Genomic DNA, 59,501 nt, shown 5'->3' with positions numbered 1-59,501 from the left:
TTCATAAAGATACAAAAATTGGAATTGTGTTTTTGAGGCAAACGCGCGTTTCAAATACAAGAGACAAAAAGATAAAAATTGACCTTAGCACAAAAACACAATGACGGGGTGTATAAGTACCGAGCCATGTCAAATTGATACTACCAAAAATAGAATAAACACCAAAAGTAAACAGTAGACTAATAAACTAACACTATCATGACTTGAACCCGCAAATAAGATGATAAACAAGGACAGTTGCTACACTATATGCTTAAAGACCATCATGTATTATTTGTGAAGTTGTTACGGAACATTTATCTACAAGGTAGTGGTATATTCACATTACCTTATTTTAGAAGAAAAAAAAAAGACGAGACGTTCTTTGACATACCCTGGCTCATCAACGTCCTAGTCACACACAGGTGAAATTTAAGCTAGTCTGAGTAGCCTATCTTGAATACCGAATGAGTTAGAAAAAGTAAAATCACAAAAGTACTGAACTCCGTGGAAAAAAGTTCAGTCACTTATTATCAAATGGCAAAATCATAAGCGCAAACACATTAAACGCAACCACAATAACTAACAACTTCTTATGGGAAACGGATATGCAGGTTAAGTTGGAATATTGCTTCATAATGTACAAATGTTGGGGAAATTGATACTTTCAAAAGTAAAATCGACTTGTGTGTTATATATTCTGGTACTGAGATGATGACCAACCAACTATGTAATTCAAAGTATAAGACATTATACACCAAGTCATCATCATCATTGAATTCATTAATTAAACAAAATTTATTAATAGGAATAAGATACAATCCATTAAATTTCCGATTTAGGACTTCAATGGTACAGTGTATCTAAAATTTGATACCTCGACAAAATATTGCTAATGAGCTGAAAGACGGCCACATCGTATCGGTTAAACAATTTGTTATATTGACCGTGAAACTTATGTATTATCGATTTTAGTTGTTCATCCTCAGTACTCTGTTTGGGGTTTTTTGTGAAAAGGACATACCCTATAATAAAAAGTCCGTATAGAATAAATGTGATCGAAAGAGTTTTTTATTGATATATATTATATGTAAAAATCAAATGACGGAGAAAACAGTATGCTACACCGAAAAAATGGAAAACGACAGACTACATGGTATCAAAGGTAATGGTTTATTCCAGATATTTCAGTCAATTTTTTTCAAAGAGGTCGTATCCCATAAAATGGTTTAAAAATGTAAACTCATATATATATGAACACATAAAAATTGAAATCCCAGTTTTCATCATTTCCTTTTCATATATTTAATCCACTATTTACACCAATCACTGGTGTATTACATTCGGATCTCGGTCTTGGGTATCCGCCCTTGTCTCTGGAAATTGTATACCCACAAAATTAGTCAACATCCGTTTTCAAACTGGTCAAAGTGTTCTTCACGATCTCCCTGGAAACAGTTAACCCTATCACTTTGTGCGAAGATGATAGACAATTGTTAACCCGTAACTGCTTAACCTCTCATGCATTCACGGTACAGTACTGCATAATAACGTACACAACAAGTCATCGTTGAGGGAGAATCTTCAGAGAAAGTTCCTGTGGTCAGCGGAGTCCCCCAAGGGACTGTACTTGGACCCTTACTATTCTTCCTTTTCATCAACGACTTACCTGACAACATAACATCCAACACACGACTATTTGCAGACGATTGTATAGTATACAGAACGATAGCATCTACTGCTGATACTATTATACTACTACTAGATCACGTTCACCAATAACACACTCATACACGCTTAAGGGACAAGTGCTAGAAAGATCAAACAAAAAAGAGTCGACATTGAATCCGACCTCTCCAGGAAACAACACATCAATAGAGTAACTAAAAAAGCGAACAGCATGCTAGGATTCCTAAAACGCAACATAAGAACATCCAACAGCGAAACCAAGACAAATGCATATGTTGCAATGGTCAGATCCAACTTAGACTACTGCGCAACAGTATGGAATCCACACCAAAAAGAACAAGTTAAAAAGGTTGAAATGGTCCAGCGTCGAGCAGCCCGTTAAGCCACCAACCGCTATAGAAACACCAGTAGTGTTGGCAGCATGTTAGAAGAACTAGACTGGGAATCATTGGAAAACAGAAGAGTTAAATTACAGCTTACATTACTCTACAAAGTGGTTAATGATCTTGTGGACATACCATGCGACACATACTTAACACCAATGTCATCGAGAACAAGATCATCACATACCAAGAAGTTCCAGCAATATTCAACCAAGACTAACGGCTACAAATACAGTTTTTTCCCAAGAACAGTGACAGTTTGGAATTCACTACCAGCAACTATAACTGAGGCTCCCTCCTTGGTATCTTTCAAGAGGGAGCTTTCAACCCTTTCTATTTAATCTGTGCAGTCCCCCATTTGCCAAGTAAGTCAAAATATGGACTGGAGCGGTGCCGGCGGGGATTAATTTCCCTGGTACCGCCACGGAAGCCGGATTGGTTCAGGCCAGATGAACGAAAAGCAAATGGGAACCCCCCCTTTTTTTATTCATTGCTTTATTATTATTTTTTTTTATACTTTATACTCGCTTGTATATTCTTTGGTAACCTTACAAAATTACTCTTTTTCTTGCGCCCACCGGAAGCGTTGAGTATCGGTCAAGTTTGACAGATCAACGTAGAATGTAGATGTAGATGTAGAATTGTATAGTATTAAACATGTTATATATGTAAATTGAAATCCTGACATAATGTGATGATTTTCATTTCGTTTTACATTTAAAGGCCTCGGTTTCCGAGTGGTCTAAGTATTAATTATTGCAACCGCAATCTAGTCAACACTGAGGTGTAGTCTCGATCACCCAGACGCATTATGAATATAGCATCTGGATTTTTGTGTCTTTGCATTTCGTTCATAGATGGCGTTTTAAAATTTGGTAATGACCTTGACCACATGTTCCCGGAAGGTAAAATCTTCAGGAATAACATGGACGATATTAAACATGCGGCAGTGGTTGACCAGAGTTTTGAGTTTCAGTGTAAAATGAAACGTTTACACAGCATGGAAACTAGACAATTAACTTATCAAGGTTTATGTTTACGAATGTCGTCTTTTAATAGGACAGGGAAAAGGTAGTGACACAGAGAGGGGGGGGGGGATTGCAAACTAATCCTTGGTTGTTACAACCCACTGTTTTTGTACACCTTTGTGTACAAAAACAGAGTAGGTTGTACCAACCAAGGATGTGTTAACAGAACCTCATAACAACTAGTATCACAAAATAAAATGTTTGGCAGTTTGTATTAGGTTTGTAGTTTTAAATATTTTACCTCATGCATTAATCTAGTCCAAATAATTATGACGTCAGGCAAGGCTATTTTATTATTTTTCTTGGACGCCTTCCTACGACTGTTGTAGGAAGGCGTCCCAAAAAAAATTAAAATAGCCTTGCCAAACGTCATAACACAGGCACTAGACGTTCTGTCAATAGCATGAAAATATTGGCAATGGGAAGAACATAGTGTCCATATATTACTCTATATTATATACATGGACACTATTTTCTTCCCATTGCCAATATTTTCATGCTATTGACAGAACGTCTAGTGCCTGTGGTCATAATCAGATAATTATTTGGACTAGCATTAATCACTGAAATCTGAGACTACTATAACACAGAAGTCTCAACTGAAATCTCAATATAAAAAAAACCACCAAAACTACCATACATTTGTCTCTTGAGTTTTACTGCAAATCACAACATGAATGTGCGTGAACGGACCTGGATTCGTGTCCAACCAGCAAAGATCATCAAGGGACAGGGCAAGAGAATATGAAATTCTTCTTACAATATGACAATTTATCCTCGTGCTATATATAAGGATTATGCCATTTAGAATGCACTTAATGAAACTAACAATTAAACAAATACAGGTTAACCATTGTAGTAATTGTTGATTGCCATAAAAGCCAGATTAGTATTGAAAATGAAATAAAAATATGACCAACAGAATACAGTATATTATAACTATCTATAATCTATGTACATTGCAATCGTATGTAAGTATCTGCATTTAGTTGCATCTGAAATAGTAAAATACTGACATATTATAATTTATATCTTTTCCAGATCAATTATCTGTATTGAATGACTGGAAAATACAAACCTAGTACAAATGTATATAGAGAAATACAGAGAAGAGACAAATACCACCAATGAATCTACAACACACTGAGAAATTTTGCACAGAGGCATCAGCACAGCTGCCACCTAAACAAAAATGTTTTCTACTCCGAAATTTTTAAATGAACTGAAATTATAAATCATACAAGACTAACAAAGGCAGAGGCACCTGACTTGGGACATGCGCAAAAATGCGAAGGGGTTAAACATGTTTTGCAAGAATTCAACCTATCCAGCTAGCCATTGTAGAAAAACAAAACAATAGGCACAGTAAATCTCAGTTTAAAAAAGTCATATTTAGTCAGGATAGGAAACAAACCAAACTAAGAAAAATGTTGATGCATAAATTTACAAAGGACTACTAGCAGTTCCTCAGACATGTGTAACTTAAACTAAATGTCATACACTATATGGATCTATATGTTTTATCACTTTTTGACTTCTTTTTTTGGCATATGAAATATATCTTGAATATATTGTACCAATGGGTTTTTTTAAGAATATTTTATATTGGTACCCTTATACCGGTAGGACATGAATTACCAATAAGAAAAATAATTTCTTTGGTTTTATACCAATACTATAATACAGATACATGAAGTCAGACGAAATGTTTTTGAGCCTTAAATATCTACTTGAACTTGTTCCATAGTTTAGCAAAATTACTTTATTCAGTAAAATTTCTAAACAAATGTATAGTTTTATAGACATAGGCCTTATACAAATTGCATTTTATTAAACTTGGGAAAATTATATTTCAGCAAAAGGCTTTGCCATCCAATACATGTATTTCATTTTGGAAGAAAAAAAACAACAGTCCTGATGATGGTGACAGGTCGAATTAATCTAAAAGGTAACACATACATGACATATTGTTTTAAGGCTTTTCCGTTTAAACATACATTCATGCATATTACATGTATTAGGACAAGGGAAGACACTTGGAGATCCATAGTTACAATGTGGGTTGGGGTTAATTGCAATGAAAATGTTAGTGAAATTCTCAATTGGCTTCTATCAGTTGATTATTAATGAAGTATATATTTAACATTATTAGCTACAGTTGAATTATTAGCTATAGTTGAAAAAAAAAAATTTCATCCATTATATTTATCTTTCCATGGATGGGCACTTATTGTTGAACTCTTAAAAATAAACATTATTGTTATGTTAGTTTAGAAAAATATAATAATGGATTAAACCCAAAATTTGGTTAAATATAGCCTTCTTTTGTTGTGCTTGATATACTGATTTTTTTTTATATTAATATAAGTAAGTTAACACTTATAGATATACTCCAATGAATATAATATTTTTTTACAACCAGTATATATTTTAAATGGAACGTCAGAATGCGAGAGTCGAAAAAACAATGCACAAAAACAGAAAAATTGAAACAAATGCATGACATAGATGCATTGAGAAACAAATAGAATATTTCTCTGTTTAAGAGTTATTGTATGGACTACAAACACAAAACAACCCTCTTAAAACCCAGGTTATATCAGGTGTTAAGAGTGAGCATACCCTGATTGTTTATGATTTATAGTTCATAACAGTCTGTCATTCTGTACCTCTGTCAGAACTGGTAAATTAGCCATACTTGGTATAGAATAAAGATTATTTGTACACAATGATTTTCAATGTGAAGGTTAACATAGGAAAATAACTTTGTATAATTTTCATATTTCTGTTTCATGTAAACTAGTAACGATTACCAGTATAGCTTACACTTCCGGAGCACCTGAGATCACCCCTAGTTTTTGGTGGGGTTCGTGTTGTTTATTCTTTAGTTTTCTATGTTGTGTCATGTGTACTATTGTTTTTCTGTTTGTCTTTTTCATTTTTAGACATGGCGTTGTAAGTTTGTTTTAGATTTACGAGTTTGACTGTCCCTTTGGTGTCTTTCGTCCCTCTTTTGTATAGTTCTGAGCATTTTGTCAAACATGATATTCCCTGAACATTTTGGTACAGGATTGTGGGTAAAACTCTTTAAATATAAATATTTCTGTAAAAATTGTACATGTAATAACAATTACCCAGTTTCATGATATCCATTACCATAAATGTTGTACAGTTTGATTATAACCACAGAATTTACTTTGCTTTTCAGATACTAGTGAAGAAATCAAGAAACAAGAGTAGACACCATTTGACCAACTGTGCTTACATGTACAGTCTACTTGTGCAACAGTTGTAATTGATGTCCATATTACATTGTAGTATGATAATACTTTACAGCATCCACAGAATTCTCATCTTAGTTATCAATGCCTCTCATTTCTTAATAAATTGCATTTGTTATTTTGTTTGTATGATTTTCTAAAAAGACTTTTTTGATTTAAAATAGATATTTCTTATTTGTTTCCAGTACATTAATAAGCACTTTATCACACAATCAGTGGCAGATCCAGAAATGTTTTTGGGCCCACTGACTGCCTAAGAAGGGGTCAGACCCACTCCAGTCATGCTTCAGTGATTCCCTATATAATCAACCAAATTTTTTTTCCAGAAAAACAGGGGCCTGGGCCTCCTGGTTCCCCTCTAAATTTGACAATATCATGTAAATAAATTTGCTGTAGCTATGATTTTGTATTTCGTTTTCAATGTTTATTTCTGACATAAAAACCCCTTAAAAAATACAATATGAAACTAGAAACACTTATCCTAAAAATTGCATTTTAATGCTAAAACCAAAAAGAATGATGAAAGAGGACTATCAAGTGCACCTTAAAATGATTCTGAAAAATAATCATTACATTGAATGCTTATAATTATCAGAATAATGAGATATGCCATATGATATGATTGCCACGGAGATTTATATCCACCAGAGTTCAAATATTGTGCATTCAATTTATAGATCACCTTTCAACCTTCAACAATAAGCAGAAACCCATAGCCTATAGTTAGCTTGAAAAGGCTCTAACATGGCTATGAACATTGTCAATCTAACTGATATTTCTAAATTAATGAATGTTCAATTGTTATGATAGAGAAAATGAGTGGCATTACACTTTTATCATGTTTATGTCATGGACACAAAAACCATCGAGGAGTTTCCCAAATGACTTTGGACAGTCAAACAACAAGTAGGAATATAAAAATCTATTTTAGTGTTGAATATATATTAAATTGACAATAGAGATGGGGAATGTGTCAAAGAGACAATTAAGTAGAAGAAGCCAGCCGAAGGACACCAATGCTTCTTATCACAGCAAAGAAAATGCAGCTCCCTCAGGCAGGCTTTAACTGGACTCTAAAACAAAATGTGATTTCATACAAAACTTCAAAACATATAAACGAACTTAAATTGAAAATCCTACAGGGCTATATAACATGTATAAAAATAAGAAGACGAGTATAAAAAATATGTAGTACTATTTCCAATAAGACATCTCTCCACAAGGAACAAATGATGCAGAAATTAAACGACTATAGGTTACTATACAGCCTTCAACAATGAACAAAACTCATATATACAGTTGTATAAAGATGAAGGAAAAACAAACGACAACCACTGAATTAGAGGCTGTTGCCTTGGGACAGGCACATGCATACAGAATGTGGTTGGATTAAACATGTTAGTGGTATCCCAACCATCCCCCTTACCTAGTTCAGTGGTGTACCAGTACAACATAAGAACGAGCTATAAAAAATCAGTTGAAAAAGGTTAAAGTCATAAGATGGATACAAATAGAGTGGACATGGCCAAGTAGCTGTATATCCCAACAACAAAGGTACATTTGAGTATGATTGCCAATGAGACAACTCAATCAAAGTTCAAAGTGGATGTTAGCAATTATAGACAACTGTACAGTCTTTATCAATGAGTAAAACCCATATCATATAGTCTGCTGTTAACATGGTTAAAGGCCCAGACATAAATTATATGAACAATTCAATTGAGAAACTGAGGCCTAGTTTATTACAAAACAAAAATATTGAAAATTGAAAATGACATGCATGAACCAACAACCACTGAACTAAAGCTTAAGGCATAAGACTGTACAAGGGTTAAATAATACTATTAATTTGAAAGCATGCCTTTTATGGTTTTATTTGTAAATACCAAGCTATCTAACTAATTGCCAACTTCCGAAATTGTAATATTTCTTAAAAGGAAGTATGACACTGAAAATATATGTGAAAACACTTGACCAAACAAACAACTGACTCCTAAAAAAATACACAATTAATGAGCCCCTGAGATGAACCCTGGTTTTTGGAACGGTTTGTGTTGCTTTCTTTACTTTTTGTTGTTGTGTTGTGTCCTTCTTCATGACTATATTTTAAAAAAACTAGGAAAAAGAAATAACCTAGTAAACTGAATAAGTAAGTCTATCAAGCCTCTAATCCTTGTTGTTGGAGTACCGGTATATTAAGACTTAGTTGAAAATAAAATTGCAATGAATAACAATACAGTAGAAAGTAGGTCAACAAATACTATCTCGATGTGGCTATATATGTATGTAGATATATCATGTATATGTTAAACTGAAAAGCATGTAAATAAAATAATCAGATTCTCAGCCTAAAATGTATGGTGCAATTCTGTTGATTGATGTGCAACTCAGTATATTATATAAAGGCATACGACTACAATTCACACATATGCACAGTACATAAAATCATGAGTTACTTAATCTTGCAAAAATCCATAGAAGAATGTTGACAGTAATAGATCAATACAACACTGCTTTGCTCTACAAAATAAAACAAATTCATTATACATTAAACACTGAATCACCTGTGTAAAAAATGTCTTTATTAATAGTCTGAGGTCTGACACAATCAAATACGACCTTATACAGCTGTTATATACTTGCAGTTTTTTATTCATATTATAAATAATTACCAGGGTAACAAAGAAATGCAATATTAAAGACTTCAAATGAAAGAGGACTGATCTGACAGAAGACCAAATAAGGTACACAAACTCCATACAAATTTAAAAAAGAATGTTGATAGAAGGAAGGCATCACAGAAAAAAATAAAATAGCCTTTCAAGACGTCATGATTATTTGGACTAGCCTAGTATTATAATTTTAGCATCAATGTTAAAAAAATAAATAGTCTTTCAAAGTGTCAAAACTATTTGGACTATTGTACTGCATGTTTGGAAGAACCTTGCATAAATAAGGCCGTTAGTTTTCTCGCTTGAATTGTTTTACATTGTCTTATTGGGGCCTTTTATAGCTGACTATATGCGGTATGGGCTTTGCTCATTGTTGAAGGCTGTATGGTGACCTATAATTGTTAATGTTTGTGTCATTTTGGTCTTTTGTGGATAGTTGTCTCATTGGCAATCATACCACATCTTTTTTATATTTACTGTTTTTGTTTAAACTTATCAACTTGTAATGATAACCTACTATGTACCTACTGCTTTTGACAACACATTAATTACACCATAACCCTTTAACACGTATATGCTAGCTGCATGTTGATGTTCTTTGGTTGAAGTTGATAAAAACAAGCACTCATGGAGGCTGCCATTTTGGATGTTGTGGGACAAAATATCATTTCGGATACTATCCTTACTTTTCATAGGGTCTACGAATAATCCAAAATGTTCCGAGTCTCTGACAGAAATCTGTCATAAGATTTTTTACCATTACGAAAACCCAGACGTTTGATTTGTAAAATTCAAGCGTCTGGGTAATCGAGACTACACTGAGGTTGTGAGTTAGAACCCGGTTCGTGCGGGTGCACTCGACCTAAATATTTATTGACCAGAAGTCAATTTCACAAAAACACTTACGACTAAGATTTATCGTAAGTATACTGATTTGTTCATGACTTAAAACCAATCTTAGTCGTGAGGTTTTGGTGCAGGTCGTATGTCTCTCAAATCTATCCGAAAGACAAACTTTCCTTGATATCCGACGTTTGATAGATTAGGTAAATTGATAACTTGTGGTGTTCTAGAACCTACTACAGAATAGAAGTGGATATCGTCTCCCATATTGAATTCAACCTTTAAAGATACAAACAATTCATAATCGGAGAAAATGTTTGTTTTGTGAACTATATTTATTTTAAGTATTTTCAAGATTCTCTAAATATACAAAATTAGATGAGTCTACCTGAATATAACTTGAGTGGTAGAATCGCGTCCAAAGGGATAATAAATACCTTTCATAATGTTGTTCCTTTACATTCATTTGATTTTGTGTGCCAACTTTTTTTTCTCTAAAATATGGACTACAGTTTTGATATCAAAAGGATATTCTAGACAAATGTGTTCATTTACATTTTAAAACCGTTGCATTGTTAAGAGAAATCATAGCATTTGTATTTTTATTTTTATGGCAACATTTAATATTTAATTCGAAGTATTTACACCTTGTTATATATTTACCTGAGCAGGAATTTTGTTAGAAGCGATCCAGTTTATCTTATTATAGTTGCAAATAACAAAAGCAAGTTTACTGTCTGTAATTAAAATGACCTGAAACGTATTTCTCTGGAAAACAAAAGCAAACATTTAATTAAAAAACTACTTTTCAACGAACTTATGAATATTGGTCGACGTTTTAAAGAACGAGGAATTTAGAACACCAATGGTTATTGACTGAATATGTATTGACACATAAGTGATTTCTTGTAACAACAAAAAACGCAAGAGATATGTACTCCTAAAGATCTTGTACAACACAATGGGTCTTAGTGATTGACGGAAAAGTCAAAGATGTTATATTTCATAACTAAAGTAATTTTTTTGCGTTTTATATGCAAAGGATTCCTAACATCTACAGATATATTGATTGCTGCAAATATGTTTAAAACAATCAAAATCCTGTATATTTTTTAACTTTTAGTACAAAAAAATCAGATAGCGTGTGTGGCAACTTCTACTACTTCTATACTATACTTCATTTGAGTTTGATTTTTTCCTTAAATGTTCAAATAGCTGAAATGCGTATGTTTTCTTATATAAGGTCATTTATTTTAAAAATAAAAAATAAAAATAATCTACTGATTTCAAGACGCCCTAAACATAAAATTGTCCACATTTAGAGTCGATGAAGTTTTTTATAAATTTGTTATATTTTGTCCTAAAAGTAGTACAACACACTGTAAAAATTTCACTGAGAAAGCGTGGGATTTTTTAAATTTTCCTTTATAAATGTTCTAAAAGAAATGCACTACGAAATAATCGTGGTCTCGGACCATAAAATTGAGAATGGAAATGGGGATTGTATGAAAGAGACAACAACCCGAACATAGAAAAATTAACAGCAGAAGGTCACCAACAGGTCTTCAATGTAACGAGAAATTCTCGCACCCGAAGGCGTCCTTCAGCTGGCCCCTAAACAAATATATACTAGTTCAGTGATAATGAACGCCATACTAATTTCAAAATTGTACACAAGAAACTAAAATTAAAATAATACAAGACTTACAAAGGCCAGAGGCTCCTGACTTGGGACAGGCGCAAAAATGCGGCGGGGTTAAACATGTTTATGATATCTCAACCCTCCCCATATACCTCTAGACAATGTAGAAAAGTAAACGCATAACAAAAAGTAAATTTAAAATTCGATTCAAGAGAAGTCCGATTCTGATGTCAGGAGATGTAAACAAAGAAAATATATATGTGTGTGTTTTGCTGCATCGAAAGTCTAGTAGTCAAACAGACAACAACCATAGGCCAACAATGGGTTTTCACACCCGGAGGTTGTCCTCAGCTGGCCCATGGAAAATATGTGTATTAGTTCAGTGAAAATGAACATCACACTAATTAAACTCCAAAACGTTTAGGGGAACTCGTATTGATAAAACAAAAACAAGACTAGCAGAGGCCAGAGACCCCATACTTGGGACAGGCATAACAAGGGGCGGGGTTACACATGCTTCCCGAGGAGGGATACTAAAAGGTTTAATCAAGAGATATGTTGACTTCGTTTACTTGACAACCATGGTGTTTTTACTTTTATTTTATTTTGGTAATCATTGTAAGTTTGCTGTCAACTATCATGAATCACAATACAAAACAAAATAATATTAACAAAATGCTACCTCAAACCTTATTGTTGATTGGTAAATGTGGAAAACCAACATCAACTTCACAACAAATAATGATCAAGAGGAAGAAAGAGTGATTCGTTTAAAGAGGAATAACTCTTGTTTTGTATGGCCCCGCAACGAAGTTGTTGGTGTCATGTAGTTATAACCTTGTCTGAAATTCTGGAATACCGAAATTCCGTCATTCCGCCATTCCGACACATACCATTGTACGGAGTTTTTTTTTTATAAACCCTAAAGATATTGGTCTGATTTTAGGTATTTGAGTTAACCATGATGATTTACAGATCAAGTATAAGTTTTGTCCCGCTAGGCTAATTTTTGCCGAAATCACAGCTATGGACTTAGATAAATTGTTGAAAATCATAGTTATACAGACTTTTTTCTTAACGCTTTCAGATATTGGGTTGATTTGTGGTATGTGAGTTCACCAAGATGAGTTATAGATCGAGTTTAAGTTTCGTTCCGCTCCGCTAATTTTGCCAAAATAAAGGGTTTACAACTTTGAAAATTGTTGAAAATCATAGTTATACAGACTTTTTTTCTATACGCCTCCAGATTTTGAGCTGATTTTTTTTTATATTTAAGACTACCATCATGTTTGTATCCACATGTGTTATTGAAATAATTATTGCAGATTTTTCAACTTTTTGAGACGGGGCCATTTGTGTCGCTTTGACACGTCTAGTTTGTCTGATAAACAAATCAATGCAGATTAACATGGTAACCGGTCATAAGTATACAGCAACAAATCTAATATCTATGTATATACATGTACCTAATGAAATTCTCTACTAACTTGAAAGAACATGATTACAAATTGAAATATTGAATTGTTATTCCTCATTAGACGTCACAGATCTAAATTAATGAGTTATTGAGGTTTAAATATAATAAAAATAGGGAAAACTGTGGAAAATTGTTGAAGAATATTTTTTGTTGCTGTAGCATAAAGAGGACATATGAACATAAACTGGATTTCGTAATGGGCAATGTTGACAGTCTTACACCACGGGATATATTATTCGTGCAAATGAAAAACAGGTGAAACCGTAGGGCGAAACTCTTTCATTGTATGTCTAATTAAAAAGGAACGAAAGATACCAGAGGGACATTAAAAGTCATAAATCGAAAATAAACTGATAACGCCATTGCTACGAAAGAAAGAGAGACAAACTGTCAAACAATAATAAACAAAACACAAAATATAGAAAAAACAGACTTAACAACACGAACCCTATCAAAACTTGGTGGGTAATTTCAGGTGCTCGAGTTGGGTAATCAGATCCTGCTCCACATGTGGCATCCATCGTGTTGCTAATGTTAGTATCTATCATCTGTGAAACGGATATTCAAAAACAGATAACCAGCTCGTTATGGCGTCCGTAAAATTCACGAAGGTTTGATTCCAAATAATCTTATTCTTGAATATTTAACAATCGTGAGGATAAGCCTACATACAAACTACGGCTGGAAACCGGATCATTATTGTACAAAATGACAATTTTAAATCGAGGATTGCGACCTTGAAAAGATTACAATCTCTTATATATCAATTATATGTTTGCCGCTGGGCGTATCAGGTGACACATTAATTCATGACGTTTGCCTTAAAAAAACCCACAATATTTGTACTTGGTCTTTATTTGAAAACTTATACTTTATTTTCGCTAGCCAAGGGTTACGAAGAGGGAATTGCATGGACTTTGGATAACGAATATGAGGTGTATATAGGGTTCGTCACATTAACCGATAGTGTTTATATATTGACCAAAACTAATCAGGGTACGTTTTCTGTTATTAAAAATGTCATTTCAAAAGTCCTTAGTTCTACCATCATTCATCCGAATGGACGTGTCAGTACTGCAACCAGAGTTCATTTTTTAAAACTTTAATGGTCCGGAAGAACACACATAAATTATTTATCGGTGGAAAGAGGAAAACGTGTACAATAAGAAAAGTTGGGTCGTTTTTGGAACGGTTTGTGTTGCTTTCTTTACTTTTTGTTGTTGTGTTGTGTCCTTCTTCATGACTATATTTTAAAAAAAACTAGGAAAAAGAAATAACCTAGTAAACTGAATAAGTAAGTCTATCAAGCCTCTAATCCTTGTTGTTGGAGTACCGGTATATTAAGACTTAGTTGAAAATAAAATTGCAATGAATAACAATACAGTAGAAAGTAGGTCAACAGATACTATCTCGATGTGGCTATATATGTATGTAGATATATCATGTATATGTTAAACTGAAAAGCATGTAAATAAAATAATCAGATTCACAGCCTAAAATGTATGGTGCAATTCTGTTGATTGATGTGCAACACAGTATATTATATAAAGGCATACGACTACAATTCACACATATGCACAGTACATAAAATCATGAGTTACTTAATCTTGCAAAAATCCATAGAAGAATGTTGACAGCAATAGATCAATACAACACTGCTTTGCTCTACAAAATAAAACAAATTCATTATACATTAAACACTGAATCACCTGTGTAAAAAATGTCTTTATTAATAGTCTGAGGTCTGACACAATCAAATAAGACCTTATACAGCTGTTATATACTTGCAGTTTTTTATTCATATTATAAATAATTACCAGGGTAACAAAGAAATGCAATATTAAAGACTTCAAATGAAAGAGGACTGATCTGCCAGAAGACCAAATAAGGTACACAAACTCCATACAAATTTAAAAAAGAATGTTGAGAGAAGGAAGGCATCACAGAAAAAAATAGAATAGCCGTTCAAGACGTCATGATTATTTGGACTAGCCTAGTATTATAATTTTAGCATCAATGTTAAAAAAATAAATAGTCTTTCAAAGTGTCAAAACTATTTGGACTATTGTACTGCATGTTTGGAAGAACCTTGCATAAATAAGGCCGTTAGTTTTCTCGCTTGAATTGTTTTACATTGTCTTATTGGGGCCTTTTATAGCTGACTATATGCGGTATGGGATTTGCTCATTGTTGAAGGCTGTATGGTGACCTATAATTGTTAATGTTTGTGTCATTTTGGTCTTTTGTGGATAGTTGTCTCATTGGCAATCATACCACATCTTTTTTATATTTACTGTTTTTGTTTAAACCTATCAACTTGTAATGATAACCTACTATGTACCTACTGCTTTTGACAACACATTAATTACACCATAACCCTTTAACACGTATATGCTAGCTGCATGTTGATGTTCTTTGGTTGAAGTTGATAAAAACAAGCACTCATGGAGGCTGCCATTTTGGATGTTGTGGGACAAAATATCATTTCGGATACTATCCTTACTTTTCATAGGGTCTACGAATAATCCAAAATGTTCCGAGTCTCTGACAGAAATCTGTCATAAGATTTTTTACCATTACGAAAACCCAGACGTTTGATTTGTAAAATTCAAGCGTCTGGGTAATCGAGACTACACTGAGGTTGTGAGTTAGAACCCGGTTCGTGCGGGTGCACTCGACCTAAATATTTATTGACCAGAAGTCAATTTCACAAAAACACTTACGACTAAGATTTATCGTAAGTATACTGATTTGTTCATGACTTAAAACCAATCTTAGTCGTGAGGTTTTGGTGCAGGTCGTATGTCTCTCAAATCTACCCGAAAGACAAACTTTCCTTGATATCCGACGTTTGATAGATTAGGTAAATTGATAACTTGTGGTGTTCTAGAACCTACTACAGAATAGAAGTGGATATCGTCTCCCATATTGAATTCAACCTTTAAAGATACAAACAATTCATAATCGGAGAAAATGTTTGTTTTGTGAACTATATTTATTTTAAGTATTTTCAAGATTCTCTAAATATACAAAATTAGATGAGTCTACCTGAATATAACTTGAGTGGTAGAATCGCGTCCAAAGGGATAATAAATACCTTTCATAATGTTGTTCCTTAACATTCATTTGATTTTGTGTGCCAACTTTTTTTTCTCTAAAATATGGACTACAGTTTTGATATCAAAAGGATATTCTAGACAAATGTGTTCATTTACATTTTAAAACCGTTGCATTGTTAAGAGAAATCATAGCATTTGTATTTTTATTTTTATGGCAACATTTAATATTTAATTCGAAGTATTTACACCTCGTTATATATTTACCTGAGCAGGAATTTTGTTAGAAGCGATCCAGTTTATCTTATTATAGTTGCAAATAACAAAAGCAAGTTTACTGTCTGTAATTAAAATGACCTGAAACGTATTTCTCTGGAAAACAAAAGCAAACATTTAATTAAAAAACTACTTTTCAACGAACTTATGAATATTGGTCGACGTTTTAAAGAACGAGGAATTTAGAACACCAATGGTTATTGACTGAATATGTATTGACACATAAGTGATTTCTTGTAACAACAAAAAAACGCAAGAGATATGTACTCCTAAAGATCTTGTACAACACAATGGGTCTTAGTGATTGACGGAAAAGTCAAAGATGTTATATTTCATAACTAAAGTAATTTTTTTGCGTTTTATATGCAAAGGATTCCTAACATCTACAGATATATTGATTGCTGCAAATATGTTTAAAACAATCAAAATCCTGTATATTTCTTAACTTTTAGTACAAAAAAATCAGATAGCGTGTGTGGCAACTTCTACTACTTCTATACTATACTTCATTTGAGTTTGATTTTTTCCTTAAATGTTCAAATAGCTGAAATGCGTATGTTTTCTTATATAAGGTCATTTATTTTAAAAATAAAAAATAAAAATAATCTACTGATTTCAAGACGCCCTAAACATAAAATTGTCCACATTTAGAGTCGATGAAGTTTTTTATAAATTTGTTATATTTTGTCCTAAAAGTAGTACAACACACTGTAAAAATTTCACTGAGAAAGCGTGGGATTTTTTAAATTTTCCTTTATAAATGTTCTAAAAGAAATGCACTACGAAATAATTGTGGTCTCGGACCATAAAATTGAGAATGGAAATGGGGATTGTATGAAAGAGACAACAACCCGAACATAGAAAAATTAACAGCAGAAGGTCACCAACAGGTCTTCAATGTAACGAGAAATTCTCGCACCCGAAGGCGTCCTTCAGCTGGCCCCTAAACAAATATATACTAGTTCAGTGATAATGAACGCCATACTAATTTCAAAATTGTACACAAGAAACTAAAATTAAAATAATACAAGACTTACAAAGGCCAGAGGTTCCTGACTTGGGACAGGCGCAAAAATGCGGCGGGGTTAAACATGTTTATGATATCTCAACCCTCCCCATATACCTCTAGACAATGTAGAAAAGTAAACGCATAACAAAAAGTAAATTTAAAATTCGATTCAAGAGAAGTCCGATTCTGATGTCAGGAGATGTAAACAAAGAAAATATATATGTGTGTGTTTTGCTAGTCTAGTAGTCAAACAGACAACAACCATAGGCCAACAATGGGTTTTCACACCCGGAGGTTGTCCTCAGCTGGCCCATGGAAAATATGTGTATTAGTTCAGTGAAAATGAACATCACGCTAATTTAACTCCAAAACGTTTAAGGGAACTCATATTGATAAAACAAAAACAAGACTAGCAGAGGCTAGAGACCCCATACTTCGGACAGGCATAACAAGGGGCGGGGTAACACATGCTTCCCGAGGAGGGATACAAAAAAGGTTTAATCAAGAGATATGTTGACTTCGTTTACTTGACAACCATGGTGTTTTTACTTTTATTTTATTTTGGTAATCATTGTAATTTTGCTGTCAATTATCATGAATCACAATACAAAACAAAATAATATTAACAAAATGCTACCTCAAACCTTATTGTTGATTGGTAAATGTGGAAAACCAACATCAACTTCACAACAAATAATGATCAAGAGGAAGAAAGAGTGATTCGTTTAAAGAGGAATAACTCTTGTTTTGTATGGCCCCGCAATGAAGTTTTTGGTGTCATGTAGTTTGTCTGAAATTCTGGAATACCGAAATTCCGTCATTCCGCCATTCCGACACAAACCATTGTACGGAGGTTTTTTTCTAAACGCCTAAAGATATTGGACTGATTTTAGGTATTTGAGTTAACCATGATGATTTACAGATCAAGTATAAGTTTTGTCCCGCTAGGCTAATTTTTGCTGAAATCACAGCTATGGACTTAGATAAATTGTTGAAAATCATAGTTATACAGACTTTTTTCTTAACGCTTTCAGATATTGGGTTGATTTGTGGTATGTGAGTTCACCAAGATGAGTTATAGATCGAGTTTAAGTTTCGTTCCGCTCCGCTAATTTTGCCAAAATAAAGGGTTTACAACTTTGAAAAAATTGTTGAAAATCATAGTTATACTGACTTTTTTTCTATACGCCTCCAGATTTTGAGCTGATTTTTTTTATATTTAAGACTACCATCATGTTTGTATCCACATGTGTTATTGAAATAATTATTGCAGATTTTTCATTTTTTTGAGACGGGGCCATTTGTGTCGCTTGGACACGTCTAGTTTGTCTGATAAACAGATCAATGCAGATTAACATGGTAACCGGTCATAAGTATACAGCAACAATTCTAATATGTATGTAAATACATGTACCTAATGAGATTATCTACTAACTTAAAAGAACATGATTAAAAATTGAAATATTGAATTGTTATTCCTCATTAGACGTCACAGATCTAAATCAATGAGTTATGGAGGTTTAAATATAATAAAAATAGGGAAAACTGTGGAAAACTGTTGAAGAATATTTTTTGTTGCTGTAGCATAAAGAGGACATATGAACATAAACTGGATTTCGTAATGGGCAATGTTGACAGTCTTACACCACGGGATATATGATTCGTGCAAATGAAAAACAGGTGAAACCGTAGGGCGAAACTCTTTCATTGTATGTCTAATTAAAAAGGAACGAAAGATACCAGAGGGACATTAAAAGTCATAAATCGAAAATAAACTGATAACGCCATTGCTACGAAAGAAAGAGAGACAAACTGTCAAACAATAATAAACAAAACACAAAATAGAAAAATAAAGACTAAGCAACACGAACCCTAATCAAAACTTGGTGGGTAATTTAAGGTGCTCGAGTTGGGTAATCAGATCCTGCTCCACATGTGGCATCCATCGTGTTGCTAATGTTAGTATCTATCATCTGTGAAACGGATATTCAAAAACAGATAACCAGCTCGTTATGGCGTCCGTAAAATTCACGAAGGTTTGATTCCAAATAATTTTACTATTCTTGAATATTGAACAATCGTGAGGATAAGCCTACATACAAACTACGGCTGGGAACCGGATCATTATTGTACAAAATGACAATTTTAAATCGAGGATTGCGACCTTGAAGAGATTACAATCTCTTATATATCAATTATATGTTTGCCGCTGGGCGTATCAGGTGACACATTAATTCATGACGTTTGCCTTAAAAAAAACCACAATATTTGTACTTGGTCTTTATTTGAAAACTTATACTTTATTTTCGCTAGCCAAGGGTTACGAGGAGGGAATTGCATGGACTTTGGATAACGAATATGAGGTGTGTAGGGTTCGTCACATTAACCGATAGTGTTTATATATTGACCAAAACTAATCAGGGTACGTTTTCTGTTATTAAAAATGTCATTTCAAAAGTCCTTAGTTCTACCATCATTCATCTGAATGGACGTGTCAGTACTGCAACCAGAGTTCATTTTTTAAAACTTTAATGGTCCGGAAGAACACACATCTAAATTATATATCGATGGAAAGAGGAAAACGTGTACAATAAGAAAAGTTGGGCCGTAAAAATCCAGAGTGGTCACAATTTTGTAAAATTGAGGTCAAATGTCAGCCCTAAAAATATCATTATTTTAAACACAAGGACAAAAAGGAGAAATATTCTGATATTTATTCAATAGAATGCTACAAAAACGATTTAATCATAAGCATATGCTATAAACGTTGTTAAAACGACAAATTTGACTACGTATATATATGAAGAGCTGACATTACAAAATGGCATTGATTTGGAACCTTTTGGTTTTTTTTCGATTTAAGACAAAGCAAAAAAAGAAGTAGCCTTGACCTTTTCACATCCGTAAACTTTCATATTGTGTATAGTGTTTCACTATAGTATATTTTAGAATTAATTTCTAAACTATAAAACACCAAATAATCATATTATTTCAATATTTTTCTATCTTTGAAAAAAAATTCAAGCGCTGAAAGTGTTTTTAATTTTGCATCTTAAAGGTTGTGTATTTTGTGAAATTTAGTATCTAGTTATAGATATTTATAAACTGTGTATTTGCAAAGTATGGACAGAACAGTTATAACACAAAATATACTATAGTCACCCGAGGCGAATGCGAGGTTTAAAAAAAATTGAGTGTAAAACAAAGTCAGTTTAGTGCATGAACATTTTTTAGTGGGATAATCCTGGTAAAAAAGTTCAACTCATTATTTTTTTTAAGGAAAGGATGGAAAATTATACAATGCAATGCCAATTTTCTGATGTTGTAATTCAAAATCAGTCATGATTCTTATATAACTTTTAAAAACGACAAACAATAACTCAAGTATTCATTAAATAGGGACATGAATCAATCTCTTAGTCATCATTGCGGATTCAGTACGCTTAGTAGCATTACAAGACACTTCCCTTTTTTTATAAGAACAAGTTCGGCGCAGGACAGAGTTTGTTCAAAGCAATCACAGTTTTTGAGTACAAATGCTATCTGAAGCGTAAATATCGTCCTGATTTGGTCAAACTCGTCAGATATAGTCTAACCTTTGCATAGGAAACTCAAAAACAATGTGAGTACGACAAAGTTTCGATCAAGGTTCGTGACCCATGTTCCCATATGCATATGCATGATATATCTGCACTGCCAATCCCATATGTAATGGGGCGAATGTTAATTGCTACAGAAACGATTGATTTTGAAATAGCCATACATTTACGAATTGTTGTTAATATCTTTAGGGACAATATACGATTCAGAAGCGTCTTTGTGTTATTTTTGCATCAATTAACTAACAAATGGTTTTTGAGCCTAGGCTCCGTGTTGAAGACCGGACCTTGACCTATACTGGTTTACTTTTATAAATTGTGATTTGGATGGTGTGTTGTATCATTAGCACTCATACCTCATCTTCCTATATCTATTAAGAAGCTATGCGGGCAGCATCTCCATAGAATTACCAAACCGAGGACATAGATCATAAGAGCACTGGTGGCAGAGTGAAGTAATTGTTCTTCTTTTAATGTTACCTGATAATTTCAGACACACCTTGGTGCAATTCTGAAAGTTTTAACACAGATTTAAATTTTCCTGCAGCAGATATATATTGAGTTAAGAGCTAAACTCTATAGTTCATATCCCTTGATCCCACTGTGTCTAAATTGTAAGGTGTCACAATATCTAGTTAGTTCTGGAGTTTGACAGTTTGATAGGCATCAGATACAATCTTGGGTAAAAGTGTAGAGGATGTGCTACATGAGAATAAGTACTTGGTTATGCATGGATAAATGATTACTCACATTAATGAGCACAACTTTAAAGACTGTCAACAAGTTTAGAGGACTCTGTTTTGTGAAGTTTTCTGATTTTTAATAAAGGTTTTTCTTTTTACACAACACCCCTGTTTCATATCCAAACTACAAGGAAGAAACTGAGCGCGAGATCGTATAAAAGTGTCAGGTTGTGAGGATACATGTCGATCAGTTTGATCACATATATGGATTTCTATTCTTTCTTATTTAAAGTTCCCAAAGGATGATTGGTGAAAAAAAATATGGTCACTTGGTCTTCTCTCGATCGGCAGTAAAACGATGTGGGGCGTCCGTTTGGCTGTGCAGGATGCATCAAGTTCGCAGGCATGTCCGGTCAAAATGGGGACATTAAATCCGATGCCTCGTGTAAAGGGGTGCCACGTTCTTTCCACGTTAAAAACCCTTGCAACAAATCTTTGAGGGGTCCGTAGGTGGCTTGTTGCAATGGAAAATTTCTGTCCCAATCCAATATATCATTTCCAGGGGCAGTCTAAATTTTCCGGACCATCATCCCGAATGGCCTCTATTATGACAAAACCTACCTATTGTTTTTATTGTTAACTTGTTCTCGTCCTGAACATGCATGAAATATTTGCCACTGGACGTTAAGTAACCAACAATCAGTCACCCAATCTAATTTAAAGACGCACCAATTTTGCCTTTTAGTGCAAGTCTCATAACATCACTGATGATTCGCCCAAGGAAAGCAGAATATCAAGAGAAGTTGGTTTTTGCATCACCTTGTCACACACCAAATCTCTGCGAAACTTCAATAGTACTTTTCCCCGACCACTTGCATGTATATTAATTGCTCTGAGGTTAAACATTGACATACAATGTATTTTCACTCAAAATCAACTATAGTCATTATCCGGAAAAACGAAAAACCTTTTATCCGAAGGATTTGGTTAACTTTTGTAAAAAGTCAAAATTTTATTAATAAAAATATGACTTATTCACAGAAAATACACGAAAGAACGACTATATATATCCAAATCACTTAAAAATGAAATGAATTAACTTCTCCTACATAATCTTCATAATCACATCGAAACTATCAATTTGATTGTGAAGGAAAAAAGGTGAAGCTGTTTGACGGATAGGAAATTTCAGTAATTAAAAAAAGGTACAAACGATGTTTATATTTTTGTGTTTTTGACAAAACTGTTTGGAATTTGCCCAATGAAATTTGCATGCAGTATCGCAATAATATGTTTTGTCCTTTCATATGTCAAATACTGTTTTTGAATCATATGTTTTCTCGTTTTCAAAGAAAAACGCGTAAAATTTCTATCTAAAAAAAACAGCCAACTTTGATAAGTTTGAAAGTATTACTGGGAGATGGTATTATATCTATGTCTTCATCTTTCCGATGATCCTTGATGATATGTGCATAGAAAATATTTACGAAAATAGCGGAAAATTTAACCAAAAAATATATTTTTGGATTTTAAGGTAACAACCCCAAACCATAAATTGAGGATTTAAAGGAATAAAATACAAAAATGTGACCATAGAAACTTTTTACGACCCGACGGAAATTAAAATATAGATATCATTCTATCATTAAAATCAATTTGCAGCCGTGTGTTATTCCGGACAATTAATAAACTCGTTAACTAAGCGTCTTTTTCGATGTCAGTTGCAGTACTATGTCAACATAATGTGTATGTATTACTGTGATTTACATGTAGATGGGATGTAACAGAGACACAAAATGGTCAAAAAGAGAAGAATAATTATAATAAAATGTTCCTTAAACTAAATAATAGAGAAAATTGGCAAATAAAATAAAGAATAAATGAGGTGCTACATGAATTTCATAAAAAAATATCTAAAATAAAAAAAGTTGTAAAGAAACGAGACAAAGATTTATACATCATTACACAATAAAAAAAATGAATTATCCTGACCCTTATTCAGACCGTCATATATATATATCAGTGTGTTTTATGCACATGTGAGGGATGACATCAAAAGTTGAATGAAGGATAAAAAACGTAATTCACATAGTTTTTTCACTGACCCCCTAAACCCCACCCCCACCCCCCTCTTAACTTAATTTGGGAAAAAATGATTGACCAATAGGGATATTTGTAAAATCGATTTTGGATAAACAAAACTTGCAGCAATGTTGACCCCCACCCCCAAACTATTTGATTTAAGTTTTTTTTTTATCCTACATCGATCTTTTGATGTCGTCCCTACAAGGCTATAAACTGTTGGCTTCATGCATGTATAAATATTTATTTGTATACAGCCATAATCTCTTTATAAATACAATCATGTGCAGAACAACATCTTAAGGCTAAACAAATGGTTGAAAAACTAGGACGATTCTAAACATTAATACATATGATGTGATTATGTATTGAATATTACTCATCTGGAAACTACCATCATGTGACGTTTCACAGGGAAGTAAATAGAAGTATAAATAGACCGGATAGGTGAAATCCGTCATACTCATAGTAAACAAGACGACGGCTAACATGTGGGTTGAACTTGTAGCTCTGCTTATGTTTTCAGCAGTAATAACAAATGCATCAAAATGTTGTTTGCCGTCACAAATGGAAGGATCTTTAGGATTATCGATGGGATATCAGATACAACAGAAAGGATTTGGAACAGAGGTACGTACCAGAAGAGGTCAAGAAGTGTAACGTATTATCGTATAGTACGGGTTTTAACTGCACAACTAAATTCATTTTTATAAAAGTAGATTTTGTAATTTTCAATTAAAAGATTATTTTTTTTTTTATTTAATATGCAAAATTGTTCTATATGATTGAGGTAAAAAAAACAATCCGATAATTTTATCGTGATAGAATAAATTTTATGTTCATTCTAAAAATATTCTGAACTTATTAATAATGCTTTTAATTGATAATAGTTTAGCAAGTATAACTATTGTGTTTTTAAGCTTTGATGCGATACGGTAGTTAAATTGATTTATTATTCAATGACACACAATAGACAACTTTCGAGTTTGATGCATTTCCGTCAAAAACTCTGGTTTTAGTGAACGTCATTTTTGCGTTTAGGGGACGACCATTTGATATTCTGGGGGGGGGGGGGGGGGGGGGGGGGGGGGGGGCAAGAGGATTTGTTTTTGATCGGTTATTTATTTTTGTAAACTGAGAGGACAGATTATTCATTTTCTGCACTATTGAAGCAAGATTTTTCATTTTCATTAAAGCAAGGGACTGATTATTCATTTTCACAACTATATTTTCAATTCAATTCAATTCAATATTTTATTGGAAAGAGCACAATAGAGGCGTGATCCAAATACAGACAATTATAATATTAAAACAACATATAAATGAAATAAAGATTCATGTAACAAGTCATGAGCCAATTCTATGTATACAAATACATTATAGACTGATATTGATACCATAGACTTATATTTCAGTATTATTATAGATTTTCGTATATTTACTTAAAACACACAATACAAGATATTTATATATATATATGTATATGCACAAACTACTGTAAAAGATTATTATCTGATGAAACGGTATGGTGGTCTCTCAAATCAAGAGCTTCTTCAATATACATACAAATAGATTTTAATTCCTTTTCAGACATAGGATTTAACATTTTGGTAAAATTTTCATCCAAATTATTTGAATTAATATCATTTATTTTATATTTAGATCTAATGTTTTTATATTGCGGACATTCAATCAAGAAATGAATCTCATTTTCAATTTTTTCTGTGCAAAATTTACAAAATCTCTCATTAGATGGTATTTTTGGTCTTGCATACCTCCCAGTTTCTATTGCTAATGAGTGTGCACTTATTCTTAATTTAGTGAGTTTTTTTCTAAGGTATTTAGGAATATTAAAATTTAAATATTCTTGTTGTTTAAATTTAGTATAAATTTTACTAAAAAATAAAAGTTTACCACAGTTTCCATCTTTTATCTTAGAAAGTTCAAAAATAATTTTATTTTTGTCGAAATCTTCTAGTTTCTGTTTGAAATTAATATTACAATGCTTGTTAAAGGATATTCCAATATATTTCATTAATTCAGATAGTTTATAAGACCATGAATTTTCTTTATTTGTGAGAGTTTTGTCCACTTCAAAAGCAGCTTTGAGAATTTCATGCGGACCACCAGACCGTTCACCAATATTACTGAGACGCTCATAATATTTAAACATAAGTTGATAACATTTAATGCTAATGGGTAAAGTGCCCAATTCACACCGCACTGCTAGATTGGAAGACTTTCCATGAACCCCAAGTATGTTTTTAAATATGGAGTTTTGTGTTTTTTCTAATTTACTTTTGTCTAATGCTTCAAAATTTGGTTTGAATTCTGATATCCATACTTCTGATCCATAAGTTAAAATAGGAGTTAAAAAGTAAAAGTTTTCTTTATTTACTTTAATTTTAGAGAAAATTATAATTTTTGTTTTCTTAAGGTTCACATCCAGTTTCCATTCAGTACTATATTTTTGTAAAGAATCAAGAGAGTTCTGGAGACCATCTGCAGATTCTGATATCAACAATAAATCATCTGCATACAATAAATGGTTCACTTTTTGACCGTTTAAATTAACTGCACTAGTTAAGTTTGTATCTAAGTATTTTCCTATGTCATCAACAAATATATTAAATAAAGTTGGACTTAAACTGTCACCTTGTTTGACACCCTGATTAGCAAGAAAAGGCTTGGTAAACATATTTTGATATTTACATGAATATAAGGTATTAGAGTACATGTCATGCAGTATATTATAAAATTTGCCTTGTATTCCTTTATTTTGTAATTTTAAGAACAGAGCTGATCTCCAGACACTGTCGAAAGCCTTTTTAAAATCTACAAAACACACATATAGTTTCTTTTTACATTTAAACAAATATTTGTTTTTTATTGTTTTTAAGATAAAGACATGATCTACAGTTCTGTAATTTTTTCTAAAACCACCTTGATTTGAAGATAATAAATTATGTGTTTCAAGAAAATCACTGGGGGGGTGGGGGGGGATGGCAAGAGGATTTGTTTTTGATCGGTTATTTATTTTTGTAAACTGAGAGGACAGATTATTCATTTTCTGCACTATTGAAGCAAGATTTTTCATTTTCATTAAAGCAAGGGACTGATTATTCATTTTCACAACTATATTTTCAATTCAATTCAATTCAATATTTTATTGGAAAGAGCACAATAGAGGCGTGATCCAAATACAGACAATTATAATATTAAAACAACATATAAATGAAATAAAGATTCATGTAACAAGTCATGAGCCAATTCTATGTATACAAATACATTATAGACTGATATTGATACCATAGACTTATATTTCAGTATTATTATAGATTTTCGTATATTTACTTAAAACACACAATACAAGATATTTATATATATATATGTATATGCACAAACTACTGTAAAAGATTATTATCTGATGAAACGGTATGGTGGTCTCTCAAATCAAGAGCTTCTTCAATATACATACAAATAGATTTTAATTCCTTTTCAGACATAGGATTTAACATTTTGGTAAAATTTTCATCCAAATTATTTGAATTAATATCATTTATTTTATATTTAGATCTAATGTTTTTATATTGCGGACATTCAATCAAGAAATGAATCTCATTTTCAATTTTTTCTGTGCAAAATTTACAAAATCTCTCATTAGATGGTATTTTTGGTCTTGCATACCTCCCAGTTTCTATTGCTAATGAGTGTGCACTTATTCTTAATTTAGTGAGTTTTTTTCTAAGGTATTTAGGAATATTAAAATTTAAATATTCTTGTTGTTTAAATTTAGTATAAATTTTACTAAAAAAATAAAAGTTTACCACAGTTTCCATCTTTTATCTTAGAAAGTTCAAAAATAATTTTATTTTTGTCGAAATCTTCTAGTTTCTGTTTGAAATTAATATTACAATGCTTGTTAAAGGATATTCCAATATATTTCATTAATTCAGATAGTTTATAAGACCATGAATTTTCTTTATTTGTGAGAGTTTTGTCCACTTCAAAAGCAGCTTTGAGAATTTCATGCGGACCACCAGACCGTTCACCAATATTACTGAGACGCTCATAATATTTAAACATAAGTTGATAACATTTAATGCTAATGGGTAAAGTGCCCAATTCACACCGCACTGCTAGATTGGAAGACTTTCCATGAACCCCAAGTATGTTTTTAAATATGGAGTTTTGTGTTTTTTCTAATTTACTTTTGTCTAATGCTTCAAAATTTGGTTTGAATTCTGATATCCATACTTCTGATCCATAAGTTAAAATAGGAGTTATCATTGAATTAAAAAGCTGGAGCCAAGTCTTAACAGACAAATTTTCACTATATGGTAGTTTTGACTTCAATGCAAAATATGCTTTTTTAGCTTTATCTGAGAGGCTTGACACTGCCTGTATAAATTTTCCAGAGCTATGAAAATCAACTCCTAAGTATTTATAACAATCAACAATTTCAATTGCATTAGAGCTGTAATAAAAGTAAAAGTTTTCTTTATTTACTTTAATTTTAGAGAAAATTATAATTTTTGTTTTCTTAAGGTTCACATCCAGTTTCCATTCAGTACTATATTTTTGTAAAGAATCAAGAGAGTTCTGGAGACCATCTGCAGATTCTGATATCAACAATAAATCATCTGCATACAATAAATGGTTCACTTTTTGACCATTTAAATTAACTGCACTAGTTAAGTTTGTATCTAAGTATTTTCCTATGTCATCAACAAATATATTAAATAAAGTTGGACTTAAACTGTCACCTTGTTTGACACCCTGATTAGCAAGAAAAGGCTTGGTAAACATATTTTGATATTTACATGAATATAAGGTATTAGAGTACATGTCATGCAGTATATTATAAAATTTGCCTTGTATTCCTTTATTTTGTAATTTTAAGAACAGAGCTGATCTCCAGACACTGTCGAAAGCCTTTTTAAAATCTACAAAACACACATATAGTTTCTTTTTACATTTAAACAAATATTTGTTTATTATTGTTTTTAAGATAAAGACATGATCTACAGTTCTGTAATTTTTTCTAAAACCACCTTGATTTGAAGATAATAAATTATGTGTTTCAAGAAAATCACTAAGTCGTTTTTGTAAAATGGATGTAAAGACTTTACCAAGACAGCTTGTAATGCTTATACCTCTATAGTTCCCACAATCAGATGGGTCACCAGATTTATAAATTGATGTCAATAGAGAAATGTTCCAAATTTTTGGGAATTTTTCTGAGTTAAGTATCTTATTAAAAAGTTTTGTTAAAAGTAAAACTAGTGTGTTTGACCCCACCTTTAGAAATTCATTAATTATTAAATCAGGACCTCCAGATTTTCCCTTTTTTAGCTTCTTAATGCAGTCTTTGATTTCTTTACATGTAATAGGGACATTAAGGGATGTATTAGACAAGTTTTGATTTTTGTTCTCTATATTTTGATTTGTATCAGTCTTATCATTATTACTTGAAGCAAGTAAATTTTTATAATGAATCTCCCATTCTTTGGCAGAAATAGCAGGCTCACAGTTATTATTCTTTTTTTTTGTAATTATTAATGCTTCCCCAAAATTCTTTGGTGTTCTTTGGGTTTATCTCATTTATTTGTTTTATTAAGGAATGAAAAAAATCCTTTTTTAATTTATTTTTCAATTTATTGTACTCTCTTTTACAGTTGCAATAAGTTAATCTTAATGCATTATTATTAGGGGCTTTAGCTAATCTATTTCCCAGGGAACGCACTTCTTTTCTAAGGAGTAAGCAATCATTTGACATCCATACTTTTTTAGGTTTTGCTTTTTTTGTGTGTCTTTGCATTATGGATTTTTTTAAATTTGCTTTAAAAGAAACTGATTTTTTTGCAGCTTCTAAATAGATTTCATTAGTTTTGTTCACTGAGAAGTCAATATCATTAAAATTATTATCATCAATTAGTTTGTTTAAAGATAGAATGTCTTCTACACTCTTTTCTTCTAATAAAGCATCAATATAAATGTCCTTACTTTGATCCGCCCATTTAAATTTACCAGGAAGGGACCATAGTTCTTCCTTATCTATTTCTTTAGAATTTTTAAAATTAAAAATATTCAATGCTATTAAACAATAATCTGATAGATCAGTAGGTGGTTTTACCATAAAGTTATTGATGGTATAAAATAAATTCTGTGATGTCAACATATAATCTACTGTGCTCTTACCATTACTATTATAAAATGTGAAGTAGCCAAGTGAGTCACCAAGGAATCTTCCATTCACAATTCTCATTTGAGAGGACTTACAGATATTTACAAGTAAATTCCCATGTAAATTGTTTTTTTGATCTAATTGATTTCTTTCTAAGGGTAAATCAGGTGTATAATCTTCCGGTACTGGACAGTCTGTAAAATTGTCATTAACACCATCATTTTGAATAAAATCATTTAACCCTCCTGTGCGTGCGTTAAAATCACCACTTAAAATCACCTCACCTTTTGATAAGAAAAAAGAAATATCATTTTCCAATTTTGTGAATGTCAGTTCAGAAATATCCTTATTAATATATGGTTTGATGTAGGTAAAACAAAGAAAAATGTTTTTCTCCAAATTGAGAAAAGTTCCATCTATTTTCAACCATATTGAGAAGTTGTTCTGTTTTATTTCAGAAATAACATTTTTAAATTTGGCTTTTATAAATATAAGCATGCCACCTGATGGTCTCCCCCTTTTTTTTGCCTTAATAGGCTTAACTATATAGGGAGATGTAAAACCTGGAAGATTTCCTGGAGACTCTCTCGACATTGTTTCTGCAAAACATACTATGTCATATTTACAAACATTTTCAATAAACAAATCATCCTGAAATTTATCTTCATTTAAACCATGAATATTCCAATAGGCAATATTCATATAGCAAGTCAAAAATCTATCTATTTACAAAGGACATGGGGAAAGGGAAATAACTCAATTATTATTACTTTAAAGATCTTTTGGTTAATAAAACATATATATATATATGCAGGGACATATCTTTTTGTAAAATCATTGATATGTGTAATGTATATTTTTCATTTCTTTCAGTTATCAAAATTATATATAAATTCATAAGTTTCTTTTACTTTTACTTGAAACACCAAAATGAGACTCAAACATATTTATGATAGTCGAAAACATACATTTTTTAAAATATTTGTTAATTATGAATAATACATGTATGATCTCATGTATAGTCAAGTCATTATGTACCATTTAATCAGAAAAGATCAGTATCCCCTGCAGAAATTTTAAGATTCAAGATTTATTTCATAACCTCAGACACATACTTGCATGACTTGTGTACAAGAGGACAATATATATACAAATATACTAAGATAATACATAGCGAGACAGGACTAACAAAACACAAATACATAGTAATAAGTATATTATAAAAGACAATTGGTATAATTAGATTAAGTATTTTATAATTTTCTTCACGAAATGAATCATTTATATTCCCAAGCAATATACATGTATTGCATACAACATGCATACATAGTATCATAGTTAATTTAGTTTGGTTTTATCTAGCCTTTTTCAAAAGTATTGTTAAACATATATATATTACATATTTTGCGGAGGGGAGCGAGGCAAACAAATTTTGAAGGGTTTTGATACCGCTGAAGGCCCAAGAAGCTATAGACCTGCTAAGTTATTTATTTTCAATACATTGCAAGTCAGGTTTTTTATTTTCAAACTACCACAGAACAAACCATTTATTTTTGTGATTATCAAGGCTGAGTTATTTATTTTCAAAATCCTCCTGGCCCCCCAGAATATCAAATGGTCGTCCCCTTAGGGGCGTAGTCACTTCCATTCCAATGTTGAGCGAGTGGTTGGACAACTATAATTCTATATTGTACGAATTTTTCGGCAAATTGAATTCTCAAAATTGACAATCAGCACTGCTGTCATTAGAGAATTGTCATTAAGTACCTACAGAACAACAAATATTTCTAGTTTATCCTACAAAATGACGATCACTAAAAGACGCTTGATGAACGTTATTAGTGCAGGGTCTGAGCTAGGGATACAGGCCTCTATCTGGTAAATGACGTCATAAAGGCGCGTATAATTGACGAGGTTTTTTAGGTGACGGATGAACACGAAAATGGTCTATTGATTACGTTTCTAAGTATACATAATATAAAGACCCTATTCGGTGATTGGAATAACAAAAGATATTTTCAACTATCATCCAAGTAGTGTATGTTTAGCAAATCTATTTCTATTTGTATAGTTTCCTTCACCTGCATCTGATTTTCTGTGGGATGCAAATGATACAAAACTAGATTACCTGCCATATTTCTAAAATAAATTAACAAAGGGCCCCTTCATTTATAATACTAGTATTAATTGAGGAAACACAAAGCATGCCTGCTTTTTGGTTTCTTTCAGTGGTACATGTGTATTTCATCGATATTGGTCCTTCGTTTTATCAAAATATTTATGTACTGTAACAGTGTTTAATATATTTTTCAGGCATTATTCCAACTGGCATTTGACGTGAAAGGAAAAAGAAAGTCCATGCTAGGAGAGGGACGAACTAACGGAATACCATTTAAGACTCACGAAATAGACGATTATGCAGCGGTAGGTAACGCATATAATATATTTTAATGATGTCTTGAATTTAATATATTAATATAAAAACATAGGATATGGTGAATCTATCTATGACAACAGCACAGCGAAAAAATAAAAAGAAACAACTACACAAAATAGGCAAGACAAAGTGCATGTATTGATGTTTTTCATCGGAAAGGCCTTCATTCCCGAGTTAAAAAAGCTTATAACCAGAAAGTAAATTATTTTTTCCAATAATATTACTTGATATACAAACCAAGGGGTTTAAACATTTACTAGAACACACCCGCGAAATCGCGGGCATTCAGAGCGTATTTGTAAGGATGTAAAGTGTTGTTTGAAGATTTAATGACTTGAGAATTTCAGGAAAAGTATCAAAAGTCATAGGTACTTAGGGACAGGAAATTGTTTTTTTTTAACCCTCCTCCTTTATTTCCAAAATACCCTTTTTTTGTTTTCTATTAATTTCATTATAAACATACATTTAGTGTACATGTACTATGAACATTCCAGTCAGGAGCCTGTATTCAGTGGTTCAGTTATATTTGTTTTTCGTTCATTTTTTGTACATAAATAAGGCTGTTAGTTTTCTCATTTGAATTGTTTTACATTGTCATTTTGGGGCCTTTTATATCAGACTATGCAGTATCGGCTTTTGCTTAAAGTTGAAGGCCGTAAGGTGACCTTTAAATTTTAATTTCGGTGTCATTTTGGTCTCTTGTGGAGAGCTGTCTCATTGACATTCATACCACATCTTCTTTTTTTTGTAAAACATTTAGTGACGTGAGAATTTCAGAAAAGGTATCAAAAGTCATAGGTAATTTGGGACAGGATAATTGTTTTTCTAGTCCGGCTCCTCCTTTTTCCACAAAAAAATCCTTTTTTGTGGTGTTTGTTCTCTATTAATTTTAATGACACATGAATAATTTTAGCGCTGATCTGTATATTATGAACATTCATCAGAGAGGAGAGGGGGGGGGGGGTCGGAGCAGAGGCGGATTTAGGGCCTCCATTTTCTTGAAAATAATCGGTTGCTTATATAGGGAATCACTGAAGCATGACCGGAGCGGGCCCCCCTTAGGCAGTCAACGGGCCCCTGCGTATGAAAATTTCTGGATCCGCCAGTGCGAAGGGGCCCTGATTTCAATATCCCGGGCTTAAAAACAGTAAATCTCGAGGTTCTGAATGTATTATATAAATTAAATATCTCGACATCCCGAAATTCAAAAAAAGAAATTCCGGATCCCGAAATGGTCAATCCTGAAATTTCGATCTTAAAAACACCCGTTCCAGACGTCCCGAAAGTGTATTTTTTTACAGTCAATTCTCAGTTTAATAACTGCACCCAAGTCAAAGTGAACTGCAGTTATTTAGCAGTTTATTAGCATTCACAGTTCCCACTTGACAGCAGTTATTTGGCAGTTTATTAGCATTCACAGTTCCCAAATAAAAGGCAATAATCAATTTGCATAAAGGCATTCCAATAGCATAGTCAATGTTTTTATTCTTAGGTTTTATTCCGTTAACCATGCAGGCCATATTTTTTTCATGGATAGGATGTTAATATTATTATTTTTTTAAATATTTGAATATGATCAGATCAATCATATGATCAAAGCTCTCACTCTATTTTGTGTTTCTTAGAAGTAGTGATGAACCTTAGGCTTGATTGAAAGCTCAAATCAGTTACAATGGGGTTGATTCCATTTCATGCTATATTATTATGGCTGAATATGTCTTAATAAGGCTGAAGATTGGATGAATTGTCTGAACAGTTCTTAATATGGTTGAATATTTCTGAATATATATGAATATTTCTGAATATATATGAATATTTCTTGATATGTCTGAATATTTCTTAACATGTCTGAATATTTCTTAATATTTCTTAGTATGGCTGAAGATTGGAAGAATATTGGCTGAAGATTTCTGAATATTGCTGAATATGTCTTAAAAAATGGCTGAATATTTCTTACATACAGCATCATTTAAACCAAAGATTTTCTGAATATTTCTTAGTTTCTGAATACTGGCTGAATAGTCCGAAATCCAGTCAATATTCAGAAATAGACACAAATACAGCATTCAGATATATTCAGACGATTATTCAGATATAATTCAGAAATAATTCAGACAATATTCAGCCACCAATTTTCCATGAGGGAACTCTCAAAAAACAGTTTTAAAGCAGCTAACAGCAATTTTTGAAACTGCTTTGTGTCTAAAAACCAATACATTTACACCAAATTTAACTAAAGTTAATTGCAACATGCCCAAATCCATGCATATATGGTACCAACAAAAAGTAATAAGATTCCACTGGAAGATCAATTAAAAAATCCCACAGGATATTTCACTGTAATCCCAGTTTCGCCCTGCTGCATTTTCCTCTGGAAGCCACAGATTCCACTGAAAATGCCATTGGGATTCTATTGAAAATCCCACTGGAAGCCACAGATTCCACTGAAAATGCCATTGGGATTTCATTGAAAATCCCACTGGAAGCCAAGGATTCCATTGAAAATGCCATTGGGATTCCATTGGAATTTCCACTGGAAGCCAGGTATTCCACTGAAAATACCATTGGGATTCCATTGAAAATCCCGACAAAATTTCCCAGTGGAATACCACTGGAATCCAGTGGAATTTCCAGTTGGGATTTCATTGGGATTCCACTTGAATCCCAAATCATATTTCCAGTAGGGCATTCCATAGCTGTTTCTTAGCAGTTTATTTAGCCTTCACAGTTCTTTGGCAGTTATTTTTAACGAAAAATTTAAATGAGATCTGAATATTCATGAGAACTGCTATAATAACAGCTATCAAATAATGAATATTCATGAGAACTGCTATAATAACAGCTGTCAATAATGAATATTCATGCCAACTGCTAAGTTTTACATCCTTATATGGTTTAATAAACTGCTAATAACTGCTGTGGAATGCTATCAGATCTGCCAAAAGTTGCAATACAAAGGTGATCGACATATATGAATAATCAATATACAGTGTACAAGATATTAAAGCAAAAATTATTAAAATTCTAATAATATACTGTCTAACATAAGTCTATGAAATTTAAAAAAAGTTGTACAAGTACTAACTAATGGGGAGGGGGGGGGGGGGGGGGGGGGGGGGGGAGGATTGGTCCTGATCCCAAAAAATGTGAGTAGCATCTTCTTTAGCTGTTCTTAAAAAGACCCCTTATTAATTTTTGTCAGTGGCCCTAATGATACATTGTGATATAGGAACATTTAAATTGACTTTAAATATAAGGAATATTAAAAAAGCAACTTATTTAAGAACTATCACTACTAAGAGGCTAATTACTACCTTGACTAAGTGATTTTCAGATTAAAAGTTATTATTTTTATCATTATGTTATAACCAAACATGCCAAATGTACTATCTTTATCATATTTAATGCAGACAAAAAGACAACAGTTATATCCTCTTTCTCTTTTGGATTTAAACAAATAAATTCTTGATACTTGTAATATATCACATTTGTATGTTTCTTTTTTTCTGAAACAAACTTAGGTAAAATTATATATTAAATTAATTTCATTTAATGGATTGTTTCAGACAATGTTAACCAATCAGCTATTTGTTGCCTAGTTAGGTTTAAATAATATTCCCTCCCCCTTTTTTCAACTCTTGAATGATTAGATTTGTTATTTAACAAAATAATAGATACAAATAATCATATCTATTCTTTTCAAATAACATCTTGAACTGTTAGTATATATATGCTAATAATCTATTACAATCCTGTCAACATATCAGATATTCTATTTAAATAAACAACTATCCCCCTTTTTTGTGCTTTCTGTATGATTTTGGTTTCCCCTACAAAGTTATGTCAGAATATACACATTAACTGTAACTTCAACTTACTGTACTACTGGTGTGCAAAAGTATTCAATTCAGCCAAAATTAAGCTAACAATTGACAAAAAATACAGTTTTTCACTAGCAAGTATTTCCACACAACATGGAGCCAAAATGCACATTTGAAAATGATCAAATTATCTTCAAATAAATGTTTACTATCAAGCTGAGAACATAGCCATTTCCAAGCATCTTTATAACAAAGATCAAAAGGTCAACTGCTATCGAACTGCTGTCATAACTGTTGTCCCGACTGCTAACAGGAATGCTAAGATGAATGCTAAGACGAATGTTAAGAGGAATGCTAAGATGAATGCTAAGCGGAATGCTAAGAAATGGTGAATTGTGGCACTTTTTCAAACTGCTATTAGATTGAATGCTTAGAACAGCTAAAGGACTGCTAAAAATATGAAGAACTGGTAAATAACAGCTAATAAACAGCTAATAATAGCAGTTCAGTTTGACTTGGGTGATCCACAGCGGTCATTGATATATTTTTCAGACCCTCTCTATTAAATAAACCCTGTGACTGCCGTGGATAGTAAACTTGAAAAAATGATATCAGACAGAAAATACACTTTATTCGTAGTATATGTATTTGTTTCAAAGTAAAAAGAAAAATGCAAACCGGAGGTCGAATCTGACTTAAATTTCGTGCAATGACGGATATAAGACAGAAAATACACTGTATTCGTAGTATATGTATGTTCAAAGTAAAAAGAAAAACGCAAACCGGAAGTCTAATCTGACTTAAAATTTCGCCCAATGACGGAAACATATCCGCACGTCTTTTTTCTCGTTTTTCACCCAAAATAACTCGAGTCTGAATAATCATATGAATGGATGACAAATGCGATTTTGCACTGTACCCATAGGACACAGAGAGATGATGATTAATTTATTGTGGAAAGAAGAGAAGCGACACCCAAAATGAGGTCTTCTCGTTTAATAGTATAGAAGATATGTCTGGTTTGTTTCGAAGGAGTCGAGTGTTGTTTGCTGATGTTGTCCGTTGGAGAGTTGAGTGTTGATTTTGTGATGTTGTGGGAAGTTCAGTTAAGTATCTTCGACCATTTGTGCTGAACCGTTCATGCATTCATGGTTCAGAACTGTATAAGAATCATTATGGTAAATGACTAAATATGTAATACAAAAGATGTAGTCTTGACAAAATATGATGATTTTATTTGATTTTACATTTTCCAGGGAAAGAAGTACACGGTGACAAATGGCAAATGCGTTGTTTCAGTCTTAAAAGTCGAAATGGTATCATGCATCCCATGTAAGTACAATATATAAGAAGGTTTGGCTAGCCACAAAAACTAAGTCCACCATTTGTTCTTTAAATGTTATGTACCAAGTAAAGAAACTGTCAATTGTTATCTTGTAGTTCGTTTCTCTGTGTATTGCATTGTCGTTTGTTTTTTTGTTGCACATTAGTGTTTAAGTTTGTTATCAGGATTTGTTTCTTTCAACATGTTTCTGACTTTCCATGTTAAAGACAGTACTGTGGCCTATAATTGTAAATTTTTAATACATTGAAGGGAGACTTTTCTCATTGGCACTCATAATACTTTATCATTTGAAAAACTAATACCAAATTCATGTATTCATATGTGTTACAGCCGATTGCAATGACTGTGTAGATAAAGGTAATTATATTTGGTGAGCTTCCTTGCTAGCTAAAACGTGAAATCATTATTAGATAAGGTAAACTACACTATTTTTTAGAGTAGACATGTCCGACTCATAACTTATATATCTGTCTGTAGGACTAGGTTACTGCGAAAGGAGGGTAGTATACCTTACCTAACAATGACTTCTTGAAATTAGCTAGCAAGCCAGTTCATCAAAGATATTAGATGTACCTACACACTCAATGCAATCGGCTGTAAAGTTGTATTGTATTTTTTCACAGCTGATGCTAAGCTGCTGATGTCAACCTTCGTGGGATACGGTGACAAGAAAATTGATATAGACATGTACTCATTCTCATTTAACGGAGCTAATATTACCATGTCTGTGACTAAAGATAGCTGTGTACCTGTATCGCAGCATCTTATTTTACCTGGTGTTTTTATTGACCTTGGTTATATGGGAATGACCAGTGGTATCCGAAATACAACCGTATTTAATATTCCTAAGCCTTGTCAGCAGATTGGAACTTTCGAGCATCAACAAAATGTAAGCACCTTGTTTTATCAAATATAAAAGACAGTTAAATTCGATTTCAGAAACTGTGGAAATGTGGAAAATCTATTTTCTTGTGCTTATCTAAAGTTTGTTTGACCAGTTTTTTTTTCTTCAGAAGACTGTATACTAAATTTTCCATTCATCAAGATGACTGGGAAATTGAAATATATTTTTTTCTTTCTTTTATTCTACTGACAGAAAAAAAACTTGCCAATTAAAGTCGTCTGTTTGTCTGTGAGGAATGTATAAATACGCAGCCACGTTTGGTCAGAATCTGATGCCTGGTTGAGTGTGTATGACACGCTCTACGTGTCAGTTGACCACTATCACAAGACCTATCATAATTATACATTTGTTTTAGTCATTAACAATATGACAAAAAATGGAAGTTTTTAACTACCTTGACTGGCTATACAGCCTTTGCACGGTCGGTGTCATTTTAACAATATGAAATATTTTCCACTGGATGTAAAGCAAACAGCAATCAATGAAAACAGTTGTTACACACTTAAGATATCCATCGTGAAGACTATTCTTTGAATATTAACAAGTTTTAGTTTACGTATTGCGCAGTTCTATGTATGTTTTTAAAACAAAAATGCCTCAACACATGCAAGTTTCAACGGTTACTGAAATCCATATTTCACACATGTTTTATTTTTAACTTTAAAGACATGCATGATTATTTAGCATGAACTAAAATGAATTTTAATGTGCCTATTGTTATGCATTTACTTTTCTACATTGGCTAGAGGTATAGGGGGAGGGTTGAGATCTCACAAACATGTTTTACCCCGCCACATTTTTGCGCCTGTCCCAAGTCAGGAGCCTGTGGCCTTTGTTAGTCTTGTATTATTTTAAGTTTAGTTTCATGTGTACAAGTTGGAAATTATTATGGCGTTCATTATCACTTAACTAGTATATATTTGTTTAGGGGCCAGCTGAAGGACGCCTCCGGGTGCGGGAATCTTTCGCTACATTGAAGACCTGTTTGTGAACTTCTGTTGTTGTTTTTTTTTTCGGTCGGGTTGTTTCGTACCTCGAAAATTTAACCACATATAAAAGTAATCTCACTTCAAACCCCGAAAATTTAACCACATATGTCAAAATGTCTCAGCTTCGAAACCAGCCATCACACATATCCAAGTTAAAAATAGCAATATGGACTAAAACGTATCTTGACCCATCTGTTTTTATACCCCACGCAACGAGTTGCGGAGGGTATAATGTTTTTGACCCGTCCGTCCGTCAGTCAGTCCTGTTTCTTGTCATCGCAACTCCTCTCAAACCACGCAACAGAATTTCACGAAATCTTTTCAGATAATATGGACATACTATGTAGTTGTGCATACTGACGGGAAATTGCGATTCAAATTTTTTTCTAGGAGTTACGCCCCTTTGAACTTATTCACTATAATGTACTACTGCAAAAGTTTGTCATCGCAACTCCTCTCAAACCACACAACTGAATTTCATGAAACCTTTTCAGATAATAAGGACATACTATATAGTTGTGCATATCGACGGGAAATTGCGATTCAATTTTGTTTTCTAGGAATTACACCCCTTTGAACTTATTTGCTTCAATGTACTTCTGCAACAGTTTGTCATCTCAACTCCTCTGAAACCACACAACAGAATTTCATGAAATTTTGTAGATAATAAGGACATACTATTTAGATGTGCATATCTACGGGAAATTGCGATTCAATTTTTTTCTAGGAGTTACGCCCCTTTGAACTTATTTGCTTCAATGTACATGTACTACTGCAACAGTTCGTCATCTCAACTCCTCTCAAACCACACAACAGAATTTCACGAAACCTATTCAGATAATAAGAACATACTATGTAGTTGTGCATATCGACGGGAAATTGCGGTTCAATTTTGTTTTCTAGGAGTTACACCCTTTTGAACTTATTTGCTTCAATGTACATTTTGTTCTTCTGCAACAGTTTGTCATCTCAACTCCTCTGAAACCACACAACAGAATTTCATGAAATTTTGTAGATAATAAGGACATACTATTTAGATGTGCATATTGACAGGAAATTATTTTTTCTTATACAATTTTTTTTTTACACTTATTTAATTTCTCCAATGACAATGTTGGGACGTGGGGTATGTGAGCGTGCTCACTAAGGTTCTTTAATCTTTTTTATATCTTGTAGCAAACAAAAGAAATATTGTGGAATTTGTTTAACCAGTTTTAAATTCTTTAGCTTTTATTTCAATATACATGATATAAAAATGAACACATTTTTGTCACTAAAATAAAAACAGTTGATGTATTTTATTTCTTTATAGGATGTTGAGCACATGGGACACAGAAGACACACTCCTTCGGTCTTTTAACAAACTATGAGAACTGTCTGTGTAAGAATTATTTAAGTTTTGTACATGTGGTTTCAGTTAAGATATTGATAACGGTACTATTTTCTTAAGAGGATGAAGACATGCTGCTATTTGTTCTAAAAGTGGAGGCCCGAAATATTTCTAAAACACTAATAGATGTTAATGACAGGAAAAACATTTCTTGAAAGATATTTGGATACTATATATCAATGCCAAAACATATTATGCTAAGCAAAGTTTTAACATTTTATTAAATGGTTTTACATTGTGTGGTTGGACCTTTTTTTAATGGCAAATGTATGTATGTAATCAACACATCTGTCAGCTATCTTAGTTCCTTTAAAGTTTGCAACTTACATGTATATTATTAAAATGTATCTTTATGTAAGTAATTAAAATATCTGTCTTCCATGTCACTTGTGTTTGTTTATTTATTTTAACTGATCTGAATATGTTTGTAGCCTTTTTACAACAGTTTTTGTTGAGCCTGCAACTTTTGTTGCAGAAACCTCGACTTAGGGATAGTGATCCGGTGGCGGCGGCAGCGGTCTTAGCTAACTTCTTAAAAGCTTGATATTTTAGAAGGTAGAAGACCTAGATGCTTCAAACTTTGTATATAGATACCTCATGTTACGAACTTTCCGTCAGTCACATGTCCAAAGTCCTTGACCTCATGTTCATGGTTCAGTGACCACTTGAAATGTAATGTTAAATTCTCTCTTATCATAAGTAATTGGATAGCTTTATTTGGTATGTGCGTACCTTGCAAGGTCCTCATGCCCGTTAGACAGTTTTCACTTGACCTCGACCTCAATTCATGGATCAGTGAACAAGGTTAAGTTTTGGTGGTCAAGTCCATATCTCAGATACATGTACTATATATACGCACTAGGTCTAGTATAATTGGTGTATGGAAGGACTGTAAGGTGTACATGTCCAACTGGCAGGTGTCATCTGACCTTGACCTCATTTTCATGGTTCAGTGATTTTAGTTAAGTTTTTGTGTTTTGGCCTGTTTTTCTTATTCTATATGTAAAAGGTCTACTATATTTGGTGTATGGAATGATTGTAAGGTGTGCATGTCTAGCTGACCGGTGTCATCTGACCTTGACCTCATTTTCATGGTTCAGTGGTCAGAGTTAAGTTTTTGAGTTTTGGTCTATTTTTCTAATGCTTTATGCATTTGGTCAACTATATTTGGTGTATGGAAATATTTTATGCTCTATATTCCTGTTACGCAGGTTTCATTTGACCTTGACCTCATTTTCACGGTCCATTGCTAAGTGTTCAGTGTTTGTGTTTTCGTCTGCTTTTCTTAATTTATAAGCAATAAGACAACTTTATTTGTTGTATTGAATAATTGTTAGCTTTACATGTCTGTCTGGCATGGTTCATATGACCTTGACCTCATTTTTATGGTTCATTGATCAATGTTTAGTTTTCTTGGTTAATGTTGAGTTTATAATATATTGTAATAAAGCTTTATATCTAGGTCTATCAACATAATATCAATAAATAGTAAAGAAGGCGAGATATTTTAGCGTGTGCACTTTTGTTTTAATAGTTTGTTCTTCTGTTTTACAGTTACTACACTGTCCTAACTCTGTACAACCATGTTTATCCCCGCTACATTATGTATGTCCCTGGTCAAAGAAAGGAGCCTGTAGGTCATTGGTTGTCGTTGGTTTATGTCTATATTGGATTTTTTTTTGGTTTTGGTTTTGGTAAAAAAAATTATGAAATGGGCTATTTATTTTCTCATTTTAATGCTTTCATGTTTTTATGAAGGTTCCGTTTACAGTCGACTATACAATCATGAGTATAAATTTTTGCATTGTTAAAGGTCCGTACGGTTGACCATTATTCTCTTCATTAGAACTTTTGTTTATGGGTGTTTTACTGGCAATCCACATTTCTCATTTTTGAAGTCATAAGAAACCTCAAATTAAAAAAATAAATAATGCATATGTTTTTTAGCTCACCTGTCCCGAAGGGACAAGTGAGCTTATGCCATCACTTGGCGTCCGTCGTCGTCCGTCGTCTGTCGTCTGTCGTCGTAAACTATTTCAAGAATCTTCTCCTCTGAAACTACTGGGCCAAATACTTTCAAACACTTTAACTGAATGTTCCTTAGGGTATCTTATTTATAAATTGTATCCGAAGTTTTGATCTATCAACAAACATGGTTGCCATTGCTAAAAATAGAACATAGGGGTCAAATTCAGTTTTTGGCTTATAACTCAAAAACCAAAGCATTTAGAGCAAATCTGACATGGAATATATATTGTTTATCAGGTCAAGATCTATCTGCCCTGAAATTTTCAGATGAATCAGACAACCTGTTGGTGGGTTGCTGGCCCTGAATTGGTAATTTTAAGGAAATCTTGCTGTTTTTGGTTATTATCTTGAATATTATTATAGATAGAGATAAACTGTAAACAGGAATAATGTTCATCAAAGTAAGATTTACAAATAAGTCAAAATGACGGAAATGGTCAGTTTACCCCTTTAGGAGTTATTGCCCTTTATAGTCAATTTTTAACCATTTTTCGTAAATCTTAGTAATCTTTTACAAAAATCTTCTCCTCTGAAACTACTGGGCAAAATACTTTCAAACTTTAACTGAATGTTCCTTAGGGTATCTAGTTTGAAAATTGTATCCGAAGTTATGATCTATCAACCAACATGGTCGCCATTGCTAAAAATAGAACATAGGGGTCAAATGCAGTTTTTGGCTTATAACTCAAAAACCAAAGCATTTAGAGCAAATCTGACCTGGGGCTATATTGTTTATCAGGTCAAGATCTATCTGCCCTGAAATTTTCAGATGAATCAGACAACCTGTTGTTGGGTTGCTGCCCCTGAATTGATAATTTTAAGGAAATTTTGCTGTTTTTGGTTATTATCTTGAATATTATTATAGATAAAGATAAACTGTAAACAGCAATAATGTTCAGCAAAGTAAGATTTACAAATAAGTCAAATGACGGAAATGGTCAGTTGACCCCTTTAGGAGTTATTGCCCTTTATAGTCAATTTTAAACCATTTTTCGTAAATCTTAAAATCTTTTACAAAATTCTTCTCCTCTGAAACTACTGGGCCAAATACTTCCAAACTTTAACTGAATGTTCCATATGGTATCTAGTTTGTAAATTGTATCCGAAGTTATGATCTATAAACAAACATGGTCGCCATTGCTAAAAATAGAACATAAGGGTCAAATGCAGTTTTTGGCTTATAACTCAAAAACCAAAGCATTTAGAGCAAATCTGACCTCGGGTTGTATTGTTTATCAGGTCAAGATCTATCTGCCCTGAAATTTTCAGATGAATCAGACAACCTGTTGTTGGGTTGCTGCCCCTGAATTGATAATTTTAAGGAAATTTTGCTGTTTTTGTTTTTATTATCTTGAATATAATTATAGATAGAAATAAACTATTAACAGCAATGATGTTCAGCAAAGTAAGATCTTCAATTAAGTCAGTTTGACCAAAATTGTCAATTGACCCCTTAAGGAGTTATTGCCCTTTAAGGACTTTTTCGCAATTTGTTCATCATGTTGACTTACTTTAAAAAATCTTCTCCTTTGAAACTGCTGTATCAATTTCAGCCAAACTAATTAAGGCTAAATGAGTTTCAGAGTATTTATTATAAATTTTATATTTTATTTCCTTGTATGTCAAGAAACATAGCTACTATGGCTAAAATAGAACATAGGAGAAAATGATTATTTTTTTTGGCTTTTGAAGAAAATAGGACGATCCAAAAAACATTTAAATAAATTGAAAAGCCAAAATAATCATTGATGAGAGATTTAACCAAAAGAATTAAGGTGAGCGATTCAGGCTCTTGAGAGCCTCTTGTTTTAGCTCACCTTGCCCGAAGGGCCAATTGAGCTTTTCTCATCACTTGGCGTCCGTCGTCGGCGTCCGGTGTCGGCGTCCATCGTCGTTAACTTTTACAAAAATCTTCTCCTCTGCAACTACTGGGCCAAATTAAAGCAAACTTGGCCACAATCATTATTTGCGTATCTAGTTTATAAAATGTGTGGCGTGACCCGCCAAACCAAATAAGATGGCCGCCATGGCTAAAAATAGAACATAGGGGTAAAATGCAGTTTTTGGCTTATAACTCAAAAACCAAAGCATTTAGAGCAAATCTGACACGGGGTTATTTGTTTATCAGATCAAGATCTATCTGCCTTGAAATTTTCGGATGAAACAGACAACCCGTTGTTGGGTTGCTGCCCCTGAATTGGTAATTTTTGGGAAATTTTGCTGTTTTTGGTTATTATCTTGAATATTATTATAGATAGAGATAAACTGTAAACAGCAATAATGTTCAGCAAAGTAAGATTTACAAATAAGTCAACAGGACCAAAATGGTCCGTTGACCCCTTTAGAAGTTATTGCCCTTTAAAGTCAATTTTTAACCATTTTTCGTAAATTTTATATATCTTTTACAAAAATCTTCTCCTCTGAAACTGCTGGGCCAAATTAATCCAAACTTGGCCACAATGATCATTGGGGTATCTTATTAAAAAAAAATGTGGCTTGACCCGCCAAACCAAACAAGATGGCCGCCATGGCTAAAAATAGAACATAGGGGTAAAATGCAGTTTTTGGCTTATAACTCAAAAACCAAAGCATTTAGAGAAAATCTGACATGGGGTCAAATAGTTTATCAGGTCAAGTTCTATCTGCCCTTAAATTTTCAGATGAATCAGAAAACTGGTTGTTGGGTTGCTGTCCCTGAATTGGTAATTTTAAGAAAATTTTGCTGTTTTTAGTTATTATCTTGAATATTATTATAGGTAGAGTTAAACTGTAAACAGCAAAAATGTTCAGCAAAGTAAGATTTACAAATAAGTTAACATGACTAAAATGGTCAATTGACCCCCTAAGGAGTTATTGTCCTTTATAGTCAATTTTTAACAATTTTCATAAAATTTGTAAATTTTTACTACCGGTTACATTTTCTGCAGAAACTACTGGGCCAAGTTCATTATAGATAGTGATAATTGTAAGCAGCAAGAATTTTCAGTAAAGTAAGATGTAAAAACACATCACCATCACCAAAAGACAATTTTGTCATTAATCCATCTGCTTCCTTTGTTTATTATTCACAGACCAAGGTGAATGACACAGGCTCTTTAGAGCCTCTAGTTAACAATTTTCATAACATTTGTAAATTTTTACTAATATTTTCCACTGAAACTACTGGGCCAAGTTCATTATAGATAGAGATAATTGTAAGCAGCAAGAATATTCAGTAAAGTAAGATGTACAAACACATCACCATCACCAAAACACAATTTTGTCATGAATCCATCTGCGTCCTTTGTTTAATATTCACATATACCAAGGTGAGCGACACAGGCTCTTTAGAGCCTCTAGTTTTAAAACTCAATGGATAGTTTTCTTTTAAAACTTATGTACATATACTTTTTTCTGAAGAAAATTCTTTAATTTGTTCAAATTTAAAAGAAGTTTACTTTATCTTAATTGCTTCCTTCCAGCAATTCCACGATATATTTTCCGTATGCAAAGTGACCTCAGTGTGACCCATCTCGTAAAAATCCGCTGACCGCAATACGCATGGATGTCCTTAAAAAAAACTATTATATGATTTTACATGTTAAACACGTGCTCAATATACATGCTTTTTTGTTGATTGTTGACAAACGTTAAACTTCGGCTTCAAAACACGAACTTTAATTACCTGCCATATATTCACAACAACACTGACCGATTAGAAATAAAAATAGACTATTGTACGAAATTTATGCGAAAAAAATGATAAAATCGTGCACATAAGACTTAGTTTATGATGTTTGTATGCATTGGTTCAAGAATTGGAATAGCATTTTAATTTATTTTTCACCAGTCACTCTTTTCATATGACTTTAAATTGGTATATGACCGCAATATCATTCATTGTTTTAAAAAGTTTGAAAAACCAAAGACAGGAAAGTATGTAATCCGATAAGACGATCAGGCTTAAGGTAGATCATAATTATAAGTTTCCCCGAGGTAGTTTTTTTTTATTCTTAAGATAAAGATTGTCTATACACCTTACAACAATATTATAAAAAGGATCCATACCTTGCATAGTCGCATTTGTCTTCCATTCTTATGATTATTCAGATTGAGTTACTTTTGGAGAAAAAACGACAAAAAAGGAGTCTGGGTATTGATTCCGTCATCAGACGGACTTTTAGTCATAGATAAGACTTTCCAGTTTGAAACATGCACATGTACAACCAATCGTATGATCGATAACAAAATTATACCTCCTTAGACAGGATAATTATTTTTCGCGTTTATCTTCACGTAAACTGCGATTATACTACTTTAATATATAGAGACACTCTGTGTTCTGTCTATTGTTTTCTTTGAAATGTTTATTATTTAAAGGGTCATATAGAGGGGGAAGGGGGCCTGGCCCCCCTTTTCTGGGAAAAATGTAGGGTTGATTATATAGTGAATCACTGAAGCGTGACCAGAGAGGGCCCCTCTAGGCAGTCAGTGGGCCCCCACTTATGAAAATTTCTGGATTCGCCCCTGTCATATACCAGTTGCATATAAATGAAAGGTGTGTTCTCAATTCGCCTTAGCTGTGAATTCCAGGTAAAAAAGGTAAAAAATATACTAAGGCCAGATGGGAATTGAACTAAGGCGAAATGTGAATTTAGATAAAAATATTAAATAAACAAATTAAACCTTTTAGTTTTTATAACAATTTCAACAACATGTAATTTGGGAATTGTTTCTCTTGAATTAATAAAAGTGACAATTAGGTAAAACATGTGGAAACAAGAATGTGTCCGTAGTACACGGAAGCCACATCATCACTATATTAACTGTGTTTCGAGTTGATTGGACTTTAACTTCATCAAAATCTACCTCGACCAAACACCTGAAGCGGGACAGACGGATGGACGGACGAACGGATGCACAGACTAGAAAATAAATGCCAATAAATGGGACGTACAAATTTATTGTTTAAAGTGAGAGTAGTGATTTGGCAAAAATAAAAGTAGGATTAAGATTAGAGGGAGGCAGGACCTTTTTCTGGACGTCGGGATCGATTGTTTTTAAGCTCGGGATTTGGGGATTGATCCTTACGGGATTTTGGGATATTCATTTTTTTAAATTCTACATCTCGGGTTTCTTGTTTTGAAGCCCGAGATTTCGGGATCAGGAACACGCCCCCTTACCGCCACACAAATTAGCCTTAGTCGGTCTTAATCATTTATACAAGATTCATATCTTACTATTTGCATGTTAATAACTTCTCTTTTTTCTCTTTTTGTTGAATACCCATTGGCAGCCTTTGGCTGCTTTCTGCCTTTTGAAGGGCTGTTTTCCCAGTTTCCATTCTCAATTTAATCATATATAATATTGTAAATCTTGCACTTTTTTCATAAAAAAACAATTTCATTTTATTTTTATCATGATCAATGTAAATAATTTATTAACAATAGTGGAAGATATTAGCAGGCAAAATCGAGGGAATTGTGCAAATGAAGATACAAGCATGAAAATTACCACAAAGCATCTTTATTATATACTTTTAAAGAAACAACTGCTGGCCATTAAAAAAAATAATTTTTTCAAGATGGCCTCCGCCGTTTTCTAAAATGGCTGTTTTTTCAGTTTGAAAATACTGATTTTTTCTGGAAAACTTTTCGTTTACCTTCTTTTAGTGAAAAGCAGCTGTCAGGCTTGGTAGCTACCTTCTTTACATGTGAATAATTCACTAGACATAAGTATTTGACACAAACCGGGTTTGCGCATGCGCGAAAAAATGACAAAATTCATTAAAAAATATTTTAACTATTTACTATAAAATAAGTGATTTGGGATTTTCAATGATATTATGATTTGGTTTGATAACATTTTTCAAGGTTATAACACACATGATTTAACAATTTTGCACATGCGCAAACTATTTATAGACATAATGAGTGATTTGTATGCACAACCAGGGCAAACTGGTATAAATAGTAGTTCATCTCATTACTCTAAAAAGCAAGTAAGTGTAAAATCTATGATGCCACTGTTTAAAAACAAGCCAATTCAGTTGCAATGATCAGGTATTTGATGGATAAGACGAAAAATGTGGTTAAAACGAGAAAAACATAAATAGTAACGGCAGATCAGCCACTTTTGGTAAAGGATGTTAAGTGTGAATTGCCTGATTTGTACAGAGAAGATAAGTTTATCGTCATGTAAGGTGGATTTCACATTGAAATGACTTGTTATAAAATTCTGGGTGATATATTACGTGAAGGTAGATGGACACATGTGTCATGTGTCCTCACTAAAACCATTATTGCAACACCTAGAATGGCATATTCTTGTTTGTATGTTCAAATGTACCTAAGACTAGACACGCGCATCAGATAACTCTATGTGTTTTAGCTTGAAAGGTATATATCGGCTTAAGAAAGCTAAACACAGAAATTATAATCATGTCATGCCTCTGTGACGTTCAATGATTTGATAGACTGGCGTAAGAAAATATAGTCACCTCTACCACAGTTCAATTCCTGGCGTTCAATTATAAAATAAGAACTTCTTGTGAATTTGGTAGTATGCTTATTTCATTAGTCAGATTTTGTACAAACAGTCCATATAAAGCATGATACTGTATTAATTTAGGTCTTGATCATGTAACATATTCTCGATCGCGACCGACCTTCTCCGAGATATGGCTTCCCTTCTCTTAAGTCACCCACAGGTGGCAATTGATTTTGAAAATGATAATTTTACTCTACGTAAGACCAGAAAATATTTTTCTTATAACACAATTGATCAGACAAAAGCAGAATAATGCATTTATAAAGGGCGATGTGTTGTCATAGATTTAACCGAAGACCTCATTTAGACGTATTGATGGTAGCTAGACCAGAAGTCAGTAGACTATCAGATGAATTTGCAAGATCTAGTGGTTTGAGGCATTCTATAATAGATGAACGACTTAATGAACACACAAGGGTTTCTTTAAAAAGATCAAAGGCAAATAATTTGAAGATCGTTTGAAGCAAATACAAAACGAAGGAGAACCGGTTTCTTATAACCAGATTAAAAAGAACAACTCCTATTATGTCGGTAAAATAAAACTGTAAACGTTTTTTGTAAAAAAAACAAAGCTAGAGCTATTATATATCTTTTCTAGACTTTAATTTTTTGTCGCAGTGGACAAATTGATTTGGAATATTTCTAAATCCATATAGACAAACTGCTCCTCCGTTTTTTGTCTTCGGATGTCATTTTAAACAGCATTTATCGTTGATAGAGCAGCAATGGTTAATTCCAGGCCACCTTGCAGTGTATGTAAAGTGCGGATCCTAAAATATCATTTTTACTGTATATGCAATAAATGTCTAATGTAGAATGATAAATAAACAGACGAACTTTTTTTAATTTTTGAAGAAAATGAAAGAAAATAAGTTTAAAATGTATATGTTCAGAAATACATAATACTAATAAAACAAAGTAAGAGATGCGAGCGGGGTTTTATCGCGCCTAAAGACATCCAGCTGTGAAATATATACCAAAATAGGTGAATATTTAGGACATTTCACGAACAGATCGTGCAGGTGCTTTATAACTAACATATAAGATGTTGTTGCAGTAAAAAATATTCATTTTAATACAATTATTAATGTTGTATAACGTAGAATATGTTTTGTCATTCAGTTTCTTCATATTTAACTAAATCCCACTATGATGATTTCGTAATGCTAGTCATGTTTACTGTCGAAAAATGATACTATTTTTTCATTTTCACTGTGGAGCGAATCATTATTATTGTATATGCGGTGCATTTTCACTGTATAATTTATTTATTTTTTTATCTATTACAGCTCATTTCTTTAGGCATGTAGAGCAAGACTTTAGTTGATTTGCTTGCTTTTTTGGATAATCATTATGATAACACCCAATTTAATTCAAATATTAAAAATACAGGTTAAACTATGCCTATTCATATTGTTTAAAAATGTCAATCTTATTTACAAAGTTTGTATAAACAATTATACAAACAAAGCAAGCAAGCCAACCAAATTTTTGCTTTGCATGCATTAGGAAATTAGCTGTAAAGCCTTAATTTAGCCGACTTGCTCAAACAATAGATAAAGTAAGAGAAAGATTTGATAAAATTTAACTTACGGAGGAAAGTTTGGTTTTAAAACACTCTAATATATTCAATAGAAATAACATTTATTTCAAATGTATTCCATTTAGTTTCTTATAAAGCGTATAGGGACCTTTATCCTTATTTTTTTTATCCATTTCCATGACACTTCACCACTAATTACGTACATCTTGATATATATTGCACCTATGTTTTCCCGTTTAAAAGGTTTTACACTGGAGCCCTTTAAAACTTGCTGTTCGGTGTGAGCGAAGACTCCATGTTGAAGACGTATTTTGACGTATAATGGTCTACTTTTATAAATTGTGACTCGGATGGAGAGTTGTCTCATTGTCACATACGACATCTATATATGGCTCAAAAAAGAAACGCGACGGGATAAAAAGGGATAAAAAAAAATCCACGCTACTTTTTTAATATATTTATAATGGGCTTAATATGAGTCAAAATAGAGTAAAATAGTGGGTCGCATTTGGGTATAAGCGTCACGCCGGATTGCCGATTTTTTGCAAGCGTGACAGGTGAAAGTCAAATGATTGTGTAGTGAAAAACGGGAAATGAAGTCTAGCGGGACACGGATAATTACAAAAAATTAGAACTGCATAGTATAAGCGGGATACGGGAATCTGACAAAACAATAAGCGGAATACGGATATCTGCCAAAACAGTAAGCGGGATCCGGGATCAGAACCCCCCAATGAGACCCCAGAATAAGATATTTTTGTATATTCATCCTATTGTTACAGTCATGCCTTCAATAACAAATGTATCCGATGCATGCATTTTTTTAATTTTTTTTGGTCCCTCTTTCAATTTTGTGGGGTCCAAATTTTTAGACAAAAGTCCTTTAATATAGATATTTGGAATTCGTTGACATGCTGAATCTAACCGTGTATCTAGTTTGGGGATTTTTTGCCTAGTTGCTGAAATAGCCCACATAGAGTTCCAAAGGGTCTAAAATGAACAAAAATGAATTGTAGCATGCATTTCGTGTACAATAACCCAAATGTGCATGGTTTTACCTCTGCGGTAGTATCCATTCAGGGATCTAGAATTTTTCATAAGTAGGGGCTCACTGACTGCCTAAGAGGGCCCGCTGCTGTCACGCTCCAGTGATTCCCTATATAAGTTCAAATCAAGGAGAAACGTAATCTGAATAATACAATATGACATTTTGAGAATCGCTTTTGTTACAAGTTTGAAAAGCTATATATTTGATGAAGAATGAATGAGGAGTTTGTATTTCAATTGAAAATACATGTATCATAAATCCAAAAGTCATCAACAAAGTTTTTTTTTCATTTGTTGCAAGTGCATTTATCACATAATTCTACAATAAAAATTCCTCGCATCTTTGAAAATTCTACATTAATAATGACTGCATTAACAGTGATAATTCATCGCATCTATAGTTAAAATGGATCGCTTTCAATAATCGATATGCTATATTATGATGCTTTTATAACACTTATTTGAACTTTAATGCTATGTTTGTATATCATAAAGACATAACACAATGAAAATATCTTAAAACTTAACTTAAAATCCTTTAACTTGATATTTTCAAAACGTAAACAAATACAGTTTTCCCATGATCCTTTATTCTACAATAGACATACCCGCATATAACAGTAAAAATGAACTAGCTGGATTCGCACTTTATATACACTGACCTTGTAGGGAATCAATATTTGATGATTTTGCAATTGTGTTATACGGTTTTAAATAAAATCTTGCATCGATAAGTATTCAAGAGTAGATATTGTTTTAGATTTACTAAATGAATCATTGAAAGGCTAGATATGAGAAGACAAAAGTTGGGTTCTGGAGTAGTTTTCTCTATGAAGATGACAACGAAAAGAATTTTTTTAAGTGTCTTGCCGACAGAAATGCTTCTGTAGAGACTTATAATGATACTTTCCAGCCACTCCTTGTAAGCATGGAGAAGCAGATATACGAATGTTTGTCCATGTTCGGCCTGATTATGAAAATTGTTGTAGGACGGTAATTTAAGGTAGCACCGACACAGATGTAGTAGTATTAAGAATTGCAGCACTCCAAATATATGGTGGAACAAACTGTTGATAGGTTTTGGCACGAATGAAGACTTTTGATGGCTTCCTGTACGTGATATATCAAATGCGTTTGGTCCTCGTGTAGCTACTCTTCCTTTCATTCATACATTCAGTGCATGTTACACTAAGGGAATAGGTAAGTTTTGATGACAGGAAGTATTTCAACATGGTAGGGACGTACTTATTTCTTTGCTGAAGTATAAAGACACATACAAGGACATAAAAGAAGCATTTGTTTGCATCATGTATGACAGAACAATATCACTATTTGCTGTTAACAAGGCACGATGTAAATTTTTACCCAGGAAGCAGCGGCATTGTGATGTAGTTCCGCCTACAAGAGTGTTTTTTTGGAGCACATCCAAAGAGCAGCGTATCAAGGGGGATAAGTTTGGGCTCAGCCTGATTTATGTACCAATTCATGAACACTGGGGTTGGATGAAAGAAAAAATCGAGGACTTCTTCGGCTACCGTTAAAGTTGCATCCTCCTGTCGGGAACTTTTGAAATGAGGAGGCGAAAAATCCAGTTGTGTTGGTGACTGTAAATGCTACCGTTCTGTCCTTCCTTATACGAGTTTTGTTATTGGCTACTGTCCGATAATTTTAAGATAATGAACCTGTCTTTCTAACAAAACTAGACATTTAATCTTAACAAAGAATGTGATATCACTTGTTAAATTGATGAAAATTATAAAAAAAATACATTTTCAAAAATGCTGCCGCCATTTTGAAACCGGAAATCACTCTTTTCTGTCATTTATGTGTTGTTTTTGTATATTGTAGAAATCTATTGGAGGATTTTTTTTTAACAAAACATCCTTATCCACCTTAAGGAACTGTAATTTACGCTAAATAAAACCTTACATTGGATTATACCTATAAAACAACTTTCAAAGATTTACAACTGGATTTGACGCCATTTGCAAAATGATCGGTTGCCATCTTGAAAAAATAGAAATTTTTGATGGCCAGCACCTGATTTCTTTTATTTATCGTTTAGTCTACCTGTATACCAAATTTCATGCTTGTATTTCATGCTTGTATTTCATGCTTGTGTTATTACTTGTTAAGTTGATGAAAATTATTAAAATATTTGTTACGTATTTGCATCTAATTTGTAACCGGAAAGCACTATTTTTCTTCAGTCATGTGTTGTTTTGTCGTACTAAGGAGCTGTTTTTAACGTTTTATCATATCTTACATTGAATTATACATAACACATCTTTCAATGATTAAAATCCCTTGTAAAATTGCTTGAAAGAAAAAAAAAAACGAAATTTTTGACTCGTTAGCCGACATTTTGAAACCGGAAGTCACCTTAAGTTTCATTAATGTATTGTCTAGTCGTTATTTATGAACTGTCATTTTCTTTTTGTCAAATTTAACAATGGATTTTACATATAACACACCTTTCAAAGGATTAACAAATATTGGCTAATTTGTTATGACGCCATTTTCAAAATATGTGGTGGCCATCTTGAAAAATAGATTATTTTTTCTGGCCAGCAGCGGATTTTATATAAGTATCATTTTGTTAACCTTTATACCAAGTTTCATGCTTGTATCACGATTTGCACAATTATGTCCATAATTTCTCCCACTACAATAAATGAAAGACATGGTATGATATAAAACAAAAAAAGACATATTATAGCATGGTAACAAATGACAGAAATGAAAGACAAAAAACATGAAAAAATTCAATGTTCAACGTCATGATATCTTGCTGATAGAATCTACCGTTGTCGTGATCAAATGTAATGAAAATATGTAAACTATCATATAAATAAAACAAATATTTATGAAATGTAGTTAAACAATACAAAAATAAAAGATATTTTGCAAATACCATAAACCTTCACGCTTTTTAATATTCTAAAGACTTTGGTATCTCATGGATAATTTATCTATTATCTTCAATTTTGTCCTACAAATTGGTATAAGTGGTTGATTCTTCCCTTATATATGATGAAATACTGAAAAACAAAGTGAAATGATACAGTGAATTCTTTTTATTGAGAAACTCATGATCACCTAGCTATATAGTCACAGTATTTGCATTAATAATAAACTTTGCAATACTTTCTGAATTGACAGGTTACTATTTAATTGTGCAAAAAAAAAAATATGCTTTTTGTTGATCGACTAAATCAATCTTAAAACGGATGTTTAGAAATGTTATCCTCGTATTCTTTTATTAATATGTTATATTAAAATTTTGTCTTTGGCAATTCATAATTTTTCTATAACAACATAACAAGTATGACTTCAAAAGGATTGACAAACTGTTTTTGCAAATATTAACACCAAAATGATGACATAATTTTAAAATTTCATGTTGAAATACCACACTATTCTAAAAATCAACACACTCGCTGCTATCTCGAGCGTGTTTGATTATACTCTTCTTGGTGTTTATAGAAGCTGTCAGTAAATACTATAACCATATGTTCATCACCAACTGAATAACACTTTTCACTCCATAAACGTAGTGCATTGTATATTCTGTCCTTTACTCTCGTCTGTTCATATCCTATGGTTATTTCTGCAATGATTTGTTCTGCCGTGGAGCTTTTACTAGATGTAACTAAATGGTAAGCAAAGCCATTGTCATTATATGTGCATACATATTTTTTGTTGTTTTCTATTATTTACTAAGAAAATATGATTAAACCAAACTAAATTAAGTAAGCTGGTATAATCATTATTAACACACAGATACAGGTCACCCAACGAAACACGGTTTTTATCATTTTATATGTTCATATTTTGATGAGAGAACGACTAGTATTTAAGACAGACAGCTAGATATCATAAACATACTACGTATACACAAACCAGAGTGTGAGCTTGATTTGCTATATGATATAAAAAACCAAACTGACGAAAAAAAGGTCATTTATTCAAAATCATAAAATGCAAAAAAATACATTTTGCAAATAAAACATTTGACATAAAAGTTCATATTCAATATGAAATAATAATACATAATTATTACGAAATTACATCAACTAATATCATGTCAATTGAATAAATGACAAAGAATAGCAATGGTGGGGAGAAAAACTGCCCCATAAATATACATATCTACTTCAAAAGATAATATAAAGGGCAGTATGTTGGTGGGAATTTTGAACAAATTGTTTGATAAGAATCACAAGTTAACACATCAAATGCTGTTGATAAAAGGAAGTGACCACGATGCACTTACACGTGAACTCGTGCTGACCCGCAAGGCCATTGACCAACAAGAAAGATGATATCCAATCATCAATGCATTTGTCATAAAAGAAATTTCTCTGCACGTGAAACCAAGTTATATATATCTAATTTCAACAATTTATCGTTTAAATTAAGTAGGATACATTTACAGTAATAGTAGTTCACTCTTTTATTTCAATCGGTTAGAAATAACCAATTAAGTGTCAGTCTGCCTAAGAATCAGGCAGTGGTGTAAACATGACCAAAAAAAAACACCCAATTTGACATTGATTTCAGTTCATAATATGTAGTTATGCACAAAAATAACATTCATTTCCATTTTCTGTTCTGGTAATAGAAGATACAATTTGGTTGAAATGCACTAGAAATTTACAAATAAGGGGAGATAACTCTGTAATTTGCTATCATTCTAACCAATTTTCTAACGAAGTTATTTCCTATTACCAGACACACACAAACGAAAGACTAATAATTTTTAACTCAGAATGATGATGAGTATTAAATAGCATGATTAGCTCGGTGGGTTTTTTCTCATCATGTTTTCATTTTTACCTAAATTGCCTGATTCTTACAAAGACTGGCACTTAATCATAATTGTCTTCTCTGCTGTCTTAGATTATTTTATTCCGCTTAATTTTCAATTAGCAAATAAAACTGGTTATATTTGTTTAGGGGCCCATTTCCATTCTCAATTTTATTATTATTTTTAATCAAGATACATGTAGCTGACAAAAAAAAGCGCAACAACCGACATGACTGATTATAAATATTTGAACGCATCTATTCAAACACATGTGTAGTTATTTTATGTCTTTGTTGTTTGATGTACTGGCTTTATATTACCGACTGCCTATCAAAATGTATATATGAGCGGTAATATTTGTTTTTGACAGTGGTTCATATTTAAGTTGTTTAAGAAGATATTCGTTTTGTATAATTCGCTAAGATGGTAAGGCAAACATGTGTGATGCATGAGATCAATCTTTCATAATGATATTACGGATTTAATTCCTTCTGTATGTCATCGTATACAACCTCAATAATTTTGTACAGACACTTTTTATTGGAATGTTTAAAAAAAAAAACGTATTTAAATATTAAAAAGAAGATGTGGTATGATGGCCAATGAGACAACTATCCACAAAAGACCAAAATGACACAAACATTAACAACTATAGGTCACCGTACGGCCTTCAACAATGAGCAAAGCCCATACCGCATAGTCAGCTATAAAAGGCCCCGATGAGACAATGTAAAACAATTCAAACGAGAAAACTAACGGCCTTATTTATGTAAAAAAATGAACGACAAAACGACAAAAAATACAGGCTCCTGACTTGTGACAGGCACATACATAAATAATGTGGCGGGGTTAAAAATGTTAACGGGACCCCCTAACCCTAACCAGGGACAGTGGTAAAACAGTACAACATAAGAACGAACTATAAAAATCAGCTGAAAAAGGCTTAACTCATCAGATAGACAAAAAATACAAGTGGACGTGGCCGGGTACTTATACATCTCGACACAAAAAGACACTATTAACCGATCTGAGAAGTTATCTGACAGCTAGTTCAAAGTCACTTACAACTAATAAAAAACAAATCATGCCTCTGAGACTAAAGTACATGTATTACTAATAACTTAATATACGATTTATGAATTCATACTTACTGCATAATATCCTTATAAACTGTTCCCAATGGCCAATTATCTCAGGTTTGGATGTGCATTCATGAAAAAGTCTATTTCCAATCGTATTCACCTTCTGTTGTATTAAAGAACGATACATTTGTTTAATGCATCTATACCATGCATACATGGCAATATTAATAAGAATATTAATAAATTAAGTAATTAAATATAAAATTCCACGAATAGGTAAACTAGTTTTTTGCTTAAAACAGTATGGCGTCATATTTTCGTTTTAAGCATCTAACTTTTAATTTCCATGCATACATGCAGATAAAGCATTTTTAGTTAGAGTGTTTTATATGTCATTGAAGGTATCACAAATGTCCGTTGCCATGTAATGTACACCGTCCTAATCTTTAAAAGATATCACTGATCTAACGAATATCAAATTATAAAAAGTCGTAAAATCGTCGCATGATGCTGGATATAGACAAATATAATGCATTGACTTGACATATCAACGATGTAAGGATGAGGCTTAGAAACGGGGAAATGCGAGGCTGTACCGAGCATTTCCCCCGTTTCGTGCCGAAACCTTATATCGTTGATATGTCAAGTCAATGCACTATTGTTGTCTTTATACTGCAATCTAAAAAACCAATTTCAATTGTTTTTTAGTGTGTTAATGTTATTTATTTGCTTTAAATATTCGGGAAAAAAACCTTTAAAAAGGCCTCATATCACACAGGCGGAGAAATATACAACACGATGAAACGTACATCATTACCTGTTGAAAACCGCAATCAAGGGAGAACGAATTCGTTTGTTTACAGACTAACATATCAACAATGAACATAAACATAATGATTTATAGGTTGCAAACAAAAAATATTGATAAACGAAATATGCTTTCCGAAAAATTGTAAAAGAAACAAGTGTGAGTCGTTAAATGCATCGTTGTTTACATTGGAAACAAGAACAGGTCGAAGAGGTCATATGAATAATAAAATATAATTTCGACAATTTCTATTTAAATATTCACGAGGAAAAGTGATATCAGGCCAGTGACTGTATATGACATAGAATTATACGGTCAACGCATTTTGACTGCTCAAATAGAACGAGTGCAGTATTTAAGCAAATAACATTACTGCAGATTTTTTTTTATCACTATCGAATCACACTCCGTATAGTTGGATACGGGATATATCAGTTCATTCAAGAACATGTTAAAACCATAAGAGAATTCTGTATATCTGATATAATCTAATCGAAGCTTTGATTTCTCGTGTATATTTAAAAAAATAAATAACAAAAATGATAAAAATATATAAGAACATTTATCACATATTTGTAACGAATACGTCGGGTTTTGCATATGCAATAACCTCAAAATTGCCCGGGGCAAAAAAGACATATCCATATTGTGCCCTGTTCCTAATGACGAGACGTCATTGCATCCTTAACAACACGTTTGTGATAATTCCCTTAAGACTTTACCTTTTATGTAATTGACGTTTTTTTTCTCTCTTTTCTGCAGAACTTAAATATGTGATAAAAAGATTATAACATGTCTTTTCCATATTGGCCCGGGTATCATCCCTCGACCCATATCGGCCCTCGGCTAAAGCCTCGAGGCCGATATGGGAGTCTCGGGATGA

At 32.7% G+C, this 59,501-nt stretch overlaps 1 protein-coding gene across 1 annotated transcript; it reads left to right on the top strand.

Annotated features, from left to right (window-relative positions):
- The first annotated feature begins 24,058 nt into the window (after window positions 1–24,058).
- On the top strand, window positions 24,059–41,153 carry LOC134693804 (uncharacterized). The gene is made up of 5 exons (XM_063554718.1): window positions 24,059–24,329; window positions 32,200–32,310; window positions 37,401–37,476; window positions 38,113–38,378; window positions 40,695–41,153. The coding sequence occupies exons 1-5, from the start codon at window positions 24,189–24,191 to the stop codon at window positions 40,740–40,742; spliced, it is 642 nt and encodes a 213-aa protein (XP_063410788.1). The 5' UTR covers window positions 24,059–24,188; the 3' UTR covers window positions 40,743–41,153.
- Window positions 41,154–59,501: the final 18,348 nt, after the last annotated feature.

Source organism: Mytilus trossulus, chromosome 12 (genome assembly GCF_036588685.1).
Source record: "Mytilus trossulus isolate FHL-02 chromosome 12, PNRI_Mtr1.1.1.hap1, whole genome shotgun sequence".
NCBI classification, from domain to species: domain Eukaryota; kingdom Metazoa; phylum Mollusca; class Bivalvia; order Mytilida; family Mytilidae; genus Mytilus; species Mytilus trossulus.
Note: the sequence above shows the minus strand (reverse complement) of the source record. Positions and strands in the feature narration are given on the sequence as shown.

Bases quoted from the DNA above. Each gene is read 5' to 3' on its own strand.
- LOC134693804 (XM_063554718.1), top strand. From the start codon at position 24,189: ATGTGGGTTGAACTTGTAGCTCTGCTTATGTTTTCAGCAGTAATAACA. The intron at 37,477-38,112 runs GTAAGTACAATA...ATTTTTTCACAG, and splicing joins AATGGTATCATGCATCCCAT to CTGATGCTAAGCTGCTGATG. The intron at 38,379-40,694 runs GTAAGCACCTTG...ATTTCTTTATAG, and splicing joins CTTTCGAGCATCAACAAAAT to GATGTTGAGCACATGGGACA.